General features: G+C 44.9%; 1 long non-coding RNA gene and 1 pseudogene across 1 annotated transcript; both read left to right on the top strand.

Moving 5' to 3' along the window:
- Positions 1 to 8,362: 8,362 nt before the first annotated feature.
- LOC140207144 (uncharacterized) lies at positions 8,363 to 59,094 on the top strand (annotated as a pseudogene).
- LOC140207147 (uncharacterized) lies at positions 50,273 to 51,923 on the top strand. The gene is made up of 2 exons (XR_011888512.1): positions 50,273 to 50,380; positions 51,415 to 51,923. It is a non-coding gene; the product is annotated as an uncharacterized lncRNA (long non-coding RNA).
- Positions 59,095 to 60,948: the final 1,854 nt, after the last annotated feature.

Here is a 60,948-nt window from a genome sequence, read left to right on the forward strand (position 1 = left end):
TCATAGTTAGCCCTTCCCCAGTTAAGCACTTTCCCATTTTGTCTGTTTTTATCCTTTTCCATAGCTATGCTGAAACTAAGGGAGTTGTGGTCACTCTCACCAAAATGCTCCCCCACCAAGAGGTCTACCACCTGAACAGGTTCATTACCCAGAACTAGATCTAGTATGGCCTCTCCTCTCATCGGCCGGTCCACATACTGTGTCAGGAATCCTTCTTGAATGCACCTGACAAATTCAGCCCCACCTCTCCCCCTTGCAGTCAGGAGGTGCCAGTCAATACGAGGGAAGTTGAAATCACCCATAACTACAAATCTGTATTTCCTGCACCATTCTAAACTCTGTCTGCTTATCTGCTCCTCGGTGTCCCGAGGGCTACTTGGGGTCTATAGACTACTCCCAGCACAGTGATTGATCCCTTCCTATTTCTGACTTCCACCCACACCGACTCAGTGGACACTCCCTCTGCAGCGTCCTCCCTCTCTATAGCCGTGATACTATCCCTGACCAGTAATGCTACTCCCCCACCCCACCTCTTTGCTACCTCCCATCCTATTCCTTATAAAACACCTGAACCCCGGTACCTGCATCAGCCAATGCTGCCCTTCCTCCAGCCAGGTTTCAGAAATGGCCACAACGTCATCATTCCATGTACTGATCCATGCTCCAAGTTCATCCCCTTTATTCCTAACACTCCTAGCGTTGAAATAGACACACATCAACTGCTTTAACTGGCTACATTTATGTTTTGTCCCCTGCCTGTCCTTCCTCAGCAACTCAGAACACATAGCATCATGCCCTTGTCCTTCTACCCTCATCTCTGCACTCACATTCTGATTCCCACCCCCATGGCAAACTAGTTTAAACCCTCCCCAACAGCTCTAGCAAACCTGCCATGCCAGGATATTGGTCCCTTTCCAGTTCAGGTGCAGCCCGTCCTTTTTGTACAGGTCAGACCTTCCCCAGAAGAGATCCCAATGTCCCAGAAATCTGAACCCCTGCCCCCTGCACCAACTCTTCAGCCACACATTCAACTGCCATGACTTCCTGTTCCTACCCTCTCTGTCTAGTGGCACAGGCAGCAATCCCGAGATTACCACCCTTGAGGTCCTGCTTTTTAACGTTTTTCCTAACTCCCTATATTCCTTCTTCAGGACCTCATCCCTACCCCTATCTATGTCATCGGTCCCCATGTGGACCACAACATCCGGCTGCTCACCCTCTCCTCTGAGAATACCGAGAACTCGATCCGAGATATCGTGGACCCTTGCACGAGGGAGGGAACAGACCATCCGGGATTCTCGATCTCTCCCACAGAATCTCTTATCTGTCCCCTTAACTATCTAATCCCCTATCACTACTGCTCTTCTCTTTTCACTCCTTCCTTTCTGAGGTAAGGGTCCAGTCTCAGTGCCAGAGACGCGACCACTACAACTTGTCCCTGGCAGGTCGTCCCCACCAACAGTATCCAAACTTGGAGAAGTTCAGTACAGAAACAGGGGCCCACCTAGTCAATGGTGAAAAAACATTCAGGCTGTCTAATGTAACTACCTGCACTGGGACCTCCTTCCTGCCTGTTCTGGCATTCTGACTCCAATCCCCCCTGCAACTTGAGTTTAACCTCCCCACCCACCCCAGCACACACCAGCACCAGCAAGCCTCACCACTAGGATATTAGACCTCTGCTAGTTTTAATTCCCTAACTAACAAATCCCCTATCAACCCTTTGACATTCCTCTGCTAGGTAATCCTTCCAAACAGTTTCTAAAGTGGTCTACCTGTTGTTGTGTGGGTTGGCACAGGAGTACTCTGCGATAGCTATTTAATCTCATTCCTCTTCCTGACTCTCACCCAGTTTCTTATGTCCTGCACTTTGGGTATAAATCACCTCTCTTCATGTCATACCTATCACCCCCTCCAACTCCTGGATGATCTGGAATTCATCCACTTCCAGATCCAACTCCTTAAAGTGCAGGGTTACAAGCTGCAGCTGGATGCACATCTTGTAGGTGAGGGCATCAGAGACACAGGAGGTTTCCCCACTTTCCCACCAATGTGGCCTCTAATTTGTAATGACCAGTGTGCCGAAAAATCTTGTGCTGTGCAATTTTTACCCAGTGACAACAACATGTGCACACTGAATTCTAAATAGAGAGGCATCTATTTTAACAGCTAGCAAGTCACTGTTAATAAGAACTTCGATATCCTCTAGGTTTGATCAAGTTAATCTATACTCTCACACAACCTATGTAGCAGGCCTGTACAGGGTGATGAAGGATTTTCTCACTCCAGCTTTTGCACACCATCCATATCTGATTTGCTTGCTAAATTATGCATTATGGACAGAGATTAAGGGAGCTAGGGCTTTACTCTTTGGAGAGAAGGAAGGATGAGAGGAGACATGATAGAGGTGTACAAGATAATAAGAGGAATAGATAGAGTGGATAGCCAGCGCCTCTTCCCCAGGGCACCACTGCTCAATACAAGAGGACATGGCTTTAAGGTAAGGGGTGGGAAGTTCAAGGGGGATATAAGAGGAAGGTTTTTTACTCAGAGTGTGGTTGGTGCGTGGAATGCACTGCCTGAGTCAGTGGTGGAGGCAGATACACTAGTGAAGTTTAGGAGACTACTAGACAGGTATATGGAGGAATTTAAGGTGGGAGCTTATATGGAACACAGGGTTTGAGGGTTGGCACAACATTGTGGGCCGAATGTAATGCTGGAATATTCTATGTTCTAAAAAGTCAGATTTCCAAATATCACTCCACTTCCTCCCACTTGCAAATTCTCCAGCAACTTTTGCATCATCACAATACACACAGGTAATACCAGTTTCTGTATTATACATAAATATTTCCCCTGAACCCTCCCTCAGGTGACTGACGGCCAATGAATATGAAGGGAAGGGCAGTAGTCTGTCTCATTGGAGTCTGGCACATTTGTGATGTGAAAGCTACTTGTTGCCCAGGACAAAGGTGTTTGATATCATTATGTACCCAGAGAGAATGGGTCAAAACATGTTCTCACGGTAGAAAGGTCCAGAACAAGAGGAAGTAGAACAAGCAACACACACAAAATGCTGGAGGAATTCAGCAGGCCAGGCAGCATCAATGGAAAAGAGTACTAATGCTGAATTCCTCCAGCAATTTGTGTGTGTTACTTAGATTTCCAGCATCTGCAGATTTTCTCTTGTTTGTGATCAGAGGTAGAACAAAGGTGATTTTCTCAACAGCTGATGTAAAAGATTTTGTTCCCTTTCTCCGAGTTCCCAATCCTTGCACTTAGACAGCTGGAGCTCAGCTCTGTCTGAGAGATCCATCGGTTCCCATTCCCTCATCAGCCGGAAGCTCCCCGGGCCCGTGTACGGATGGTGGGGCTGAGAGAGAGGGAAGAGAGTAGGATTGTGCCGGGATTGCGGGTCACGGTGTCCGGAGCTCACAGTAAATGTCCCGAATCCCGCAACCAGCGAATGTCCCCTAACTGCCGCCGATTTCCCGAGGCCTTTGTGTACTGCGCATGCGCAATATTCGGAAACACCCGCAACCCTGACGCGTGCGCATTCGATCGGCGCTTCAGCGACGGCGAAAATTCTTACGCAGAGCTTTCTGGGAAATCAAGCGGCCATTAAACATTTCTGCAAGCACCTGTTCCATGTCCATACCTCAGTATTTTTTTTGTGTAGAAAACTCAGCAGCTCTTTTAATGGAGAAAGCAGCTTCCATAAACAATGCACTTAATAACATCAAATTTTCCGCGTGCCCAATGCCGAAGTAGAACCTTCTTACAAATGCAGATAAGAAACACAAGAGATTCCGCTGTTGCTGGAAATGTAGACACATGCACACAAAATGGTGGAGGATCTCTGCAGTTCAGACAGCAACTAAGCCGAGGAGTACACAGTCTAGGTATGCTGAAGGAGCTTGGCCTAAACGTTGTCTAATTATTCCTCTCCACATTTGCGGCCTGATCTGTTGATATCCTCCAGTATTTTGCAGAAATTAACCACCTTTTTTCTCAATCAAACAGTTTCCAATTGTTTCTGATCTTTCATTTGCAGCTACATCCTGCTGGTCTGATTCCTTTTCTCCCTCCTCCAGGTCCCATCTCTTTCTGGAGCCCCAAAGCCCTGACTCAAGTTGGTAACTCTTTGATTTCTGACTCTGCACCATCGAAGATTCACTCGCTAGTCTGCTGTCAGATTTTAGAGGTGCATTGCAACAACCCAGCTGTCCGAGGCACAGTCCTTTGAAATGAGTGAAAATGACACAAAACATTGAAAAGAGCAGGGAAGAAGGAGTTTAACCACCTTAGTCCAGAGCCCTGAAGAACGTTAAAACCACAGTGTGATCATTGTCTTTTTCAGCCTGGAGATAAGCATGCAGGAAATTCATGCAGGTGCGTAGGATGATGAGAGGGACTAGTCGTGTGGATAGCCAGAGGCTTTTTCCGGGGCTGAAACGGCTAACACGAGGGGGAATAGGTTTAAACTGCTTGGAAGTTGGTACAGAGGAGATGTCAGAGCACCGTTTTTTAAACAAAGTGTGGTCTGTGTGTGGAATGCACTGCCATCGACGGTGGTAGAGCTGGATACAATAGGGTATTTTAAGAGACTTTTAGATAGGTACGTAGAGATTAGGAAAACAGAGGGCTATGCGGTAGGGTAATTCTAAGCAGTTTCTAGAGTAAGTTACATGGTCGACACAACATTGTGGGCCAAAGGGTCTGTAATGTAGTGTAGATTTCTATGATTCTATGAAATTCAAGGGAAATCTCCTGTCCCAAGCGTGGTAACTAGTTGCAACCTGTCATCACAGGGAGAGTGAGGGGGGAGCGGCAGGGATAGATTTTGATATACTGATATGGAACAGAAAGATGGACAGGGACCAGATGGGCTGAGTGGCCTCTCTAGTGGACATTGTGAGTGTGGTAGAGACAGTAAGTACCTGAGACACGGGATTTGATACAGAACTGATTTATCTTTCACAGATCTACAATATTAAACACCAGTCTAGTTTAAGGCTAACATCAGCAGAATGGATTCCCCCAATGCTCAGTGACCAGGGTTCAGCCCTGGGTGCGATGAGCAGCCGCAAGAACTGCAGAATCTGACAGTAACAGTCCCTCATGAACCTGCAGCTGCCTTCAGTCACCGTGATAGTTAAACATTTAACATAGAGCCATTCATTTGAGAATTTAGCCGTTTCTATTTTTCTGAACTTCTCATAAATGTGTACATTTTAGTTAAGCTTTGCTCCAGCATTTCCACACAATTAAACGCGTTTATTACATTTTTTTATTTTTAGTTTTGCACTACTTATATAATTTAACTTTTTAATATATATATTATTATAATTCATAGTTGTTACAATCTATTGTTATGAATTAGGTTCTACTGCTGCCACAGAGACAACGAATTTCATAAGATTTGCCGGTGCTATTAAACCTGATTCTGATAGTTGGTATGGGAGACCCACCACTGGTCAACTGATCCCAGTTACCGCAGATCATAATCCGAGATCGAAGCGTTTTCTATTTATTTGTGTTCCTCAGAAATGACAACAGTTAAGTTTCCTTCTGAGGTTTCAAAGCAGAAACTCAGTCTGTCTTATACGTCCATACGATTAAAATGGCGAATTTGCTTATTATCATCATGTACTGAGCTACAGTGAAAATCTTGCCTGACGTACCATCCACACAGATCAATAGATTATGACAGTACATTGAGCTGATATACGTCAAAACAATAACTGTAACAAAGCATTATGGCTGCAGAGAAAGTGCAGTGCAGATAGACATATGGTGCAGGGTCACGTCGAGTTACATTGTGAGGTCGAGTCCATTTTATCGTTCATTTGGTTTATAACAGCAGACAGCAAGCCGTCCTTGAGCCTGGTGGTACGTGCTTTAAGGCTTTTGTATCTCTTCCCCGATGGGGGAGCGGGTTTGCAGCAAGAATGTCCAGGTTGTGAGGATCTTTGTGTACATGGCCTGCTTTTCCGACGCAGGGGAAGTGTAGGAAGAGTCCATGGAGAGGAGGTTTGTTTCTCTGATGTTCTCTGTTCTCCAAAGTTCTCTGCGGTTCCTTGCAGCCATGGGCAGAGCAGTAGCCATACGAAAGCGTGAAGTATCGACAAGAAGCTCAGAGACCTTGGCCTTCACCCTGCCTCGTGTAGCTGGATCCTGGACTTCCTGTCAGATCACCGGCAGGTGGGAAGAGTGGGTTCCCTCACCCCTGTCTCTCTGACCCTCAGCACACATAACCCACAGGGTTGTCTCCTTGGCCCCCTCCTTTACTCTCTGTATACCCATGACTCTGTCGCCACGCACAGCTCCAAACAGCTAATTAAATTTGCTGACGACACTACATTGATTGGCCTCATCTCAAATAATAACGAGGCAGCCTACAGAGAAGAATTGACACAATGGTGTCAAGAAAACAACCTCTCCCTCATTGCGTCAAAAACAAAGGAGACGGTTGTGAACTACAGGAGGAGAGGAAACAGGGACCAACTTCGACATTTTCCAGTCTGTTATTGACACAAAATGCACATTTTAATATTGACCATGACAGAATGTATTTTATATACGGTTAATGACATAAAATGTATTTATAGATTGTGACTGACAGAGAATCGTATAATTTGTGTTCCGTGTGTTATCTGAATGTACTTGCCTGTGATGCTGCCACAAGTCAGTGTTTCTCTGTACCTGCACCTTCCCGTACTTGTGCACTTGGCAATAAATTCAACAGGACCGGGGAAATCTCAGTGAGATTTGATTAGTGATGATCATCTTGGCAGCTCGGTAGGTCGAATGTATGAGACGGTACACTGTTAAATGCAAAACCCTGAACAGTGTTGATGATCAGAGGGATCTTAGACTCCAAGTTCATCGCTCCGTGAAAGAGACTGCACAGATTGATCGGGTGGTTAAGAAGGCAAATGGCGTGGTTGTCTTTATTAGTTGAAGCACTGAGTTGAAAAGTCGGGAAGTTGTGTTGCGGCTGTTGCGAGCCTGCGGTCGGACTGTGACTGTGTCTTTAAGAGCGCCGGAGTGAGGAGGCGGGACTATGACGTCAGTCACAGGCTGACGGCGCTGACTGTGGATTTAACCATAAGAGAGAGAGAGCGATCTGCAGTCGGCCAGGAGAGAGAGATAGAGAGATAGAGATAGAGATAGAGAGAGAGAGATAGAGAGAGAGAGAGAGAGAGAGACACACAGACAGACAGACAGACACTGACTCTGACTGAAAAAGCTGATAGCTTCAGTTTGTCGCAGCTGAGGCTCGGAACTCTCCTATGCCCACAAGGGTGAGTTGATCATCAGTACGCGGAACCACAACGAATGTGTGTGACTATCACTTCGTATATTCCATAGGAGTGGATTTTGGAATATTTTGGGGGACCGCTTGTGTTAACCCTTGTCTGGCTATGTTGTGTGGTAACCCCTGGAAGAGGAATGTGACTCTTCACTTTCGTTGATAACTCGTATGTGGACGGATTCAACGGATAAGAACTTCGACGACGGTTATTTTGATGTAACGGCCTTTTCTCTACGTTTCACTCACCCTGGATTACAAACATCTCTCTCCCATCATTAATCCGTGGATTACTGAACTTTCCAATTTTACCATCTCAAGACTCTAAGCTTTGTTCCCTCAGACTCGATATTTTGGGAGTTATATTTACACATATATACACCTAACAGTTGACTTTCCTTTATTTTGTTAAGTTACTATATAATAAGCAGATACTAATAAAGATAGTGCTTTTAACATCAAAACCAGACTCCAGCGTGAACTCTATTGCTGCTGGTTTGTTTCTAAAACGTTACAGTTCGTAACAGCTTTATAAAACTAGTTAGACTACATCTGGAGTGTTTCATTCATTTTTGGTCGCCCCCACTCTCGGAAGGATGTCGGGGCTTTGGAGAGGGCGCAGAAGAGGTTTGAGAGGCCTGGATTAGGGGGCATGAACTATAACGAGAGGTCGGTCAAATTTATGTTGTTTTCTCCAGAACGGCGCAGGCTGGTATGAGACTGGATAGACGCTTATAAGATGATGAGAGATATAGACAGAGAGAATAGACGATATATTTTACCTGGAGGTTGAAATGTCTAATGCATTTAAATTGAGAGGAGATGTGAGCGGCAAGTTTGTTTCTTTCTACAGAGGGATGGGCAGCTGGAGTCCCCGCCTGGGGTGGTAGACCCCAGCGCTCACGTGATCCCGCTTGCCCTCCCATTTAACCGCAGATAGGCAGCATCTGTGCGTCTGTTTTCGAGGCCCCGCCCTCCAGATGATGTAACACTCACTTCGCGCATGCTCACAGTCTCCGTGTGGGCGGTGTTTTCCTTTCCGCTCAGTGCTGAAGTGGACAAAGGGTCTTTGCTTCCAGGGTCGGGATCACTGTCTGCGACCAAAAGATATCACTCTCTCATCGGTGAGTATTGAGACCGATCTCGAGCGGAGAGATCCGATGTTGGCCGTGAGTCCGAACTGAGGGCCAATTACACATTTATTTTCCAATTATCTAGGCTCGTCATAAATGTGAGGACCTCACTGAATCTGCATTTAACGATCCAAACCAGGAGCCCAGGCTGTCTATTTCCGCAGAATTGAAATGGAAGTTCTGCTAACAGGTCACGTGAGGCTGTGTGCCGCAGATCTGCCCCGCCCTCCGCTTTGTGACGCAAGCTCACGTGGTGTGCATCATGATCCCCGGATGGGTGATGATGCTTCCTCCATGTTGCGTTGGGGAATCTGATGTTGGCCACTGAGTCCTATTAACTTCTCCCAACTCACCTCGCTTCCTGAGGCTCCTCACATTTGTCCTTGAGCTTTATGGCTGTCATGTCTTCACCCCGATTGGGGTGGGTGAGAAAGGAGAACGTCCCACGTTGTGGGGATCTTTGATTTCACTGCCTGGTTTACAGAGGGACTGGGAAGTGCAGGGGGGGAGAACGGTTTCTGTGATGTGCACGCGGCCAAGTGGTTGAGCTGTTGAACTAGCGAACTGAAGGTCGTGAGTTCGAGCCTCAGTCCAGGCAGCGTGTTGTGTCCGTAAGCAAGGCACTTAACCACACATTGCTCCTGCATGTTAAGAGCCCAGCAACAGCAGTTGGTGCACTATGCACAAGACAAGATCTGTATCCAATGGTCTCTGCAGTTCCTCGCAGACAGGGGCAGAGTAGTTACCATGCAAAAGCGAGAAGTGTCCGGATGGGAAATTTTCTATGGTGTGTTGATAAAAATTTGGTGGGGGTCAAAGTATATATGACAAAGTTCTTGTTGTTTGTTCTAACTTTTTCATTCTAGTATATTTTATACAGTAGTATGTACTATTTATTCAGTATCTGTGTATTGCTGGAGGACCATCAGTGATTGTCCTTGATCCCTTATCACACCTGGTTCCATGTGCTCATCCCTGCCCAGCTTGTTCAACCTCAGTCCAGTCTCCTAACCCCACCTGCCCCAGTTCAGTAATATGCATCAACCATCTGGGTCAACCTCAGTCCACCCTGTATCCCACCTCCTCAATGTTATATATCAGCAATCTTTCTTCTACCCTTTGTCTTCATTGTGAAGTGTTCTTTTGCACATTTGGTCTTGCTGAGTTATTTCCAGAATCAGTTTCTGTTAGCTGGAATGCCAGAGGGTCATCAGGTACCAGTTCTGTTGTGCATTGGTGTGGAGGTGCTAGTGTTTGAACTGTGACTGGCTGACACACTGTAGCATTTTACTGGCAGCAAAGAGTACTGTGAGAGTTGGTGCTTGGACAATAATCCTGTGATCTACATTCCAGGCATATGGAACTGTTGGTGTTTTGGCTTTGACTTTGGTTAGTGCTTCTACAGATGGGTCTGAATGGTCGTCCTTCTGCAATGAAACAGAAATTTCGAGTAGCTGGACATTGGTTGTGGGGAAATCCCGGACTGCACTACCCAGTCTGAGATGTGGGGATGATGTGTGAGACTCTCAGGGTCAGTGAGTGGCAGATTCAGCTGTGTGACTCTGTGAGGTTGAGTCCTGGGATATCACAGTTTTTGATCCAGTTAAAATGACCCGGGGATCAGGTTGCTTGGGCTTATGAGGTGTTGAGTGAGTATTTCTGGTCAGATGTTTGTTTCTGGAGTTCGTTTGGAAGCAATGACTGCTAATCTGAGGACAGGATGAGTTCCCATTCCATCCTTACAGGGAGAGGCTATGAGTAAATGGGCTGTTCCATGTTTACAACAGTAGAAATAGACCCATGAGTTTGGTGTTCAAACTGTGTTTGGAAATCCCCCTCACTGTCACCTCTCTGTGACTCGGTGGAAATCAAGCAGAATCTCAAGTTGCTGGAGATCTGCACTAAAAGCTGAAAATGTTTGCAGTCATTCCGATGAAACATTATTAACCTGAATTGTGAAGTTTATTCCTCTCCCCACAGCTGTTGCTTACCTGCTGAGTGTTTCTGGTAATTCCAGTTTCTTTCTATTACATTCACCCGGGAATGGTTTATATTTCCTGAAATGGACCTCATCTAACCTGGAAATGGAAATGGCTTGTTCTGTGATAGTAGAACAGTAAAGAAAGCACAACTTTTCCCTATAAATTATTCTGGTACCAATTTGTTATTCCTGGAAATGTGTTCAGTACCGTTGTTGATAACAAGGTTGATAAGAATTATCTCAGGAATGATCAGCTTTATATATTGTTATGAACCAGCAGCAATAGATATGAAAATGAGTCAGGCTTTATAAACAAACAACAAAATTTATTAACCTCTGCTCAAAAACATTGAAAAGTAAACAAACAACGAACATAATTGGAAGTTAAGAGTTATGCAGCAATATCTAACAAACAGTCAAACGTAGAAACAGTTCTCATTGAAGCACAGTCTTAAAGTGGTAAATTCAAAAGTCCAAGTAATTTATACAATCATTAAGGAGAGACTTCCCCGAAACAACGATTCCTTCGAAGAAATGATGAACCTGTTGATCACAGCGAAGAGATGCCTTGTCAGACGAAATCATGAAGAAATAAAGTGTCTTAAAGTAACTGACCTTTTGGCTGGAGGGTGGTCACTGCACAAACCTTCCCGACCTTGCAGGGGTTTAACTCGAATGTGCATGCCACAATTTCCAGAACGAAGATACAAAAAATTCGATCACTCCCAAATCGCTGAACGACATTAACTTTACCCAATCCTTTGGGTTTGGATAACACTGGTAATGTCTTCACTCTCCGATACTAGACTGTGAGGGAAAATAAATATGTTGAACGACATTAACTTTACCCAATCCTTTGGGTTTGGATAACACTGGTAATGACTTCACTCTCCGATACTAGGCTGTGAAGGAAAATAAACATGGAACAAACAAAACCGGTGGTGTCCAGCACAACAGCCGACCGGCAACAACGTGGTTGCACCATTAAATAACAAGAACTGTGTCACAGTGGCGGCTTTTCATTTATACCATGCCATCACGTGACATTACATCACTCCACTATCACAAGACCATTCCATCCTCCCACTCACAAGTCCTTACTGTGGCATGCAACAGTATGAGGAGCATTTGATGGTTCTGGGCCTGTGCTCAGTGGAGTTCAGAGGGATGGTGGGGGTGGTGGAGGGATGTATGGTTCAGTAAACCTACTGAATGCTGAAAAGCTTGGATACACTGGACATGGAGAGGATGTTTCCATTGGACAGAGAGTCTGTGATCTGACAACACAGTCTCAGATTAAAAATGCTTCCCTTTGAAACTGAGAAAATTATTTGGGCCAAAGATGTCTGATCTGTGGAATTTGTTGCTGCAGATGTTGGTTGAGGCTGCCATTTGGGTATATATATGACAGAGATAAATATATTCATGATTGCTAAGTAGCTTCAGGGTTACAGGAGGAAGGCAGGAATATGGTGTTGGAATAAAAATCAGCCATGGTTGAGTGGTGGGGCAGACCAGATGGATCGAATCACCTAATTCTGTTCCTGTGTGTTATGTCTTACCATGTCTGAATGATGGCTCCTTCTTATCCCATATTGTGTTGTGACATGTGAGGGACAATAAAAGATTGTTCACTGAGATCATTATATCTGCCTTCAACATTTAAAATTCAGTGAGTTTTGTTCTTATTAACATTAAGCAGAAATGTTTGGTTCTCCTTTTTACTGTTAATGTGCTTCATTATCTTTCATGTTAAAGTTAGACCTGTGGTGAGAGATTTATTGGAAAACCCCCAATAAGAAGCAAACCATGACTGAAGACAAGAGAACAGCAACAAGTGAACCAGCCTGAGGATTGAGAGCATCAACTGGAGATGACCCTTCTGACTCGGAGATTCCAGTGATTCAGTCAGGAGAAAGTCTGGTGAGTCTCATTTACTCAAACACTGGTCCTTTCGACATTACATACCTGTACAAAGGAAGGTAGGAAATAGTTGGAGTGAGACTGAATGTGCCCAGATGAACCAATTATGCCTCTGTCAGACCCAGTTACAATCACTCCATGTCTGGTAATGTGCTGTCAGCAGCCCAGCCCTTTAAAACCACTCCCATTCCCTCACTGATTACTCAGTTCAAGATCTTGCATCTTCTGAAGTAGCTTTTGGTCAGTTCTGAGTGAAAGAGAGGGGGGTGTTTATACATACTATCTTTGAAAAAAAGTAATTGTTTGAACTTGCTGCAAACTCTTTGCACATACCCTGTACTTTCTCAACCAAATTATTGTCGTAGGTGACAAGTAGCAATGGGCGTAAACCCAGGGAACATCACTAAGCACGGGACTCGAGTCCAAGAAACAGCCTCTCAACATGACCCTCTGCTTCCTACCAATCATCTGTTTGCAGACTCTGGGGATCTGTAACAAGGTCAATGTTAACAGGAAGTTTAGTCAGTAATTAAGATGAAGAGAGAACTGTGGCCTCCTGAAAGGACATGCGAGCTGAGCTTTCTGATCCAGTGGACCAGATCCACCCTCGTTGACAACTTAATGTACCCCATGCCCATCCACCCAGGTCATGTTGCATCCGAAACCCACAGTGCCCCAGCCACGCTCCGTCCCGCCAGTGGCCCCACACCCTTCTTACCATTCACTCCATACCGACACACAGGTCCCTTTCACCCACATCCACCCTCCCAGCTTGGGGAACCAGAACAAACTGATCCTGCAATCCTGACTCAGGTGCAAAACTAAAACCAGGGATTGAAGACTGGAGAGCCCAGAGCCTCCAGCTGTCCGGCTCGGTTCCAGCCCTTTCCCACTGCAACTGGCCCTCGATTTACACAATCCCGAGGTCAATTCCTCCTCACCACCACCTGAACAGTAGAAACACCAGCATCAGCTGGGGTTGACATTGTACGGCGATTTGCAGTAGGTTCGCACCACTCTCTGCAGAGTCCTGCGATTATGGGAAGTACAATTCCCATACCAGGCAGTGATGCAGCCAGTCAGGATGCTCTCGATTGTGTCCCTGTAGAAAGTTCTGAGCACTTGGGGGCACATTCCAAACTCCTTCAGCCGTCTGAAGTTAAAGTGGCACTGTTGTGCCTTTTTCACCACACAGCCGGTACAGACCGTGTGAGATCCTCGATGATGTGTATGCCAAGGAACTTAAATCTGTTTACCCTCTCAACTCCAGATCCATTGATGTCAATAGGGATTAGCCTGTCTCCATTCCTCCTGTCATCCACAACCAGCTTCTTTGTTTCTGTGACATTGACGAAGTGATTGTGTTCTTGACACCAGTCAAATGTTGTTCAGACTTCAGACAAAGTCAGCAATCAAAAGGTTGAACATGGTGCGGTGAATGTGCTGAGCTGTGTTTATCAAATACAAGAAGCATCATAGGAAAGCCAGATGAGCTCAATGCATTGAATTATGATATTGTTACCATTACTGGGACTTGGTTGCACCCAGCAGTCTGAGGGATTGAGAGGAATAAAGTTACAGAGAGATCGCAGACTATGCCAAGAAACAAAGATTGATATAGTAAGTGATTTTAACTTTCCATGTATTGACTGGGACTCCCATACTGTAAAAGGACTAGCTGGTGTAGAGTTTGTCAAATGTGCCCTCCATCAGTAGAATTCCCATTGTAGAAGTGTGCAATAAGCTATCAGGACGTGATCCAGGGCTAGTGGCAGAAATTATTATAGGGGAACACATTGCACCTCGTGATCACAAAGCCATGAGATTCCAAGTAAATATGGAAAAAGAGAGGTCTGGACCACAGGTTGAGATTCTAACTTGTAGAAAGGTCAATTTTGATGGTATCAGAATGGATCTGACCAGTGTGAATTGGGACAGGATGTTTCTGGCAAGGAGAACTTGGTAAGTGGGAGTTCTTCAGAAATGAAGTTTCGAGGGTGTGGAGCTTGTATGTGCCCGTCAAACTAAAAGTTGAAAGGTAACTGGTGCAGGGAACCTTGGTTGTCCAGAGATATTGAGACCCCTGAATGCCTCAGGCTGTTGGGTGCAACCAAGAATCATTAGTGACTACAATAACATAATCCATGCCCTGAGCTCATATGACATTTCTTTTTATTTGTCTTCAGTTGGTTTCTGAAAGCTTCCCAATGTTATTTGTTCTGTTATTTGCCCTCTCCTTGGCTTCTACGTTGGCTTTGGCTTCTCATTTCAGCCACAGTTGTGTCCTCCTGCCTTTACAATGCTTCCAGTTCCTTGGAATATATCTATCACTCAGCTCCGGAATTGCTCCCAGAAACTCCAGCCGTTGCTGCTCTGTCGTCATTCCTACCAATTTCCCCTTCCAGTCAAGTTTGTCCAGCTTCTCTGTCATAGAGACATGGAGAAGGTCAGTACAGAAACATGCACACTCTGGATTATCAGAATGCTAATCTGCAGGAGGAGACAAAATAGATGGGGGAGATTTTAAATAGTATTTTTGCATCTGTATTTACTCAGCAGATGGACATAGAGTCTATAGAAGTGAGGCAAAGTGGCATCAACTTTGTGGACCCTGTACAGATTATAGAAGTAGAGGTGTTTGCTGTCTTAAGGCAAGATACCATGGATAAATCACCAGGGCCTGATGAGTTGTTACCTAGGACCTTGCGGAAGACAAGTGCAGAAATTGTTGGAGCCCAGGCACAGATATTTAAATCATCCTCAGTGACAGGTGACGTATTGGAGGTTCGGAGGACAGCCAATGTTGTTCCGCTGTTAAAGAAAGGCTCTAAAAATAAACTAAGAAATTGTACGTTGGTGAGCTTGACATCAGTAGGGGAAAAGTTATTGGAACATATGTGCAGGAACCAGATGTATAATTATTCAGTTAGATGTGGAGTGATTAAGGATAGGCAGCATGGGATTGTGCATGGCAGGTCATGTCTAACCAAACTTATCGAGTCTCACGAGGATGTTATCAGGAAAGTGGATGAAGGCAAGGCAGTGGACGTTGTCTACATGGACTTCAGCAAAGCACTTGACAAAGTCTCATATGGGAGGTTGGTCAAGAATGCTCAGTCACTCAGCATTCAAGATGAGATAGTAAATTGGATGAGACACTGGCTTTAGGAGAAGCCAGACTGTGGTAGCAGATGTTTGCCTCTCTGACTGGAGACCTGTGACTAGTGGTGTGCAATAGGGATCAGTGCTGGATCTGTTGTTGTTTGTCATCTATGTCAGATATCTGGATGATAACATGGTTAACTAGATCAGCATATTTGTGGATGACACCAAGGCTGGGGGTGTAGTGGACAGTGAGGAAGATTATCATGGCTTGCAGTGTGATCTGGACTTGCTCGAAAAATGGGTTGAGAAATGGTAAAAGGAATTTAATGCAGACAAGTGTGAAGTGTTGCATGTTGGTAGGAACAAGGTCTTACACAGTGACTGGTCAGGCTCTGAGGAATGCTGTTGAAGGAAGGGATCTGGGAATACAGGTCCATAATTCACTGAAAGTGGTACCCCAGTTAGTTAGGGATGGAAAGAAAGATTTTGGCAGGTTGCCGTTCATAAACCAAAGTACTGAGTACTGGAGATGGATGTTATGTTGACGCTGTATGAGAAATTGGTGAAGCCTAATTTGCACTATTGTGTGCAGTTTTGGTCACCAACCTATGGGAAAGATGTTGAAAGATGTTCAGAGAAAATTCACAAGGATGTTGCCACATCTGGAGGACTTGGATTAAAAGGAAAGATTGAACAGCTCAGGCCTTTATTCCTTGGAATGTAAAAGATTGAGGGGAGATTTGGTGAAGGTGTACCAAAATTATGAGGAGTATAGATAGGGTAAATGCAAGCTGTTTTTTTTCCACTGAGATGGGGTGGGACAACAACACGAGGCCATGGGTTAAATGTGAAAGATGGAATGTTAAGGGGAACATGACGAGAAACTTCTTCACACAGATGGTCATCTGGGTGTGGAATGAGCAGCCAGCACAAGTGGTGAATGTGAGCTCAGTTTCAACATTTAAGAGGTTTGTGTAGGTACCTGGATGGTAGGCGTACGGGAGTAGAAAGATCAAATACTTCAGCACAAACTAGATGGACCGAAGAGTCTCTTTCTGTGTTGTACTTTTCTATGACTGTGACAAGAACCTGAAGTAATACTAATATTCATTCTAATTCCTTTCAACAGGCCAACCATTCATCTCAGCAGCAAATTTTTATATAGCGTTAAACTGTGGCACTTTAAATTAACAGTGCATAAAAGAAAATCCCAGCTGCATGTCAACAAAGGCTATTTGTGTGAGAGTGTTTCAGTTACTGTGGGCCCAGGCACCCATGTAGCTCAGTGGGAACAGGGAATAATACCAATGGAGAGAGTCAAACTGAGCCAGGTCACAAATTGGAGATGGCAGAAATGCCCCATTCTTATAGAGACAGGAAGAGCAGCAGGGAATTGATGGTCATTCCAGACACTGGAACTGTGTCCATTTAGAAGATAATTTCTCTGTCCATCTTGGGTTGAACCTCACTGTAACAGTGTGATAGCAGATCACACCTTGGCAACTCAAGTGATCTCATCTGAAATGTTATCCTTCACCCATTGATGGATTTTGTTAATCTTTTTACAGGTTAAAAATAAGAAGCAACTTGTCTCCTGGAATCTCAAACACGGCACGCCAGTTTTGCTGTCTCTGTCTAGATATTAAATAAGTGGAGCAAGGGTTTCCATCGACCATCCTTCCTGCTCAGACAGTGGGAATGGATTCACTCGGTCATCTCAATTAAAGGTACATCAGCAAGTTCACAGAAAGGATTCAGTCGGTCATTCCACCTGTTGACACACCAGTCAGTTCACACTGGGCAGAGGCAGGTCATCTGCTGAACTTCTGGGAAAGGATTCACTCGGTCATCTGATCTAATGGCTCACCAGCGATTTCACACTGGAGAGAGGCCGTTCACCTGCTCAGACTGTGGGAAGGGATTCACTCAGGCATTTCACCTACTGAGACACCAGTCAGCTCACACTGCAGAGAGAGATTTCACCTGCTCAGACTGTGGGAAGAGATTCTCGCAGTCATCCTACCTACAGAGTCACCAGCGAATTCACACCGGTGAGAGGCCGTTCACCTGCTCAGTCTGTGGGAAGAGATTCACTCATTCATCCACCCTACAGAAACACCAGTCAGTTCACACTGGGGAGAGGCCATTCACCTGCTCAGTCTGTGGGAAGAGATTCACTCGGTCATCCGCCCTACAGAGTCATCAGCGAGTTCACACTGGGGAGAAGCCGTTCACCTGCTCAGTCTGTGGGAAGAGATTCACTCATTCATCCACCCTACAGAAACACCAGTCAGTTCACACTGGGGAGAGGCCGTTCACCTGCTCAGTCTGTGGGAAGAGATTCACTCGGTCATCGACCCTACAGAGTCATCAGCGAGTTCACACTGGGGAGAAGCCGTTCACCTGCTCAGTCTGTGGAAAGAGATTCACTCATTCATCCACCCTACAGAAACACCAGTCAGTTCACAACGGGGAGAGGCCGTTCACCTGCTCAGTCTGTGGGAAGAGATTCACTCGGTCATCGACCCTACAGAGTCATCAGCGAGTTCACACTGGGGAGAAGCCGTTCACCTGCTCAGTCTGTGGGAAGAAATTCACTCATTCATCCACCCTACAGAAACACCAGTCAGTTCACACTGGAGAGAGGCCGTTCACCTGCTCAGTCTGTGGGAAGAGATTCACTGAGTCATCCAACCTACTGGTACATCAGCGAATTCACACGGGGGAGAAGCTGTTCATCTGCTCAGTTTGTGGGAAGGGATTCTCTCAGTCATCCCACTTACAGAGACACCAGTCAGTTCACACCAGGGAGAGGCCATTCTCCTGCTCAGACTGTGGGAAGAGATTCACTGAGTCATCCCACCTACTGGTACATCAGCGAGTTCACACTGGGGAGAAGCTGTTCACTTGCTCAGTTTGTGGGAAGGAATTCACTCGGTCATCCACCCTACAGAATCATCAGCGAGCTCACACTGGGGAGCAGCCGTTCACCTGCTCAGACTGTGGGAAGAGATTCACTGAGTCATCCCAGCTCCTAATACATCAGCTAGTTCATGCTGGGGAGAAGCCATTCACCTGCTCGGTCTGTGGGAAGAGATTCACTCAGTCATCTGACCTACAGAGACACCAGCGAGTTCATACTGGGGAAAAGCCGTTCACCTGCTCAGAATGTGGGAAGAGATTCACTGATTCATCCAGCCTACAGAGACACCAGCGAGTTCACACTGGGGAGAAGCCCTTTTCCTGCTCAGTCTGTGGGAAGAGATTTACTCAGTCATCTGATATACGGAGTCATCAGCGAGTTCACACTGGGGAGAAGCCGTTCACCTGCTCAGAATGTGGGAAAGGATTCACTCAGTCATCCCACCGACTGGCACACCAGTCAGATCAGACATGGGAGAAGCCGTTCACCTGCTCAGTCTGTGAGAAGAGATTCACTAACTCTTTCAACCTACAGAAACACCAGCCAGTCCACACTGGGGAGAAGCCGTTCACCTGCTAAGAATGTGGGAAAGGATTCACTCAGTCATCCCAACTACTGGCACACCAGTCAGTTCACAGTGGGGAGTGGCCGTTGTCATGAATCCCTTGGTTTCATTTGCTGTGGACTGTCATTTTAAGAGAGAGAGAGAGATTAAGAAGACTAATCATTCTGATTTGCAGCTTGTTTACATCGCTCACCATTTGTTTAGTTTTAACCAAGGGCACAAACACTAAGAGTCAAACGGAGATGAAGGAAGAAAAATGGAAGGATCGAAACCAGGGAACTAGTGGCAAGGGTCACTGTTTAGAACTTTCCTGTGCCCACATGGGAGGGTTAATTATCGAAACAGTGTACATCGCATGTGTGGTTGTCACCTTGTTTGATCCATAGGAGTGGATCGGATTTGGGGTATCCTGTGAAGACCACTTATGTGTTAACCCTTGCCTGGGTGTGGTCTGGTAATTCACCTGAAGACGATACCCCTTGTGACCAGTCACTTTCGGTGATAATTCGTATGTGGATTTGGAACAACGCCAAATAAAATCTACAGCGACTCTTCTCTCATTTTACCACTGTGGAACCTGTGGAATTCGATATAATTGCCTTCTCTCAACATTTACCCTGGATTACAAATATCTCTCTCTCATCACCTATTCCATGGATGAACTGAACTTTCATACCTTACCATCTCAAGACTCTAAGCCTTGTTTCCCCAGAGCTCAATATTTTGGGAGTTATATTTAAACACATATATACACATAATACTGTTCACTTTTGTTTATCTTGCTTAAATTACTATATTATAAGTAGATACTCATAATGACAGTGGTTTTAACATCAAAACCAGACTCCAGGTGTAGTCTATTGCTGCTGGTTCGTTTCTAAAGCGTTACGGTTCATAACAAAATTGGGGCCTGCGTTCGGGATAGGAACAAATTTGGGGGCGTATTTATTGATTAATTATCGATTTCATTGGGAAAATCCCTTTTGATTTATTTGTGTGTGGAAAATCAGCAGCAATGGATGTTGATAGATTTCTGGAGGCGCCAGTCTCTGAGGCATTAGAGGATGCCAGAAGGATTGGGTTGTTGAGTATTGCTAAAAGGTTAAAATTTGCTAACGTGAAATTGACAATGAGGAGGGCACAGAGAGGCAGAAAAACAGAGGGAGGAAGCACAAAGTCAGAGGCTGTTGAGCTGGAAAAGATAGAGAGATTGCAGCAAAGGGGTCTGGCATTAGACTCTGGTGATAAGTTTGAGGCCAATCGGGAAGTTAAATTGGAACTTCCATTTGATGAGGCGGAAGTTAATAAATACTTTAAGCATTTTAAAAAGTTTGCTCAGAGTTTAAGGAGACCAAAAGAGGGTTGGCCTATTCTCTTACAAAGTGTAATTAAGCGGAAGGCTCAGCAAGCCTATTCTGCGTTGACAGTTGATGAAGCAGCTGTTTTGGACATAGTGAAACAAGCTGTGCTCAAAGCTTACGGGTTGGTCCCAGAAGCAAAAGTTTAGAAACTTGAGGAAATCTGTCATCTGCTAATGAGAACTTTATGTGTTTTGACCGCTGGTACACATATAAAAATGTAAATTTTTAACAGCTTGAAAGAGTTGGTTTTAATTGAAGAATTCAAAAGGTGCATCCCTGATGACATAAAGATGTATTCAGATGAAAAGGATGCTGCCACTTTGCAGAAGTCTGCTAGATTAGCAGATGAGTTTGCTTTAACTCATAAGGTTAAGTTTACCCTGAATAAGAGCTTCCAAAAGAGTAGCAGGGATAACCTGGCTCAACCAGAAATTAAAGTTGGGACTAGCGACAAGAGTAAGGATGAAGGGAAGCAGTTGAAGGAGAAATATTCTGGTCTTACTTGTTACTATTGTAAGAAAGCTGGTCATATGATGGCTAATTGTTCTGTCCTGAAGAAGAAAAGGGAAAAGGAGGCCGTCCCAAATGCCCGTGATCAGTATGTTGAAGCACCTATAAACCCACAGGGTTCTGAACATTCTGTTGAGGCTCAGTAATGGACTGAGAGGTCTGATCGAGTGAAGAAGGTATTCGATCATTTTATGTCAGATGGGTTTGTATTAGTAAAGGAAGGGTCAGCCCCGGTACCAGTGAAAATTCTTTGAGATACTGGGGCTTCTCAGTCACTTATATTAGACAGCGTTCTAAAGTTTGGTGATGAGACTAACATTGGTGAGGTAAATCTTATTAAAGGCATTGGGGGTGGCATGGTTTCTGTGCCACTGCACAGGGTAACTTTACAGTCAGGGTTGGTTTAAGGACCTGTTAAGATCAGATTATGCTCCAGTTTACCGGTGGAAGATGTTACTTTGCTGCTAGGGAATGACCAGGCAGATGGTAAACTTGTTCCTGCAGTGCAGTTGACAACTAAGCCAACCAGTGACGACCCACGGATGGATTTTAACATTTATCCTTCCTGCGCAATAACTCGAAGTATGGCTAAAAAGTCTGCCAACACAGATGATTCTGTGCAGCATGATTCTGATCCCCATGATAGCCAAAATCGGGATTCAGGTTATGATGACTTGTCAGGGACTTTTTTGCCTTCATTGTTTCAACAGGATTCAGGTAGTAAGTCTGGTGAGAAAGATTGATTCCTGTCTAGGAAGGAATTTATAGCAGAACAGAACCGAGACCCTGAGATTGAAGCTTTAAAAGAAACAGCTCAGATGATGAGATTAAGAAAGTGTTAGTAGGGTATTATCTCAAGGATGGAGTGTTAATGAGGAAGTGGAGGCCACCTGCTATACCTGTGAGTGAGGAATGGGCAATTGTTCACCAAGTTGTAGTCCCTAAAGTTTATAGGACTAAAATTTTAGCTTTGACCCACAGTATGCCCTGAGGTGACCATTTCAGAGTGAATAAAACTGTAAACAGGATTATGAAACAATTTTACTAGCCTAATTTGAGGAAAGAGGTTGTGACCTTTAGCAGAACCTGTCACAATTATCAATTTGTCGGTAAACCTAATCAGGTCACCCCAGTGGCCCCACTCCGGCCTATACTGTATTCGGTGAACCCTTTGCCAAGGTTATAGTGGATTGTGTTGGCCCATTGCCAAAGACTGAATCTGGCCATCAGTATTTGCTAGCTATTATGTGTACTGCTTCCAGATTCCCAGAGGCAATACATCTCAGAAACATTAAAGCTAAAACTGTGGCAAAGGCTCTTACCAAGTTTTTTACTTTATTTGGTTTACCTAAAGAAACCCAGACGGATCAAGGAAGTAATTTTACATCTGGATTGTTCCAGCAGGTAGTTTATGAACTGGGAGCTAAACAAATTACATTGCCTGAGTACCATCCGGAATCACCAGGGGCTTTAGAAAGATTTCATTCTACCCTCTAAACAATGATTAAGACATACCGTGTTGAAAATGGAAAAGACTGGGATGAAGGAATACATTTGCTTTTGTTCGCAGTAAGAGAGTTGGTACAGGAATTACTGGGCTTTAGTCCTTTTGAACTTGTATTTGATCATAGAGTGAGGGGAACTTTGACCTTGTTAAAGGAACAGTGGATTGATGGGGATGTACATGTTAACTTGTAAGACTATGTTTTGAAGTTCAAAAATAAACTACACCAAGCTTGTAGTCTAGCGAGACAAAACATAAAGATTTCTCAAAACAAAATGAAGTGTTGGTTTGATAAGTGGGCTTGCGAAAGAAAATACGAGGTGGGGAATAAGGTGCTTGCCCTATTTCCAATGTTGACATATCCACTTCAGGCGAAATTCAATGGACCGTATGAAATAGTCTCTCAAAGTAATGATGTGAATTATGTTACTAAAACACCCGACCGACATAAGCTAACATAGGTGGTACACATAAATATGATAAAGCCTTATTTTGACAAGCAGGCAGCATCTGTGAGTGTTGTAAAAATATATCAATCTGGCAATGCTGAGAATGAAACAATTGACTCATCTAAGGCTACGTCCACACTAGACTGGATAAATCCGTAACCGAAGCTTTTGCTCTTGGTTTTTTCCTTCTGTCCACACTGAAATGGCGTTTTCCTCCCCCGAAAACGGAGATTTTCTTCAATGCCCTCCAGAGTGTGTAAATTTGAAAATGCCGGTTGTGCAGAGCAGTGTGGACGGGGTAAACGGATATTTTTAAAAACGCTGTCATGACGTGCCGGAACAGATGGCGGCAGCACGACATTTCATTGTTTTCTTGAACACAACCCCCCACACAACCTAACAATTTCAGAACAGACAGAAACAATACTGAAGCCAGAAGAGTTAGAAATGTACTTACCAAATACTTTGACCCATAGCTTACTGAATAAATAAGTATACTAACTTTGCCCTGTTTTCTGTCCTTGCTTCTATGAAGGTAGTTTATCTATTTATGCAAGTACTTCTTTGACAATAGATATGTAACAGCCTAATGTATTTCCATACAATGTTACAAGATAACACTGATGCAGACATGTTTTATACATTTAACAAGGTGCTTTTTTTGTCATGGACCCTTCTGACAATCCCTCACCTTACTATTTACCTCAGGAATTGGGCTTCAATCCCGTCGTTTAATTTCCAATCATTCCCAGGTTCCACTACCTACACACACCTGCTTTCCATCAGAAAATGCAGGTTAAAGACCCTGTGATCACAACAATGAGCTGTCAGTTCGTTGGTTGACTCCGGTGTGAGTAACCTTGGTTCATGGTTCTTAGGGCCATTAGTTCTAAGTCTAGCATCGCTCCTGGATTCTCTCCAAACCCAAGACTTCAGGTAAAGACTCTCCTGGAAACCCATTCCACGCTCACTACGGTGATAACGCCTCCCGACTCTGTCCCCACGCCCGTGTTCTGCACTTGGGTTCGTCCACCGCTACGCTTGTGTAACATGATTACTGTATTGCTTGTGCAAACGTTCAATAGATACAATTGTCACCTTTGCCCAGTAACTCATTTTATTGCACATGTTAAATACAGCAAAATAATACACAAAGACATGGCAAAGGTAAAGGCAAACCAATGAGGTAACAGCAAAATTCACTTTTGCCCAGTAACAAGCCTTATTGCATTTAGTTGTAGCTGTCGTCCCTTTCATCGGTGAAGAGACTATGGCTGTAGAAAATGTTTCTGGACAAACGCGCACCATAGAACCATAGAAACTACAGCACAGAAACAGGCCTTTTGGCCCATCTTGGCTGTGCTGAACCATTTTCTGCCTAGTCCCACGGACCATATCCCTCCTTACACCTCCCATCCATGTATCTGTCCAATTTATTCTTAAATGTTAAAAAAGAACCCGCATTTACCACCTCGTCTGCCATCTCATTCCATACTCCCGCCATTCTATGTGTAAAGAAGCCCACATAATGTTCCCTTTAAACTTTTCCCCCCTCACCCTTAACCCATGTCCTCTGGTTTTTTTCTCCCCTTGCCTCAGTGGGAAAAGCCTGCTTGCATTCACTCTATCTATACCCATCATAATTTAATATACCTCTATCAAATTTCCTCTCATTCTTCTACGCTTCAGGGAATAAAGTCCTAACCTATTCAACCTTTCTCTGTAACTGAATTTCTCAAGTCCCGTCAACATCCTTGTAAACCTTCTCTGCACTCTTTCAACCTTACTTATATCCTTCCTGTAATTTGGTGACCAAAACTGAACACAATACTCCAGATTCGGCCTCACCAATGCCTTATACAACCTCATCATAACATTCCAGCTCTTATACTCAATACTTTGATTAATAAAGGCCAATGTACCAAAAGCTCTCTTTACGACCCTATCTACCTGTGACGACACTTTTAGGGAATTTTGTATCTGTATTCCCAGATCCCTCTGTTCCACTGCACTCCTCAGTGCCTTACCGTTAACCCTGTATGTTCTACCTTGGTTTGTCCTTCACACTTGTCTGCATTAAACTCCATCTGCCATTTTTCAGCCCATTTTTCCAGCTGGTCCAAGTCCCTCTGCAGGCTCTGAAAACCTTCCTCACTGTCTACTACACCTCCAATCTTTGTATCATCAGCAAATTTGCTGATCCAATTTACCACATTATCATCCAGATCATTGATATAGATGACAAATAACAATGGACCCAGCACTGATCCCTGTGGCACACCACTAGTCACAGGTCTCCACTCGGGGAAGCAATTCTCTACCACCACTCTTTGCCTTCTTCCATTGAGCCAATGTCTAATCCAATTTACCACCTCTCCATGTATACCTAGCGACTGAATTTTCCTAACTAACCTCCCATGCGGATCCTTGTCAAAGGCCTTACTGAAGTCCATGTAGACAATATCCACTGCCTTCCCTTCATCCACTTTCCTGGTAACCTCCTTGAAAAACTCCAATAGATTGGTCAAACATAACCTACCACGCACAAAGCCATGTTGACTCTCCCTAATAAGTCCCTGTCTATCCAGATGCTTGTAGATTCTGTCTCTTAGTACTCCCTCCAACAACTTACCTACTACCAATGTTAAAATTATTGGCCTATAATTTCCCGGATTACTTCTCGATCCTTTTTTAAACAACAGAACAAGATGAGCCACTCTCCAATCTCCGGCACCTCACCTGTAGACAGCGACATTTTAAATATTTCTGCCAGGGCCCCTGCAATTTCAACACTAGTCTCCTTCAAGGTCCGAGGGAACACCCTGTCAGGTCCCGGGGATTCATCCACTTTAGTTTTCCTCAAGACAGCAAGCACCTCCTCCTTTTCGATCTGTACAGTTTCCATGATCTCACTACTTGTTTCCCTTAATTCCATAGACTTCATGTCAGTTTCCTTAGTAAATACAGATGCAAAAAACCTATTTAAGATCTCCCCCATTTCCTTTGGTTCCGCACAAAGCCGACCACTCTGATCTTCAAGAGGACCAATTTTATCCCTTACAATCCTTTTGCTCTTAATATGCCTGTAAAAGCTCTTTGGATTATCCTTCACTTTGACTGCCAAGGCAACCTCATGTCTTCTTTTAGCCCTCCTGATTTCTTTCTTAAGTATTTTCTTGCACTTCTTATACTCCTCAAGCACCTTATTTACTCCCTGCTTCTTATACATTTCATACAACTCCCTCTTCTTTATCAGAGTTGCAATATCCCTTGAGAACCAAGGTTCCTTATTCCTATTCAATTTGCCTTTAATCCTGACAGGACCATACAAACTCTGCACTCTCAAAATTTCCCCTTTGAAGGCTTCCCACGTACCGATCACATCCTTGCCAGAGAACAACCTGTCCCAATCCAAGTCTTTTGTTTGGCAATTTTCTTTTAAGTTTCCCTAGTCTAACTGGACAAACGCGCACCAAGTACACCGTTTCCTCTCCGCTTGTTTTCCGTGTGTCTTGCGCATGCCCAGAAGGAGGAGATTCACCCAAATATCCATTCTAATGTGGACGGAGGTATTTTGAAAATCACCTGGTGTGGACTCCTGTCGTTTTTACGCCAAACCGGCGTTTTCAAAATTATCCGGTTTAGAGTGGATGTAGCCTGAGACTTTTCACAAGCCAAACATGGTCCCAGTTAGGCTGATGAACTTGGTTGTTCTAGAAAACATTGATAACAAATTGGCTCATCTGCAGCCAAAGCAGCAACAACAGCTGAGGAATTAATTCTGAAGTTTAAAGATTTATTTCCCGATGTTCCCAAGCAAACCACGGTCGCAGTACATGATGTAGATATTGGTCAAGCCAAACCAATTAAACAACAGTTATATTGCATGAACATGGAAAAGTGTAAATTGGCTGAGCAAGAAATTGAATATATGCTGAAAAATGGTATTATTAGGCCTTCAAAATCAGATTGGAGCTCACCCTGTGTTATCGTGCCCAAACCTGATGGTAGTGTTAGATTTTCCACTGATTATAGGAAGGTAAATGCAGTAACAAAAACAGATGCCTATCCTATCCCTAGGGTGGATGATTGCATTGATAAGGTTGGAAAAGCTAAATTTCTTACAAAGCTTGATCTGCTGAAAGGGTATTGGTGTGTTCCATTGACAGACAGAGGTAGAGAAATTTCTGCGTTTGTGACACCTTCTGAGTTGTATGAATACAATGTTTTGCCGTTTGGAATGAAAAATGATCCAGGAACATTCCAGAGAATGATTGGTTCTGTAATTCGAGGGTTAGAACACAGTTGCCTATATGATGAGTTAGTCCCAGGGAGTGACACTTGGGAAGAGCATACCTCTGCAGTAGAAAAGCTGTTTGACAGGCTTTCCCAGGCCAACCTTACAGTTAAGAGTGAATTTGGCCATGCCACTGTGACCTATCTTGGCTATGTTGTAGGTCAAGACAAGTTGGCTCCTGTTCAGGCAATTTCTGAAGTCCCTATTCCGACCGGTCAGAAGGATTTTGGAAGGTTTCTGGGAATGGTTGGATATTATCGTAAGTTTTGCAAGAAATTTGCTGATATCACTCTTCCTCTGACTAATCTCCTGAAGAAGGGTGAAAAGTTTGTTTGGACCAAGCCTTGTTTGGAGGCATTTGATTGATTGAAAGTTATTGTTTGAGATGAGGCCAATCAATGTAGTGTCTTCAGCAAATTTCATTAGCAGATTGGAGCTGTGCGTGGCGACACAAGTCATGAGTCTACAGAGAGTAAAGGAGGGGGCCAAGGAGACAACCCTGTGGGGTATGTGTGCTGAGGGTCAGAGAGACAGAGGTGAGGGAGCCCACTCTTCCCACCTGCCGGTGATCTGACAGGAAGTCCAGGATCCAGCTACACAAGGCAGGGTGAAAGCCGAGGTCTCTGAGCTTCTTGTCGATACTTCACGCCTTCGTATGGCTACTGTTCTGCCCATGACTGCAAGGAACTGCAGAGAACTTTGGAGAGCAGAGAACATCAGAGAAACAAGCCTCCCCTCCATGGACTCTTCCTACATTTCCCCTGCATCGGAAAAGCAGGCCATGTACTGAAAGATCCCCACAACCTGGACATTCTTGCTGCAAACCCTCTCCCCCATCAGGGAAGAGATACAAAAGCCTTAAAGCACATACCACCAGGCTCAAGGATGGCTTCCTGTCTGCTGTTATAAACCAATTGAACGATAAAATGGACTCGACCTCACAATGTAACTCGATGTGACCCTGCACCATATGTCTATCTGCACTGCACTTTCTCTGCAGCCATAATGCTTTGTTACAGTTATTGTTTTGTCGTATATCAGCTCAATGTACTGTAGTAATGTATCAATCTGTGTGGATGGTACGCCAGGCAAGATTTACACTGTAGCTCAGTACGTGATGATAATAAACAAATTCCCCATTTTAATTGTGTGGAAATTTTAGACAGACTGAGCTGCTTTGGAACCACAGAAGGAAACTTAACTGTCATTTCTGAGGAATGCAAATAAATGAAAGAGGCTTCAATCTGGCATCACCATCTGCGGTAACTGGGATCAGGTGACCGGTGTGGGTCTCTCATATCAATTATCAGAATCAGGTTTAATAGTATCAGCATATGTCATGAAATTTGTTGTCTCTGCAGCAGCAGTAAAACCTAATTCTTAACAATAGATTTTAACAATTGTGATTTAAAATAAGAATATACATATTAAATAGTTAAATTATATTAGTACAAAATAAAAAAATGTAATAAACGATTTTAATCGTGTGGAAATATTTGACTGACTGGGTTGTTGCCTTGGAAATTCCGGAGTGAAGCTTAACTAAACTGTACACATTTATGAGAAGCTCAGATAAATAGAAAAGGCTAATTCTCACATAAATTGGTCATACACACAGAAAGATTGGCTGCACTTCAGCAGGTAAAAACAGTGGAATGAAACATGCTGAAAATATTGCAGATAAAGACATATTGTCCACCCACAACGAGAGGACGTGACAGATCTGGATCTCGCTGCCTTGTCTGAACGGGTGAAAGATGAAGCAACACGGACACGTAGAGCAGTGACCGGCAGATGCTGTAGATCTGCAGGAAAATGTGAACAGGAAACGGGATCAGGTGATGGGTGGAGGGTCTCCCACCTGAACCGGTGACTCTGCTCCTCGCCCCTCACACGCTGCCAGACCCATCCGCTGCATTTCCTACATAATTCCATATTTACACCAGATACATATTTACCTTTTCCCTCCATATCTTCCCTCTCCCTTTTCCTCCACCTCCAGTTCAGAGAGTCACGGGCTCGATTCCCATCCTGATCCAACACACAATTCAGATCCAAACCAGAAATGTTCAGGTTTCATTTAAATCCATCCATGTGTATAAATACTCATTTCTATTCACATTCCTCCGGCCTCACTGGACAGGAACTCTGAAACAGCAGGAGGTGGCCATTCAGCCCCTCTAACCATCAACAAGATGGCGACTGCTCTCCCATCTCAGTCACGTGTTTCTGCCCGATCCTCATTTCCTCGATCCCTTCGGTCTCTACACATCTGCCGGCCTCTGTTTTATGTGAGAACAATCACTGAGTCTTCACTGCCCTCTGTGGTGGGGATTTACAGACATTCACCACCCTCGGAGGGGAGACATTTCCCCTCATCTCAGTCCCCGACAGTCCACCCCCTTTTTCAGAGACTGGGATCCCTGGTTCAACCGGTAATGATGTTGTGCATTTCAATGTGTTCACCTCTCAGTCCTCGGTTCTCGAAATGAAAGGGTTATCACATTTGATCTTTCTTCATATGATGACCCCACCACTCCAGGGATCAGTCTGGTGAATCTTCATTGCACTCTCTGTAACAAATACTCTCTAACCTCTTTGTTAATCCTCTATGGAATTAATTTCCATCTTCTGCAGCCCCGTGTTGCCCCAACCACTCACCTCCCACCCCTGTCACTATTTCCACCTTCCCACCTCCCCCTCACCTGGACCCACCTCTCACTCCCCAGCTCTTGCCCCACCCCCACCCCTCACCTCTTTTCTCGGACTATTTCCCGTCCACTCTCAGTCCAGAGGGAGGGTCTCGGCCCGAAATGTTGACGGTCCATTTCCCTCCACAGATGCTGCCCGACCCACTGAGTTCCTCCGGCAGTTTGTTCTTTGGTCTGTATAACCCGTGTTAGTGTGGGGAGCGGGATTTTACACCATATTCCCGGTGCAATCTCAACAAAACACAAATAATTGTCACTTTGCCCGGACCATTGGCCCCGCTCGCAGGGCAACAGTCTGCCGGTGTTTGCCCCCCAATGTGGTGAATCGCCACCACCGTGGGCTCAGACATTTCCACAGATGAGCCCCTCCTGTCCCCACCGGGACAAACATCCTGTCCGCCCCCTCTCTCACCGTCTTCATCCTCTCCCTCCCCGGGGAACTGGCATCAAACCGACGGGCCGAGCGGTCTCCTCCTACCTCTCAGCGATACATCAGACTCCGGCCGCAGGAGACGCTTCACAAACGCCCCAACTTCCCTCGGAGGGAAATGGAAATAAATCAGAAAGCGGACATTTACTTTGGGATTTGTTCCGCTCTCATGAGGAGTTTGCCTGTTTAGCGGGCGACGGAGTCAGCGGGGGTAACGCCCTCTCAGCTGGTCCGCCTTCGTGACTGGTTGTAACCAATGATTGACATCGCTTCGCACCAATGGGAATAGCGCAGCTCCTGACTCCTCTGTTGACAGTGGTGGGGGAGGATTTGTAGCCCAGCTGTTAAACCAATAAAGCTCGAGCTCTCCAGCGCGTGGGTGACGTAAGACACCGCGCATGTGAGGGCAGATCGAGGTGTGGGGAGCCCATGTGTGACGTCAGGAGTGTGGGTGCGCTTGTGTGACGTCACCTGTGGGGGAGCGCTCATATTTAAAAGCACCTTAATGGACGTTTCTTATGATTTCAGCGGGACAACAACATTAATCACGGGTTTCATCACTGAATCCAGTGTTGTGAGATGTAAAGTCCCTGTTATGTGTCCGGCTGTGCCGTGTTGTTGGTGGAGTGGGCAGCGTGGTGTTTGTCTCGATTCGGGTCACAACACCAGAATTGCCAGCGGGGTCCACACACAGTGTATTAGTGACCAGAAAACCTCCCGTCCCTGCAGTCTCTGTCTCCTGGTAAACTCAACACCCTGACAATGTGGATCATAGACACCCCTTCCTCTCAGAGTCAGGGGATCATTCAGACAGCTGATCAAAGAGAGGAATTATATTTATTGGTCATTAAAGTTCACCCAGATTCGTTTGGACGGATTTGATTCGTTCGGGGGTCACAGTGAAAGGGCCGGACGGCCGAACTCTCTCCGTTGTCCAAACATCCTTCCAGGTGAGGCGACACTTCACCTGTGAATCTTCCGGGGTCGCCCGTTGTGTCCACTGCTCCCGATGCAGCTCCTGTACACCGGTGACACCGGCTCCTCCGCAGTTGTGCGGGGTCGGGTTGTTTTAGCTTTGCGTCCGAGCCCGGGCTGTGGGGTCAGTTAGTTGTGGTTCCCAGGCTGGGAGGTGGTTTGGGGTGAAGGGGATCTGTGTCTGTGTGTGGGTAGAGGTTACAGGTGAACTGTGGGTGTAGGGGTGAGTGGTCGGAAAGATGTGGGACCCTAGGCCTGAAAGGGGGCGGTTGTTAGAAAGTGGGATGTCCTTTCAGCAGGGGTGCAGTGCTAATTGTTTTAGGTGCCGGAGCTGACAAAACGCTTGCCATTTCCTATATCCTCTCTCTCACCCAGTTTGTGTACCTGCTGATTTCATGTACTAGGCAACTTCCTTGCCCCATTCGAGTAATGAACAGGTAAACAAATTGAGTGATATATATATATATATATATATAGGGCTCCTGATAATATCAGAATCAGGTTTATTATCATAGGCAATTGACGTGAAATTTGTTGACTTAGCAACAGCAGTTCAATGCAATACAGATCCTGGCATAGATAATAAATAAATTAAAACATAATAAATCATTATGCATAAAGAATAGATTGTTAATAATGTGTAAAAACAGAAATGATGTATATTAAAAAGTGAGGTAGTGTCCAAAGCTTTCAAAGTCCATTCAGGAATCGGATGGCAGAGGGGAAGAAGCTGTTCCTGAATCACTGAGTGTGTGCCTTCAGGCTTCTGTATCTCCTACCTGATGGTAATAGTGAGAAAAGGGCATGTCCTGGGTGCTGGAGGTCCTTTGTAATGGATGCTGCCTTTCTGAGACACCGTTTCCTAAAGATGTCCTGGACACTTTGTAGGCTAGTACCCAAAATGGAGCTGACTAGATTTACAACATTCTGCAGCTTCTCACGGTCCTGTGCAGTAGCCCCTCCATACCAGACAGTGATGCAGCCTGTCCGAATGCTCCCCATGGTGCGACTATAGAAGATTTTGAGCTTGCTTCTTGTTATGCTAAATCGCTTCAAACTCCTAATAAAGTACAGCTGCTGTCTTACCTTCTTTATGACTACATCGATATGCTGGGACCAGGTTAGATCCTCAGGGATCTTGATGCCCAGGAATTTAAAGCTACTCACTCTCTCCACTTATGATCACTCTATGATGATCGGTACGTGTTCCCCCGTCTTACTCTAACTGAAGTCCACAATCAGCGCTTTCGTCTTACTGACATTGAGTGCCAGGTTGTTGCTGTGGCACCATTCCACTAGCTGGCATATCTCACTCCTGTACGCCCCCTCGTCACCACCTGAGATTCGACCAACAATGGTTGTATTGTCAGTAAATTTGTAAATGGTGTTTGAGCTGTGTCCAGCCACACAGTCATGTGTATGCAGAGAGTAGAGCGGTGGGCTAAGCACACACCCCTGAGGTGCGCCAGTGTTGATCGTCAGCGAAGAGGATATGTTATTACCAATCTGCACAGACTATGTTCTTCTGGTTAGGAAGATGAGAATACAGTCACAGAGGCCCAGGTTCTGCAACTTCTCAATTAGGATTGTGGGAATGATGGTATTAAATGCGGAGCTGTAGTCGATGAACAGCAGCCTGACATAGCTGCTTGTGTTGTCCAGGTGGTCTAAAACCGTGTGAAGAGCCGTGGGGATTGCATCTGCCGTTGACCTATTGTGACGACAGGCAAATTGCAGTGGGTCCAGGTCCTTGCTGAGGCGGGAGTTCATTTCAGTCATAACCAACCTCCCAAAGCATTTCATCACTGTCGATGTAAGTGCTACCGGGCAATAGTCCTTAAGGCAGCCCACAGTCTTCTTCTTTGGTGCTGGTATAATGGTAAACCAAGATGAAAGAAATATATCAATTCCAGAGCTCCACAGATTGGCAAGGCGAGGGAGGTTTGGCATTCATTTTCTGTTGTTATTTGAGAGGGGCAGTATGAGTGTGAGGGCAGTTTGCTGTTCTCGGTGTCGGATGTGGGAGGCCCTGGAGTCTCCAAGCCTCCCGGACGTCTACATCTGCGCCAAGTGCATCGAGATGCAGCTCATAAGGGACCGCGTTACGGAACTGGAGCTGCAGCTCGATGACTTTCGTCTGGTCAGGGAGAGTGAGGAGGTGATAGAGAGGAGTTGCAGGCAGGTGGTCATGCCAGGGCCACGGGAGGCAGACAAGTGGGTCACGGTTAGGAGGGGGAAGGGGAAGAGTCAGGTAATAGGGAGTACCCCGGTGGCTGTGCCCCTTAACAATAGGTATTCCTGTTTGAGTACTGTTGGGGGGGACAGCTTACCCGGGGGAAGCGACAGTGGCCGTGCCTCCGGTACAGAGTCCGGCCCTGTAGCTCAGAAGGGTAGGGCAAGGAAGAGGAGGGCAGTTGTGATAGGGGACTCGATAGTAAGGGGGTCAGATAGGCAATTCTGTGGACGCAGTCCAGAGACCCGGATGGTAGTCTGCCTCCCTGGTGCCAGGGTCCGGGATATTTCTGATCGTGTCCAAGATATCCTGAAGTGGGAGGGTGAGGAGCCAGAGGTCGTGGTACATATAGGTACCAATGACATAGGTAGGAAAAGGGATGAGGTCCTGAAAGGAGAATATAAGGAGCTAGGAAGGGAGTTCAGAAAAAGGACCGCAAAGGTAGTAATCTCGGGACTACTGCCTGTGCCATGCGACAGTGAGAGTAGGAATGCGATGAGGTGGAGGATAAATGCGTGGCTGAGGGATTGGAGCAGGGGGCAGGGATTCAAGTTTTTGGATCATTGGGACCTCTTTTGGTGCATGCGTGACCTGTACAAAAAGGACGGGTTGCACTTGAATCCTAGGGGGACCAATATCCTGGCAGGGAGATTAGCGAGGGCTACTGAGGTGACTTTAAACTAGAATGGTTGGGGGGTGGGAATCAAATTAAAGAGGCTAGGCGTGAGGAGGTTAGTTCACAACAGGGGAATGGGAACCAGTGCAGAGAGGCAGAGGGGTGTAAAGTGAGGGTAGAAGCAAAAAGTACTAAGGAGAAAAGTAAAAGTGGCAGGCCGACAAATCCAGGGCAAGCATTAAAAAGGGCCACTTTTCAACATAATTGTATAAGGGCTAAGAGAGTTGTAAAAGAGCGCCTGAAGGCTTTGTGTGTCAATGCAAGGAGCATTCGTAATAAGGTGGATGAATTGAAAGTGCAGATTGTTATTAATGATTATGATATAGTTGGGATCACAGAGACATGGCTCCAGGGTGACCAAGATGGGAGCTCAACGTTCAGGGATATTCAATATTCAGGAGGGATAGACATGAAGGGAGGGGAGGTGGGGTGGCGTTGCTGGTTAAAGAAGAGACTAACGCAATAGAAAGGAAGGACATAAGCCGGGAAGATGTGGAATCGATATGGGTAGAGCTGCGTAACACTAAGGGGCAGAAGACGCTGGTGGGAGTTGTGTACAGGCCACCTAACAGTAGTAGTGAGGTCGGAGATGGTATTAAACAGGAAATTAGAAATGTGTGCAATAAAGGAACAGCAGTTATAATGGGTGACTTCAATCTACATGAAGATTGGGTGAACCAAATTGGTAAAGGTGCTGAGGAAGAGGATTTCTTGGAATGTATGCGGGATGGTTTTTTGAACCAATATGTCGAGGAACTGACTAGAGAGCAGGCTATTCTGGACTGGGTTTTGAGCAATGAGGAAGGGTTAATTAGCAATTTTGTCGTGAGAGGCCCCTTGGGTAAGAGTGACCATAATATGGTGGAGTTCTTCATTAAGATGGAGAGTGACATAGTTAATTCAGAAACAAAGGTTCTGAACTTAAAGAAGGGTAACTTTGAAGGTATGAGACGTGAATTAGCTAAGATAGACTGGCAAATGACACTTAAAGGATTGACGGTGGATATGCAATGGCAAGCATTTAAAGGTTGCATGGATGAACTACAACAATTGTTCATCCCAGTTTGGCAAAAGAATAAATCAAGGAAGGTAGTGCACCCGTGGCTGACAGAGAAATTAGGGATAGTATCAATTCCAAAGAAGAAGCATACAAATCAGCCAGAGAAAGTGGCTCACCTGAGGACTGGGAGAAATTCAGAGTTCAGCAGAGGAGGACAAAGGGCTTAATTAGGAAGGGGAAAAAAGATTATGAGAGAAAACTGGCAGGGAACATAAAAAGTGACTGTAAAAGCTTTTATAGATATGTAAAAAGGAAAAAACTGGTAAAGACAAATATAGGTCCCCTGCAGACAGAAACAGGTGAATTGATTATGGGGAGCAAGGACATGGCAGACCAATTGAATAATTACTTTGGTTCTGTCTTCACTAAGGAGGACATAAATAATCTTCCAGAAATAGTAGGGGACAGAGGGTCCAGTGAGATGGAGGAACTGAGCGAAATACATGTTAGTAGGGAAGTGGTGTTAGGTAAATTGAAGGGATTGAAGGCAGATAAATCCCCAGGGCCAGATGGTCTGCATCCTAGAGTGCTTAAGGAAGTAGCCCAAGAAATAATGGATGCATTAGTGATAATTTTTCAAAACTCGTTAGATTCTGGACTAGTTCCTGAGGATTGGAGGGTGGCGAATGTAACCCCACTTTTTAAAAAAGGAGGGAGAGAGAAACCGGGGGATTATAGACCGGTTAGCCTAACGTCGGTGGTGGGGAAACTGCTGGAGTCAGTTATCAAAGATGTGATAACAGCACATTTGGAAAGCGGTGAAATCATCGGACAAAGTCAGCATGGATTTGTGAAAGGAAAATCATGTCTGACGAATCTCATAGAATTTTTTGAGGATGTAACTAGTAGAGTGGATAGGGGAGAACCAGTGGATGTGGTATATTTGGATTTTCAAAAGGCTTTTGACAAGGTCCCACACAGGAGATTAGTGTGCAAACTTAAAGCACACGGTATTGGGGGTAAGGTATTGATGTGGATGGAGAATTGGTTAGCAGATGGGAAGCAAAGAGTGGGAATAAACGGGATCTTTTCAGAATGGCAGGCGGTGACTAGTGGGGTACCGCAAGGCTCAGTGCTGGGACCCCAGTTGTTTACAATATATATTAATGACTTGGATGAGGGAATTAAGTGCAGCATCTCCAAGTTTGCGGATGACACGAAGCTGGGTGGCAGTGTTAGCTGTGAGGAGGATGCTAAGAGGATGCAGGGTGACTTGGATAGGTTGGGTGAGTGGGCAAATTCATGGCAGATGCAATTTAATGTGGATAAATGTGAAGTTATCCACTTTGGTGGCAAAAATAGGAAAACAGATTATTATCTGAATGGTGGCCGATTAGGAAAAGGGGAGGTGCAACGAGACCTGGGTGTCATTATACACCAGTCATTGAAAGTGGGCATGCAGGTACAGCAGGCGGTGAAAAAGGCGAATGGTATGCTGGCATTTATAGCGAGAGGATTCGAGTACAGGAGCAGGGAGGTACTACTGCAGTTGTACAAGGCCTTGGTGAGACCACACCTGGAGTATTGTGTGAAGTTTTGGTCCCCTAATCTGAGGAAAGACATCCTTGCCATAGAGGGAGTACAAAGAAGGTTCACCAGATTGATTCCTGGGATGGCAGGACTTTCATATGAAGAAAGACTGGATGAACTGGGCTTGTACTCGTTGGAATTTAGAAGATTGAGGGGGAATCTGATTGAAACGTATAAAATCCTAAAGGGATTGGACAGGCTAGATGCAGGAAGGTTGTTCCCGATGTTGGGGAAGTCCAGAACAAGAGGTCACAGTTTGAGGATAAAGGGGAAGCCTTTTAGGACCGAGATTAGGAAAAACTTCTTCACACAGAGAGTGGTGAATCTGTGGAATTCTCTGCCACAGGAAACAGTTGAGGCCAGTACATTGGCTATATTTAAGAGGGAGTTAGATATGGCCCTTGTGGCTACGGGGGTCAGGGGGTATGGAGGGAAGGCTGGTACAGGGTTCTGAGTTGGATGATCAGCCATGATCATAATAAATGGCGGTGCAGGCTCAAAGGGCTGAATGGCCTACTCCTGCACCTATTTTCTATGTTTCTATGTTTCTATGAAATATAGTGATAGTTCAGAGATTAACAGGATTTTAGCCTATCAGTACATTTCAGTGTCTAACTGGTACAATAAAACATATAATACCTGATTTAATAATATGACAAAGTATTACATGGTTGCACTCACTAATTATCATAAAATATAATTATCAAGCAAGTAAAGAAAAAGACACTAATCATGTATTTTACCAATTTAAAAGTAATTACCTACTTACCAAATGGCACCAATGAGAAGTTTCACAATAATTTCCACAAAGGGTCAGGCGTAATATGTATTTGGGGGTCTGAAGCAACTCTTGTCCTGGTGTCATCTGCTGATCTGTGGTACTGCAGCCATGATGTGACATACGGCTCAGGATTCCACTGAACTAGAGGAGGTCTGTGTAGTTTAACAAACATAAGTGCTGATACATGTCTATGAGAGTCCTTGAGTGTGTTGTTGTTATTATCAAGTTGATGTGACTGAATCCTCTCTCACACTCAGCAGTACTAATAGGAATAACTTGTGAACAGCTCAGTAATGGGCGTAAATCTTGGGGGATGCGGCGTCCACGATCCTCCACATAATCCCTGAAGGCATTTATTACAGAGGAAGAAGAAAGCTTAAACCTCTTACAGAGAGATGATATTGCAGCTTCTCCATAATTCACCATCAGGCAAAAGGTACCGAAGCATCCGGGCTCACACGACAAGACTGCGTAACAGCTTCTTCCCCCAAGCCATCCGACTCCTCAATACCCAGAGTCTAGACTGACATTCACATCATTTATTATTATATTGTAATTTGTCCGCTACTGTGCCTATTGTCTTGTTTATAAATTATTGTACTGCCCTGCACTGTTTTTGCGCACTTTATGTTGTCCTGTGCAGGTCTGTAGTCTAGTGCAGTTTTTTAATGTTGTTTTTATGTAGTCTAGGGTAGCCTTGTGCTGTCTCACATAGTCTAGTGTAGTTTTGTGTTGTTTTACGTAGCACCAGGGTCCTGGAGAAATGTTGTCTCGTTTTTACTGTGTACTGTACCAGCAGTTTATGGTCGAAATGACAATAAAATAGGACTTGACTTGAAAAAAAAATTAAGCAGTATTTCAGCAGGCCAGTTATCTTTATCAAGGACACACATTTCATTTAGCAGGGAATTAATACATACTTTGAGGTTTATAAGTTTTAGAACTTTTCAAGGATGTTGCTGTGAGCATCAGGTGCTGCAAGTTGTTTATAAGACGAGTAAGAAATTGTCGATAGTTAATGGAGACAATTTTGTTGTTGCTTGTTAAGGTAATTTCTCCAAACTTTCCCTTTTCAACTGCCTCTTGAGCTTCTAGAATTTTTGTACCAGGTTGGTCTTTCAGTCCATACAGTGATCTTATGCTCCATTGAATCAGTTTGTCTGCATAAACAGTCGTAGTAGTGTGTTTCTGTAAACACTCTGACAGTAAACCAAGTTCATGCAACGTGTCATGCGTTAGAGCTCAGTCCAATAGAAACTGTCCTGAAGAACCTTTTCAACAGACCTTCATAGGTTTTTCTCTCACTCCCAGATCCTGTTTCATTCTTCATTGCTTTTTCAAAGTGAAAACACAGTGCTTCATAATTTTGCCACACTGCTGAAACTGTTCAAAGCAAGCTAGCTATGCACCTGGTGCCCAGAACATAGCCTATTTTGCAAATTTGTTGTTCTAGTTGAGAGGCACATTCAGACAGTTCCTTTTGATTTAGAAGTGGTCTACTGTAAACAGAGTAGAATTTGTCCATAAATGATTGAAAATGATTTATTCTATGAACTTCTCTCACTGAATCACTTCCTGCAAGTTCTAATCTGTGATTAAGACCGTGCCAATTTGTCACATCAGGGTAATGTTCCTTGACAATTAAAGCCAACACCAGATTTGACACCAGGCATTATGTTCACCCGATCACTAGCAAATGCTACAAGGTTCTGTTTCAAGTAAGAGTCATCAAACCCATGGTTCTTGAGACAATTCAAAAGATGCTTAACAATAGTTGCAGATTTCTGATCAGGCAGTTCAATTAGATCTAAAAACATAAAATGGGGATCACCTTCCTTATCACATTTCAAATAAACTATTTGGGCGGTCTTAATGCTCAGGCTTGTGGATTCATCAATGAGAAGTGCGATGAATGTGCTGAGCTGTGTATATCACAATGTAAGAAGCATCGTAGGAAAGCCAGATGAGCTCAGGGCAGAGAATTATGATATTGTGGCCATTATTAGGACTTGGTTGCACCCAACAGTCTGAGAGATTTAGAGGAACAAATTTGTAGAGAGATCGCAGACCATGCCAAGAAACAAAGGTTGAATCAGTAACTGATTTTAACTTTCCATATGTTGACTGGTACTCCCATACTGTAAAAGGACTAGATGGGGTAGAGTTTGTCAAATGTGCCCTTAATTAGTATGTAGAATTCCCGATGTAGAAGTGTGCAATACACTATTAGGAAATGATCCAGGGCTGGAGACAGAAATTAGTGATCATAATGCCATGAAATTCAAAGTAAAAATGGAAAAAGTGAGGTCTGGATCACAGGTTGAGATTCTAAATTGGAGAAAGGTCAATTTTGATGATGTCAGAAAGGATCTGACAAGTGTGGTTTGGGACAGGCTGTTTTCTGGCAAAGGAGTACTTGGTAAGTGGGAAGCCTTCAGAAGTGAAATTTTGAGTGTGTAGAGTTTGTATGAGCCTGCCGAAATAAAAGTTGAAAGGTAACTGGTGCAGGAAACCTTGGTTTTCAAGAGGTATTGAGGCCCAGGATACTTTATCCTCTAAATGCCTCAGACTGTTGGGTGCTACCAAGACTCATTAATGTCTACAATATCATAATTCCACGCCCTGAGCTCATCTAACTTTTCTTTATTCATCTGCTGTAGGTTTCTAAAAGCTTCCTGATAGATTTTGCTCATTATTTGCCCTCTCTTTGGCTTTTATGTTGGCTTTGGCTTCTCATTTCAGCCACGGTTGTGTCCTTCTGCCTTTCCAATGCTTCCGCTTCTTTGGGATGTATCGATCACTCAGCTCCCGAATTGCTACCAGAAACTCCAGCCATTGCTGCTCCATTGTCACTCCTATCTTTTCCCTTCCAAATAAGTCTGGCAGGCTTTTCTGTCATAGAAACATGGGGGAAGTTCAGTATAGAAACAGGCTATTTGGCCCATCTAGTCAATGCTGAAAAAACATTTAAGCTGACTAATGCAATTACCTGCACTGGGACCATAGCTCTCCAGACCCCTACCATCCAGGCTCCCATCCAAACTTCTTTTAAATGTTGAAACCGAGCTCATATTCACTACTGGTGCTGATATCTCATTCCACACTCTCACGACCATTTCAGTAAAGAGCTTTTCCAAATGTTCCCGTTAAATTTTCACCTTCCCCACTTACCCATGAACTTGGTTGTCATCCCACCCAACCTCTGTAGAAAAAGCTGCTTGCATTCACTCTATCTATACCCTCATAATTTTGTGTACTTCTAATGAATCCTCAAAGCCATTTATAATTTCCTTGTTTATGTTTAGAGCCTTTTTTAGATGTATAAGATGATGAGGGGCATTGATCGTGTGGATAGCCAGAGGTTTTTCCCAGGGCTGAAATGGCTAACACGAGGGGGCATAGTTTTAAGGTGCTTGGAAATAGATACCGAGGGGATGTCAGGGTAAGTTTTTTACACAGAGAGTGGTGGGTGCGTGGAATGCACTGCCGGCTGTTTGTGTGAGAGTGTTTCAGTTACTGTGGGGCCAGGAACCCATGCAGCTCAGTGGGAACAGGGAGTAATACCAATGAAGAGAGTCAAACTGAGCCAGGTCACAGATTAGAGACAGTCGAAATGCCCCATTCTTATGGAGACAGGAAGAGCATCAGAGAATTTGATGGTCATTCCAGATACCAGCACTGTGCCCAGTGAAAAGATGATTTCTCTCTCCAACTTGGGTTGAACTTCATAGTAACAGTGTGATGTCAGATCACATCTTGACAACTCAAGTGATCTCACCAGAAATGTTGTCCTACACCCACTGATGGATTTTGTAAATCTTTTCACAGGTTACAAATTACAAGGAATTTGTCTATGGGAATCTAGAATACAATACGCCAGTTTTGCTGTCTCTGTCCAGATATTTAAGAAGTGGAGCAAGGGATTCACTCGATCATCCTTCCTGCTCAGACTGTGGGGAGGGATTCACTCAAACATCTGACCTACTGACACACCCATAATTTTACACAGGGGAGAGGCTATTCATCTGTACAGACATTGGGAATGGATTCACTCAGTCATCTCAACTGAAGCTACATCAGCAAGTTCACACTGGGACAAGGCCGTTCACCTCTTCTGTGTGTGAGAAGGGATTCAGTCGGTCTTCCCACCTGTGGACACACCAGTCAGTTCACACTGGGCAGAGGTTGGTTATCTGCTGAATTTGTGGCAAAGGATTTTCTCGGTCATCTGGCCTCATGGATCACCAGTGAGTTCACACCGGGGAGCGACCGTTCACCTGCTCGGACTGTAGGAAGGGATTCACTTTGTCATCTCGATTACTGAGACACCAGTCAGTTCACAGTGGGGAGAGGCCATTCACCTGCTCAATCTCTGGGAAGGGATTCATTAGGTCATCCAATCTGGAGGTACATCAGCGAGTTCACACTGGGGAGAGGCCATTCACTTGCTCAGACTGTGGGAAGAGATTCACTCGGTCATTCGACCTACGGGTACACCAGCGAGTTCACACTGGGGAGAGGCCGATCTCCTGCTTAGACTCTGGGAAGAGATTCTCTCAGCCAAATCAACCAAATGTGCATCATTAAGTTCACACTGAGGAGAGGCTGTTCACCTGCTGTGAATGTGGGAAAGGATTCATTCAGTTATCTAACCTTCAGCTGGCAGCTTAATATAGGGGGAAATAGCCGCCCAGCCCGGCCAAGCTTAAGAAATCTTGTTTGGGTGGATGCTGCATGATGTGTCCCCTGTTACAAATCAGTAACCTGAAATAACAAATGGTACACAATATGTGATTAAACGATTGAGCTTTATAATTCTTTGTTTGACTGTAGGGTTAGTGAAGTAAACAAAAACAAAAGAAGGGCCCACTCTCTCCATTCGTGTCTTCTCACCTCTCCCCGGCAAAATACCATGAAAATCTCTCTTCCAGACTCACAAGAAAGAACATTTCTGTCATTGGATAGCCCCGCATTCCAAAACCCAGTTATCTCTAGTTGTACCCTAAATATTGCTGCTACAGAGCAACCATTACCTCAGCAGTGAAACATTGCTGAGAGGCCATTACATTAGCAGTGAAACCTTACAGCATGTTACACTTGTGACACACTGCCCAGTTCACACTAGGGAGAAAGTTTCAATAAGCTGCATGCTGAATATTTGTCCATCACCGTTGCTGAATGCAATTTTGAGAGTGACTGTCGGTGCTGAACTCTGCAATTATTGCTGCTGCTCACCACACCCAGTTCTGCACCCTGGTCACTGGGCATGGGAGGAGTTTCTTCTGCTGCATATTCACCTTTAATGGGACTGGAGTTTAATCTTCTGGATCTGAGACAAATAAATCAGTTCTATTTTAAACTCTGTCTCCGGTACTTGGTGAATTTATAACACACCTAGTGTACAGTAGAGAGTCAACTCAGGCCGGCTCGACCCTGCCAGTGATTCTGTTCCACGACAGTCCTTTTAAATCTTCCCCTGTTGTTCACCTCTCGCTGTCCCTGTGGTGATGGGTTCTAAACAGTCACCACTCTGTGGGTGAAGAGGTTTCCCTTGAATTTTCTGCAGACTGAAGAAGTTGAGCTGACTGCAGTTCTGTCTGAGGTGTTCTTCGCCCCTTTAATCTCTGGGCTGAGGAAGAATGACATTGGCAGTTAACCTCCTTAATCACAACTCATTTCCACATTATGGGTCGTTTTCCCTGCTTCTAAAGGATTGTTAGAAAACACCACTGTCCTCTAAAGACTGAAAGCAGCATCCTGGAAGCACCCTGACCACATTCTGAATCTGAGTCCGTCTGAAAACTTGGAGCCTCCGACCACCCGTCCGACACTGAGCACCGAGCACCATCTCTGCCAAGCGCTTCGAACCCGGCCCTCGCAACAGGCAATAGGCAAAGCCGAGGATTCAGGGCCTTCCCCTCCAGAGATTCTCGATCACACAGTAGCAGCAGCAGCAAAGCAGGCATTTCAGAATTTTATCCAGATGTTCTTCCGTGCTTCTCACGTCTGTCTCCATCAAATCAGAATTGTGCACGGCATCCTACTTCACAAATACGATATCACTTGGAGTGGCTGCGTGCACTGTATCACGCCGCCATCTTCTCCTCCCCTCCTGGAAGCTGATTGACAGTGAAAATAATTCGGTTGTCTGACTGATGACACAAACAATGCCTGTGGTGAGGTGCTCCACTGGTCGAGGACATGTGTGTGTTGGGGTGGTTATATCTACTGAGGGAGTTGTTCCTGATTGTTTATCCTGTAATATTATATCTGGATGCTTATTATGGATTGTCCTATACATAATAATGTATTGATTATCATATAATTGGTGAGATTTTGACTCAAAAGCTGGATCAGGCTTGAATTTATGGTGCCTTAATGAAGTTATGGTGGTTATTCATGAGTTGTATTTTAAAGCAAGATTTTGATAAATGATGTTTGCCACTTGACTGTACCTTTGTAAGTAATCAGATTGAGTTAAATGTGTTGGATTGTGTCTGCTTTCTCTTGGCATTTTCTGCAGTTATTGCCTGGTCTGTCTGTCTTTTATGTAGTTTTTGATATATGTGTGGCGTGTGGCCAAGTGGTTAAGGTGTCAGTCTAGTGATCTGAAGGTTGCTAGTTCGAGCTTCATCTGAGGCAGCATGTTGTGTTCCTGAGAAAGGCACTTAACCACACATTGCTCTGTGACGACACCGGTGCCAAGCTGTATGGGTCCTAGTGCCCTTCCCTTGGACAACATCAGGGGCATGGAGAGGGGAGACTTGCAGCACGGGCAACTGCCGGTCTTCCATACAACCTTGTCCATGCATCAGTCATCATCGAAAATCGATGGACAGCTGAAGAAATTTTTTATATTTTAAAATGTTAACTACCTTGTCCTGTATTTCCCCAAGGAACCCCTGTTTCTGGGAAGAGGTATTCAACTCTGAGTCGGGCTCTCAATGCTTCCCTGTCACCAGCTAGTCTGCTCAGATCATTGGGATGTCCCCCATGGAGGGTCACACACATTCCACTGGTTAATGCTTTCTTCCATAGTGATGATTCATTTTTCTGAGTTGGCCTCTCATTTAAGTTTTCTGGTCTGTATTTCTTATCAGAATTGTATATACCTGCATAGATTGCTGAATCCTGTTTATTTTGTATGAAAATATATACTTTAGAAATATTATCAGATAGTTGGGTGATTTTTTTTAAAAATGTCTGTTATAGCTCTTTCTCGTTCTGTTCTCAGTAGTGTTTATCTAAATGTGTTTGAGTGTAAATAGTCTTTTCTAAATTTGTCATTTAAGTTCTTATTTTTATTTGTGAAGTTTCCAGACTGGAATGGGACCAAGATATTTTGCTGAAACAATACGCTAATATGGGTATAACAAAGGTGTTTATTGCCTTTGTTGTATTTACTATGCCATGGGGATCTGCTTGGGAAATCTTATTATGCCCTGAAGTAAATTTTGTCAAAAGTTGTTTTTTTTTTTTCGTTCTCGCGCTATTTTCTGTTTTCTTTGCCTGTTAATATTCCGGATGCCTGGGCCAAAACCATTGATTCCCATCGATAGATGCTGCCTGACCTGCTGAGCTCCTCCAGCACATTGTGTGTATGGCTTAAGACTTCCAGCATCTGCAGTACCTCTTGTGTCTACTGTAAATAGTTGAAAATAGATACTAACGTGGAATAAATCTACGAGAGCTCAAAATGTATATTGATGACTAAATTATACTGATTAGGAGCATGATTTCTTATGCAACGGATGGAGCACCATATAGGACAGGTCGCCATGCTGGTTTAGTGGAATTTATGAAAATTAAATTGCAAGTCTTTGGTGTCATTCATTATCATCATCCCACAGCTGCTGTGCTGGGCACAGGTACTGTGAAAACTATGTTTAAAGATAAATAAAAAGTTAAAGCAGAATAATTTTACTCATATCAGCATATCGTAGCCATGTTTTTACACGATGGGAGCGCTGGAAAGTACATTCGGTCTGAGAGGGGCCAATATGGCAAGTAAGAAGAGCTTCAGGAGGGCGTTGGCAAGTACGTGAGCGTTGGGTCGGCAAAAACTGCCCTGGAAGAAAGAGCAACACACATCAAAGTTGCTGGTGAACGCAGCAGGCCAGGCAGCATCTCTAGGAAGAGGTACAGTCGATGTTTCGGGCCGAGACACTTCGTCAGGACTATCTGAAGGAACAGCTAGTAAGAGATTTGAAAGTGGGAAGAAAGAGTTAGCCAATGGGTAAGCATAACCGTCCATGTTTGAGATCCCCACGATCTTTGCAGACTAGCTGTCAACGAGAAAGCGTCCAAAGACAGGCTCAAAGTTGGAGACGTCTTCCCAGAATCTGAATGTTTCCTTGTGGCAATTTAGGTCCAGGTGGTTAAGACAAAAACGTCAAAAATGCGCAATAAAAGGCTAACAAATTCAAGACGATAAAAGCAGAATATGCCATGTGAAAGCAGAAAAAAAAATCCCACAATTACTGTAACAATCTGATTCAATCCGATTACTTACACAGGCACCATCAGGTGACAAACATCTTTCACCAAATTCTTGCTTTAAGATACAAAATCACGAAACATACTATACATTATTATAAATACAAATCACGAAACATACCATACATTATTATAAATACAAATCACGAAACATACCATACATTATTATAAATACAAATCACGAAACATACCATACATTATTATAAATACAAATCACGAAACATACCATACATTATTATAAATACAATCCTGATCCAGTTTTAATGTCAGGATCCCACAATTATATTACCACCGATCCATTATTAGTGATGGGATAATACCTGGTACCCACCCGAATATAATATTACAGGATAAATATGCAATAACAATTATGCTGACAAGAGGGAAATGAACGACTATGGTACATGAACAGAGTATTCATTGTCCCGTTGTAATACATACGACCGGTATCTTCCCAAAATCACTACAGAATAGCTCTAAGCATTTCGACCCGCACGGCAATACTTATGCAAATCTCCAGAAAGGCACAATACTAAAAAGCACCAGAATAGTCCAAAAGTTCCAAGCGATTGAGAAATCAGTGTGCCTGCCTGTGTCCATACCGCAATTTTTATCAGTTTTAGCTGAGATAAAAAATGAAAACAGTAATAAACACGAGATTCTACTGGAGTGAACGCAGAGGAGAATCAACATTCAATCTGATCGGATGGATATTTATTAGAAATCAGGAAGTGAGATGTCATTATTTTCCTTGAAGCAGAGTAGGCACCGGAGATTTCCGTAACAATTTGCGCAATCACGCATGAGCGCTGTGGTGTTAAACATTTCTCCGTAACATCGTTGTCTAATGCAACGGACAAGTGCACGCTTTACTGTAAGTTTGTGTTGACTTTCTTTTTTCCATTTCATTCTAATGCAAAAAATTAAAGTAACAAATGAGTTGCATTTTTTAAAAACGCAAACACAAGGAAATATGCAGATGCTGGAATTTCAAGCAATACACATAAAAGTTGCTGGTGAACGCAGCAGGCCAGGCAGCGTTTCTTCGTCAGGACTAACGGACTCCTGACGAAGGATCTCGGCCGGAAACGTCGACTGTACCTCTTCCTAGAGATGCTGCCTGGCCCGCTGCGTTTACCAGCAACTTTGATGTGTGTTAGTTGCATTTTTTGCCGATTTGGTCTTGAATGTCTCCAAAATTTGTCCTGCCTTCTCAGACCGAAGAGGGTCTGGCGGTGACGAGCGCGGGAATATGGTGAAAAACTGAAAATAAAAGGTAGGATGAGTTTAATAATCGGTAGGAGAGGAGGTGGCGGGGTGCGGGTGTCGGAGAGTCTGTTCCTGTGCTGTGTTTCTCTTCGACTCTAAACCAGATTTACTCTCCCCGCTGCCAATTCCTCCGATGATCATTGGTTCTGTAGAGTCAAGATCGAAAACATTGCGACCGCCACCGAGAAGAGCTTAGATATGTTATCTGTTAATTAGTTGAATAATTGACTCGAGGGGATATTTCACTGCGCTGATGAACTGCTCTCTGAACTTGGACTGAGTTACCCCATAAATAAACGTGTTTGTGCAACAACTTAATATCATCAGCATGTCTCCGGTGTGTTGAAACATGTATTCAGAATCGTTGTAATTATTTTGATCCAGTCCGGCGATGTTGTTATAAAGCAACTCGGCAACACTCACCGACCACAGGATGATGAAGCTTCCGGAGATGGTGAGAAGTAAGATCACAGACCTCCTCCTGCTCTCCATCTCCGGGTCACTGCGGTTCTCCGCCTTGCTCTGACCCCTCAGACCCTTACGGACGCGACTAGTCACTAAAATGTGTCTGACTGTCAGAGCGTTGAATAGTAATATTAACACGAACGGGAATAATGGCGTTAGGACGGTAGAAAGCGGTCATATCCCACCCACCCGGGGTCCGTGTAGTAGCCCGACTTTGGAATGCAGTCCCAGAGTATATTGTCAATCACTTTCACAAGTTGCAACGTAAAGAAGTAGTGCACATTGTTCAAACACAACACAACCCCGGTTGTTGTCAGAACCACAGCCGCAGTTTTCCCGGTGCAATATTTTATGTTCCACTTCTGACAACAAATGGCGACAAACCGATCAAAAGTAAAAGTGACGGTGAACCAGACAGAACAGTCTGTGGCTGCCTCTCCCGGGGCAGAGATCACACTGCACACGGGGGTGATGTCCAGGAAAGTCCCGGGGAAGTAATAATAACCGACCTGCCACAATATCACCGCAAACACGATGGTCAGTAGATCCGCCGCTGCCGTGGCCAGCAGGTAGCGAGTGGTGCGGGTGGAGAGGCCGCACTTTCCCCGGGACAGGATCACCGTCGCCACTAAATTCACTGGGAAACGACAGAGAGAGCGAGTGAGTTGCTGTCTGTCCGCTCCGTGGGTCTCGGGACAGGGAGATGCTGGAAACGGAGAGTAGCTGATTCCCGGAGGTTTAAAACGCGGAAGGCGGGGATCGCCGGGAGAAACGTACCGGTCCGGGGCGCTGCACGGAGGGCAGGGTTTGGGAAGGAGGCCGGGAACGCTTTGGAAAATCAGTGTAAATCTCTGTCCATCAGGTTTCTGACTGATATGCAAGGCCGAGAAAGCCTCGGCAACTTTCTCAGCGACAGTGATTCCCGCGATCCGGTCACATCTGTTCACACTGTCCGGTACCGCTCAGCCCCGCTGTCTCCGACTTTGTCCACGGACAGTTTCCAAAGCTCGTTGCAGATTTACTTCCCCCGTTCGCAGGTATCGATCTCCTCCTCGGCTTCCGCCCACACGGGCCGGCTCGGCTCGCTTATTTTAAATTCTGCAACTACTCTTCGCCGCGTCTCCTTCACACTCTGTCAGGGGATCGGATCAGAAAGTTCCCGTGTTGGTTTTATTTAATATTCTCCCTGACTTGCTCCGAATTACTGCGGCGTTACTCTAAATGCTCCGGTGCTGGTTGTTCCTGATCAGAGTGTCGCCTGTAACTTACCCCGTCTGACCGGTATCGGACCCCGCTGTGTCGGCTCTGAACTCCCGCTTCACTCCATCGATATCAGGGCGTGGAAACAAACCCCGGGAAACAAAAACCCACAGACAACCTGATTTAATTTTTCCGAACTCCCGAAACTCTCGGGGTCTAATATATAGCCGGTGTCATTTACAGGATGTAAATGTATTTTTTTTTGTTAATAACAGACTGGGGAATGTTGATTTGGTCCCTCAGCCAAATTGTTGACACAGTTTGGGAACAACTGGACTCCGAGCGCCAGTCCCTAAAACATCGACTGGGGCATCCTGCAGGCCCAAGGAGGGTCTTGTATTCCAGTGGCCACACATTTTAAATCCGCGTCCCATTCCCATTCTGATATGTCTATCCACGGCCTCCTCTACTGTAAAGATGAAGCCACACTCAAGTTGGAGGAACAACACCTTAAATTCCGTCTGGGTAGCCTCCAACCTGATGGCATGAATATTGACTTCTCTAACTTCCGTTAATGACTCTCCTCCCATTTAGACCCCATCGCTTATTTATTTATTTAATATGTTTTTATTTTCCCTTTTTTTCTCGCTCTCTTTTTTCTCCCTCTGTCCTTCTCACCATAACTCCTTGCCTGCTCTCCACCCTCCGGGCTCCCCTCCCACCTTCTTTCTCCCCAGGCCACCCGTCCCCTGATCCTCTCCCTTTTCCAGCCTCGTAACTCTTTTGCCAATTAACTTTCCAGCCCTTTGATCCACCCCTCCCCTCCTGTCTTCTCCTGTCTTTTCGGATCTCCCCATCCCCTTTCCCACTTTCAAATCTCCTACTATCTCTTCTTTCAGTTAGTCCTGACGAAGGGTCTTGGCCCGAAACGTCGACTGTACCTCTTCCTACAGATGCTGTCTGGCCTGCTGCGTTCCACTAGCATTTTTTGTGTGTGTTTCTTGTTCCTCCAATTTGTTTTGAGCGGTGACAGTATTTTTATCAGAATTAACCATGGAGACTAAAATGATCTGAGTTGAAATGTTGTCCTTCACCCACTGACGTGCTTTATAAACTTTTAACAGTGCAGAAAAGTCAAAGGATTTGTGTATGGGAATCACAAACACTACAGCCCGTTAGTTCCGCTGTATCTGCCAGTTCACCAGCGCTTGAATGCCGCCGATCCTTGAATGTGGAGGCGGAGATGCTGGAGAAGACAGCGCCCCACTCGCTACAAGGAGACCCCGATCACGTGCCCATGTCCGTGATCTGATTGGATACATTGCCATGACGTTGATAGCAGTGTGACGTCATTCACTGGCTCTCATTTTGGAAGGGATTCAGTCGGCCATCGCAGATACACCAACAGCTTCGCACTGGGAAGCGGCCGTTCACCTGCTCCGTGTGTGCGAAGAGACTCATTCAGTTAACCCACCTTGTGATGCTCCGGTGAGTTCACAATAAATAGAGGCCACATTTCTGTCCGGAGTGAGCAAAGAGTTTTACTAAACCATCCCAACTGCTGCAACACCAGCAACTTCACATCAGGGAGGAAGTTCAAATCAGCTCTGTGTTAAATGTTTAACCATCGCGGCGATTGAGGGTAGTTGCAGGTTCATGAGGAACTGTTACTGTCAGATTCTGCAGTTCTTGCGGCTGCTCATCGCGCCCAGGACTGAACCATGGTCACTGAGCATTGGAGGAGTCCGTTCTGCTGATGTTAGCCTTAAACTAGACTGGTGTTTAATATTGTGGATCTGTGAAAGATAAATCAGTTCTGTATCAAATCCCGTGTCTCAAATACTTACTGTCTCTACCACACTCACAATGTCCACTAGAGAGGCCACTCGGCCCATCTGGTCCCTGCCCATGTTTCTGTTCCATATCAGTATATCAAAATCTATCCCTGCCGCTCCCCTCTCACTCTCCCTGTGATGACAGGTTGTAACTAGTCACCACTCCGCGGGACAGGAGATTTCCCTTGAATTTCATAGAATCATAGAAATCTACAGCACATTACAGACCCTTTGACCCACAATGTTGTGCTGACCATGTAACTTACTCTAGAAACTGTCTAGAATTACCCTACCACATAGCCCTCTATTTTCCTAATCTCCATGTACCTATCTAAGAGTCTCTTAAAAGACCCTATTGTATCCGCCTCTACCACCATCGCTGGCAGTGCATTTCACACACACACACACCACACTTTGTTTAAAACACTTAGCTCTGACATCTCTTCTGTACCGACTACCAAGCAGCTTAAACCTATTCCTCCTCGTGTTCGGCGTTTCAGCCCTGGGAAAAAGCCTCTGGCTATCCACACGACCAATGCCTCTCATCATCCTATACACCTGCATGATTTTCTTCAGGCTGAATAAGACGATGAGCTCACTGTGGTTTTAACGTTCTTCAGGGCTCTGGACTAAGGTGGTTAAACTGCTTCTTCCCCACTCTTTTCAATGTTTTCGGTCATTTTAAAGGACTGTGCCTCAGACAGCTGGGTTGTTGCAATGCGCCACTAAAGTCATACAGCAGACTAGTGATCTTCGATGGAGCAGAGTCAGAAACCAAAGAGTTGCCAGCCTGAGTCAGGGCTTTGGGACTCCAAAAAGAGATGGGGCCTAGAGTTTATGAGGAGGAGGAAGAGGAATCAGACCAGCAGGATGTGGCTGAAAATGAAAGATCAGAAACATTTGGAAACTGGTTGATCGAAAAAAAAAGTGTTTAATTTCTGCAAAATACCGGTGGAAATCAACAGATCAGGCCGCGAATATGGAGAGGAATAAGTAGACAACGTGTAGGCCGAGCCCCTTCAGCATGCATTGGCTGTGTACTCCTCTGCTTAGTTACTGCCTGAACTGCAGAGTTCCTCCAGCATTTTATGTGTATGTGTCTACATCTCCAGCAACAGCAGAATCTCTTGTGTTTTATATCTGCAATTGTAAGAACGTTCTACTTTGGCATTAAACACGCGGGAAGTTTGCTGATATTAAGTGTATTGTTTTATTAGAGCTGCTTTCTGCGTTAAAAGAGGTGCTGAGTTTTCTACACAAAAAAACACTGAGGTATGTGCTTGAACCGGTGCTTGCAGAAACTTTCAATGGCTCCGTGATTAACCTGAAAGCTCTGCGTTACAATTCTCGCTGTCGCTGAAGCACCGATCGAATGCGCAGGCGTCAGGGTTGCGGCCGCTCCCGAATATCGCGCATGCGCAGCACACAAAAGGCCTCGGATATCGCTGTGGTAAGTGTTTCTCCGTGAGACCGTTTTCACTATCGACTGAGGGGCAATTGCAGTGACCCGCGCTCCCGGGACAGTCCTGTTCTCTTCCCCCTCTCTCAGCCCCACGATCCCTGCACGGGCCCCGGGGAGCTTCCGGCTGATGAGGGAGTGGGAACCGATGGATCTCTCAGACAGAGCTGAGCTCCAGCTGTCTAAATGCAAGGATTGGGAACTCGGAGAAAGGGAACAAAATCTTTTACATCAGCAGTTGAGAAAATCACCTTTGTTCTGCCTCCAATGACAAACAAGAGAAAATCTGTAGATGTTGGAAATCCAAGCAACACACACAAAATGCCGGAATTCAGCAATAGTACACTTTTCCATAGATGCTGCCTGGCCTGCTGAGTTCCTCCAGCATTTTGTGTGTGTTACTTGTTCTACCTCCTCTTGTTCTGGATCTTTCTACCCGTGAGAAGATCTTCAGAAGTTTTCGGATGACTCTTCCATAGTTGGATGCATCAGCAAGGGAGATGAGGCTGAGTACAGGGCTACGGTAGGAAACTTTGTCACATGGTGTGAGCAGAATTATCTGCAGCTTAAAGTGAAAAAGACTAAGGAGCTGGTGGTAGACCTGAGGAGAGCTAAGGTACCAGTGACCCCTGTGTCCATCCAGGGGGTCAGTGTGGACATGGTGGAGGATTACAAATACCTGGGGATAAGAATTGACAATAAACTGGACTGGTCAAAGAACACTGAGGCTGTCTACAAGAAGGGTCAGAGCCGTCTCTATTTCCTGAGGAGACTAAGGTCCTTTAACATCTGCTAGATGATGCTGAGGATGTTCTATGAGTCTGTGGTGGCCAGTGCTATCATGTTTGCTGTTGTGTGCTGGGGCAGCAGGCTGAGGGTAGCAGACACCAGCAGAATCAACAAACTCATTCGTAAGGCCAGTGATGTTGTGGGGATGGAACTGGACTCTCTCACGGTGGTGTCTGAAGAGAGGATGCTGTCTAACTTGCATGCCATCTTGGTTAATGTCTCCCATCCACTACATAATGTACTGGGTGGGCACAGGAGTATATTCCGCCAGAGACTCATTCCACCGAGATGCAACACAGAGCGTCATAGGAAGTCATTCCTGCCTGTGGCCATCAAACTTTACAACTCCTCCCTTGGAGGGTCAGACACCCTGAGCCAATAGGCTGGTCCTGGACTTATTTCATAATTTACTGGTGTAATTTACATATTACTATTTAACTATTTACGGTTCTATTACTATTTATTATTTATGGTGCAACTGTAACAAAAAAAAATTTCCCCAGGGATCAATAAAGTATGACTATGACTTGACCCATTCACTCTGTGAAGATAATGATATCAAACACCTTCGTCCTGGGCAACAAATAGTTTTCACATCACAAATGTGCCAGACTCCAACGAGACAGACTACTGTTCTTCCCTTTATATTCATTGGCATTGCCATCAATGAGTTCACCACCGTCAGTCATTTGGGGGAGGGTTCAGGGGAAATATTTATGTACAATACAGAAACTGGTGTTACCTGTGTGTATTGCGGTGATGCAAAAGTTGCTGGAGAATTTGCAGCTGGGAAGAAGTGGAGTGATATTTGGAAATCTGACTTTTTTAAGTGTAATTTAGCAAGCAAACCACGTATGGACAATGTGCAAAAGCTCTGGTAAGAAAATCCTTCATTACCCATTACAGGCCTGCTGCATAGGTTGTGTGAGAGTGCAGATTGAACTCAATCAAACCCAGAGGAGATTAAAGTTCCTATCGACAGTGATTTGCTAGCTGCTAAAATGAATACCTCTCTATATAAAATTCAGTGTGCACATATTGTCACTGGGTGAAAAAAGCACAGTACAAGATTTATGTGCACACTGGACATTGATAATTAGAGGGGACATTGGTGGGAAGGTGGGGAGACCTCCAGTGTTCCTGATGCCCTCACCTACAAGATGTGCATCCAGCTGCAGCTTGTAACCCTGCACTTTAAGGAGTTGGATCTTGAAATGAATGAATTCCTGATCATCCAGGTGTCGGTGATAAATATGACATGAGGAGAGGTGAATTGCACCCAAGGTGCAGGACACAGGAGACTGGGTGAGAGTCAGGAAGGGGAATGAGGTTAAATAGCCATCGCAGAGTACTCTTGTGGTCATCCCCCACAACTATAATTGGACCACTTTGGAAACTGCTGGGGGGATTACCTGGCAGAGGAAAGTCAAAGGGGTGATAAGGGATTCGTTAGTTAGGGGAACAGAACAAGAGGGGACGGATATCCTGGTGGTAAGGCTTGCTAGAGCTACTGTGGGGGGAGGGGGTGATGTGGTTAACATAATTTGCAGGGGGGATGGGAGCCAGAATTAGAGAACAAATAGAGGGGAGGGTAAATTGAATTGACTTTATCACATATATCCTTCCTATACATGAGGAGTGGAAATCTTTATGTTATGTCTCCATCTAAATGTGCAATGTGTAATTAATAGTAATTTATAATAAATAGTTTGTACATAGGACAGTCAATATAACAGAGAAATCAATTAATCAGTCTGATGGCCTGGTGGAAGATGATGTCCCGGAGCCTGTTGGTCCTTTTGCTGTGGTACCGTTTCCTGGATGGTAGCAGCAGGAACAGTTTGTGTTTGTGGTGAATTGTGTCCCCAATATCCTTTGGGCCCTTTTTACACACCTGTCTCTGTAAATGTCCTGAATAGTGGGAAGTTCACATCTACAGATGTGCTGGGCTGTCCGCACCACTCTCTGCAGGTTCCTGCAATTAAGGAAAGTACAGTTCCCAGACCAGGCAGTGATGCAGCCAGTCAGGATGCTCTCAATTGTGTCCCTATAGAAAGTTCTTAGGATTTGGGGCCCCATCCCAAACTTCTTCAGCTGTCTGAGGTGAAAGAGGTGCTGTTGTGCTCTTTTCACAACACAGCCGGTATGTACAGACCATGTGAGATCCTTGGTGATGTTTATGCCAAGGAACCTAAAGCTGTTCACCCTCTGAACCCCAGATCCATTGATGTCAATAGGGGTTAGCCTGTCTCCATTCCTTCTGTCGTCCACAATCAGCTCCTTTGTTCTTGTGACAATGAGGGAGAGTTTGTTTTCTTGACACTAGTCAGATGTTGTTCAGACCTCAGAAAGAGTCAGCAATCAAATGGTTGAGCATGGTGTGATGAATGTGCTGAGCTGTTTATATCACAATGCAAGAAGCATCATAGGAAAGCCAGATGAGCTCAGGACAGAGAATTATTGGGACTTACTTGCACCCAACAGTCTGAGAGATTTAGAGGAACAAATTTGTAGAGAGATCACAGACCATGCCAAGAAACAAAGGTTGATTCGGTAAGTTATTTTAACTTTCCATATTTTGACTGGGACTCCCATACTGTAAAAGGACTAGATGGGGTAGAGTTTGTCAAATGTGCCCTTAATCAGTACGTAGAATTCCCGATGTAGAAGTGTGCAATAAGCTGTTAGGAAATGATCCAGGGCTAGTGACAGAAATTAGTGATCATAATGCCATGAGATTCAAAGTAGATATGGAAAAAGAGAGGTCAGGACCATGGGTTGAGATTCCAAATTGGGAAAAGGTAAATTGTCATGGCATCAGAAAGGATCTGACAAGTGTGGTTTGGGACAGGCTGTTTTCTGGCAAAGAAGTACCTTGTAAGAGGGAGGCCTTCACAAGTGAAATTTTGAGTGTGTAGAGTTTGTATGAGCCTGTCAAAATAAAAGGTGAAAGGTAACTGGTGCAGGGAACCTTGGTTTTCAAGAGATATTCAGGCCTGGGACATTTTGTTCCTCTAAAATTCCTCAGACTGTTGGGTGCTTCCAAGACACATTAATGACTACAATATCATAATTCCACGTCCTGAGCTCGTGTGACTTTTTTTTTGTCATCTTCTGTTGGTTTCTAAAAGCTTCCCAACACTTTTTGCTCTTTCATCTTTTATATTGGCTTTGACTTCTTATTTCAGCCACGGTTGTGTCCTCCTGCCTTTTGAATTCTTCCACTTCTTTGGGATGTATCGATCACTCAGCTCCTGAATTGCTCCCAGAAACTCCAGCCATTGCTGCTCCACTGTCACTCCTATCTTTCCCTTCCAAACAAGTCTGGCCAGCTTCTCTGTCATAGAAACATGGGGGAAGTTCAGTATGGAAACAGGATATTTGGCCCATCGAGTCAATGCTGAAAAAACATTTAAGCTGTCTAATGCAAGTACCTGCACCGGGACCATCGCCCTCCATACCCCTACCATCCAGGTACCTATCGAACTTCTCTTAATGGTGAAACTGAGCTCATATTCACCACTTGTGCTGGCATCTCATTCCATTTCATGATCATTTCAATAAAGAGCTTTTCCACATGTTCCCGTTAAATTTTCACCTTCCCCACTTACCGATGACCTCTGGTTGTCGTTCCACCCAACTTCAGTCGGAAAAGCTGCTTGCATTTACCCTATCTAAACACTCATAATTTTGTATACTGTTCACATATCCTCAAAGTAATGTGTAATTTCCTTGTTTATGTTTAGAGCCTTTTTTTAGATGTATAAGATGATGAGGGGCATTGATCGTGTGGATAGCCAGAGGTTTTTCCCAGGGCTGAAATGGCTAACACAAGGGGGCATAGTTTTAAGGTGCTTGGAAATAGATACCGAGGGGATGTCAGGGTAAGTTTTTTACACAGAGAGTGGTGGGTGTGTGGAGTACACTGCCGGCTATTTGTGTGAGAGTGTTTCAGTTACTGTGGGGACAGGCACCCATGCTGCTCAGCAGGAACATGGAATAATACCAATGGAGAGAGTCAAACTGAGCCAGGTCACAGATTGGAGACGTCAGAAATGCTCCATTCTTATGAGACAGGAAGGGTTGAACTTCACTGTAACAGTGTGATGTCAGATCACACCTTGGCAACTCAAGTGATCTCATCTGAAATGTTGTCCTTCACCCATTGATGGATTTTGTAAATCTTTTTATAGGTGAAAAATGACAAGGAATTTGTCTACGGGAATCTCGAGAACAACACGCCAGTTTTGCTGTCTCTGTCCAAATATTTAAGAAGTGGAGCAAAAGATTCACTCGATCATCCTTCCCACTCAGACAGTGGGACTGGATTCACTCGGTCATCTCAACTGAAGGTACATCAGCAAGTTCACACTGGGACAAGGCCATTAATCTGTTCTGTGTGTGAGAAGGAATTTAGCTGGTCATTCCACCTGTGGACACACCAGTCAGTTCTCACTGGGCAGAGGCTGGTCATCTGCTGAATTTGTGGGGAAGGATTCACTTGGTTATCTGACCTAATGGCTCACCAGCGAGTTTGCACCAGGGAGAGGCCATTCACCTGCTCGGACTGTGGGAAGGGATTCACTTACTCATCTAAATTGAAGGTACATCAGCGATTTCACACTGGAGAACGGCCGTTCATCTGCTCAGTGTGTGGGAAGGGATTCACTTGCTCATCTAACCTGAAGGAACATCAGCGAGTTCACACTAGGGAGAGGCCATTCACCTGCTCAGACTGTGGGAAAGGATTCATTCAGTCGTCCGACCTTCTGGTACACCAGCGAGTTCACACTGGGGAGAGGCCGTTCAACTGCTCAGACTGCGGGAAGAGATTCACTCAGTCATCCACCCTACAGAGACACCAGCGAGTTCACACTGGGGAGAAGCCATTCACCTGCTCAGAATGTGGGAAGACATTCACTCAGTCATCCACCCTACAGAGACACCAGCGTTTTCACACTGGGGAGAAGCCGTTCACCTGCTCAGTCTGTGGGAAGGGTTTCACTCAGTCATCCAACCTACTGAGTCATCAGCGAGCTCACACTGGGGAGAAGCCGTTCACCTGCTCAGAATGTGGGAAAGGATTCACGCAGTTATCCCACCTACTGAGTCACCAGCGAGTTCACACTGGGGAGAAGCCGTTCACCTGCTCAGTCTGTGGGAAGAGATTCACTCAGTCATCCCACCTACAGAGTCATCAGCGAGTTCACACTGGGGAGAAGCCGTTCACTTGCTCAGAATGAGGGAAGAGATTCACTCAGTCATCCAATCTACTGAGTCATCAGCGAGCTCACACTGGGGAGAAGCCGTTCACCTGCTCAGAATGTGGGAAAGGATTCACGCAGTTATCCCACCTACTGAGTCACCAGCGAGTTCACACTGGGGAGAAGCCGTTCACCTGCTCAGTCTGTGGGAAGAGATTCACTCAGTCATCCCACCTACAGAGTCATCAGCGAGTTCACACTGGGGAGAAGCCGTTCACTTGCTCAGAATGAGGGAAGAGATTCACTCAGTCATCCAATCTACTGAGTCATCAGCGAGTTCACACTGGGGAGAAGCCGTTCACCTGCTCAGAATGTGGGAAGGGATTCACTCACTTATCCCAACTACTGGCGAACCAGTCAGTTCACAAGGGAGAGGCCATTCACCTGCTGTGAATGTGGAAAAGGATTCATGTGGTCATCTCATCTACAGAGACACCAGCGAGTTCACACCGGTTCGAGGCTGTTCACCAGTTCAGACATTGGCAAGAGTTTCTCTCAGCCTTCTCAATCAAGTGTGCATCATTGAGTTCACACTGGGTAGAGGCCGTTCACCTGCTGTGAATTTGGGAAGGGATTCACTGAGTCATCTAACCTTGTGACACACTACCAGGTTCACACTGGGGAGAAAGTTTCAATTAACTGCATGCTGGATATTTGTCCATCACCGTTGCTGAATGCAATTTTGAGAGTGACTGTCGGCGCTGAACTCTGCAATTATTGCTGCTGCTCAGCACACCCAGTTCTGCACCCTGGTCACTGGACATGGGAGGAGTTTCTTCTGCTGCATATTCACCTTTAATGGGACTGGAGTTTAATATTCTGGATCTGGGACAAATAAATCAGTTCTATTTTAAACTCTGTCTCCGGTACTTAGTGAATTTATAACACAACTAGTGTACAGTAGAGATTCATCTCAGGCCGGCTGGACCCTGCCAGTGATTCAGTTCCACAACGGTCCTTTTCAATCCTCCCCTGTTGTTCCCCTCTCGCTCTCCCTGTGAGATGGGTTCCAAACAGTCACCAACCTGTGGGTTCCCCTTGAACTTTCTGCAGACTAAAGAAGTCAAGTTGACTGCAAATCTATTTGTCATGTTCTTCTCCCCTCAAATCTTTGGGCTGAGGAAGAATGACATTGGTAATTAACCTCCTTATTCATGGCTCATTTCCATATTCTGGGTCATTTTCCCTGCTTCTAAAGGGTTAACATAGAAACATTGAAAACCTGCAGCACAATACAGGCCCTTCAGCCCACAAAGTTGTGCTGAACATGTTCCTACCTTAGAAATTACTAGGGTTACCCATAGCCCTCTATTTTTCCAAGCTCCGTGTAACTATCTAAAATTCTCTTAAAAGACCCTATCGTATCGGCCTCCACCACCGTCACTGGCAGCCCATTCCACTCACACACCACTCTCTGAGTAAGAACTTACCGCTAACACCTCCTCTGTATCTGCCCCCAAGCATCTTAAACATGTGCCATCTTGTGGCAGCCATTTCAACCCTGGGAAAAAGCCTCTGACTATCTACACGATCAATGCCTCTCATCATCTTATACACCTCTATCAGTTTTCCTCTCATCCTCCATCTCTACAAGGAGAAAAGGCCGAGTTCAATCAACCTGTTTTCATAAGGCATGCTCCCCCAATCCATGCAACATCTTTGTAAATCTCATCTGCACCCTTTCTATGGTTTCCATATCCTTTCTGTCGTAGGGAGACCAGAACTGAGCACAGTACTCCAAGTGGGGTCTGACCTGGGTCCTATTTATCTGCAACATTACCTCCCGGTTCCTAAATTCAATCCCACGATTGATGAAGGCCAATACACCTTATGCCTTCTTAACCACAGAGTCAACCTGTGCAGCTGCTTTGAGTGTCTTATGGACACAAACCCCCAGATCCCTCTGATCCTCCACACTGCTGGCAGTCTTACATTAATACTACATTCTGCCATCATATTTGACCTACCAAAATGAACCACTTCACACTTATCTGGGTTGAACTCCATCTGCCACTTCTCAGTCCAGTTTTGCATCCTATCAATGTCCCGCAGTAACCTGTGACAGCCCTCCATACTATCCACAACACCCCCAACCTTTGAGTCATCAGGAAACTTACTAACCCAACCCTTCAATTCCTCATCCAGGTTACTTCTAAAAATCACAAAGAGTAAGGGTCCGAACAGATCCCTGAGGCACACAACTGGTCACTGACCTCCCAGTTGTGCCCAGCTGGGGATCAGCATTTCTGGATTTGGTGTTGTGCAATGAACCGAATTAGAGCACTTGAGGTAAAAGAACCCTGAGGGGAAAGTGATCTTAATATATTTGAATTCACCCTGAAATTTGAGGGGGAGAAGCTAACGTGAGATGTATCAGTATAACCATGGAATAAGGGCAATTACAAAGGCATGAGAGAGGAATTGGCCAAATTTGATAGGGAAAAAAAAAACACTGGCAGGGATGACAACTAAGCACGAATGGTTATAATTATGGGAAGCAATTCTGAAGACACGGGATATATACATCCCAAATAGGAAGAACTATTCTAAAGACAACATCATACAACCTCGTCTAATGAGAAGGCAAAGCCAACATAAAAGCCAAAGAGAGGGCAGATAACAGAGCAAAAACTGGTGGGAAGTTAGATGATTGGGAAGCTTTTCTATACCAACAAGAGGCAACTAAAAAAGTAATTAAGAAAGAAAAGA

The sequence above is a fragment of the Mobula birostris genome, chromosome 13, assembly GCF_030028105.1.
Source record: "Mobula birostris isolate sMobBir1 chromosome 13, sMobBir1.hap1, whole genome shotgun sequence".
Taxonomy (NCBI): Eukaryota; Metazoa; Chordata; class Chondrichthyes; order Myliobatiformes; family Myliobatidae; genus Mobula; species Mobula birostris.